Source organism: Bombus vancouverensis, chromosome 4 (genome assembly GCF_051014615.1).
Source record: "Bombus vancouverensis nearcticus chromosome 4, iyBomVanc1_principal, whole genome shotgun sequence".
In the NCBI taxonomy this organism is placed as follows: Eukaryota; Metazoa; Arthropoda; class Insecta; order Hymenoptera; family Apidae; genus Bombus; species Bombus vancouverensis.
The window spans coordinates 2402411-2474499 of NC_134914.1; positions in this window are offsets into that span (position 1 = coordinate 2402411).

A 72089-nucleotide genomic window follows, 5' to 3' on the forward strand; every position below is an offset into this window, starting at 1 on the left:
TTATAACGTATTACGTTATATGGAATAACGTTATAACGTATTACGTAATATGGTATAACGTTATAACGTATTACGTTATATGGCATAACGTTATAACGCATTACGCTATATGGTGTAACGTTATAACGTATTACGTTATATGGTATTACGTTATAACGCATTACGTTGTATGGTATAACGTCATATGGTATAACGTTATCACGTATTACGGTATATGGTATAACGTTATAACGTATTACGTTATATGGTATAACGTTATAACGTATTACGTTATATGGTATTACGTTATAACGCATTACGTTGTATGGTATAACGTCATATGGTATAACGTTATCACGTATTACGGTATATGGTATAACGTTATAACGTATTGCGTTATATGGTATAACGTTATAACGTATGACGTTATATGGTATAACGTCATAACGTATTACGCAATATGGTATAACGTTATAACGTATTACGTTATATGGAATAACGTTATAACGTATTACGTAATATGGTATAACGTTATAACGTATTACGTTATATGGTATAACGTTATAACGTATTACGTTATATGGCATAACGTTATAACGTATTACGTTATGTGGTATAACGTTATAACGTGTTACGTTATATGGAATAACGTTACAACGTATGACGTTATATGGTATAACGTTATAACGTATTACGTTATATGGTATAACGTTATAACGTATTGCGTTATATGGTATAAAGTTATAACGCATTACCTTGTATGGTATAACGTCATATGGTATAACGTTATCACGTATTACGGTATATGGTATAACGTTATAACGTATTACGTTATATGGTATAACGTTATAACGTATTACGTTATATGGTATTACGTTATAACGCATTACGTTGTATGGTATAACGTCATATGGTATAACGTCATAACGTATTACGTTATATGGTATAACATTATAACGTATTACGTTATCTGGAATAACGTTATAACGTATGACGTTATATGGTATAACGTTATAACGTATTACGTTATATGGTATAACGTTATAACGTATTACGTTATATGGTATAACGTTATAACGCATTACGCTATATGGTATAACGTTATAACGTATTACGTTATATGGTATTACGTTATATGGAATAACGTTATAACGTATGACGTTATATGGTATAACGTTATAACGTATTACGTTATATGGTATAACGTTATAACGTATTACGTTATATGGAATAACGTTATAACGCATTACGTTATATGGTATAACGTTATAACGCATTACGCTATATGGTATAACGTTATAACGTATTACGTTATATGGTATTACGTTATATGGAATAACGTTATAACGTATGACGTTATATGGTATAACGTTATAACGTATTACGTTATATGGTATAACGTTATAACGTATTACGTTATATGGTATAACGTTATAACGCATTACGCTATATGGTATAACGTTATAACGTATTACGTTATATGGTATTACGTTATATGGAATAACGTTATAACGTATGACGTTATATGGTATAACGTTATAACGTATTACGTTATATGGTATAACGTTATAACGTATTACGTTATATGGAATAACGTTATAACGCATTACGTTATATGGTATAACGTTATAACGCACTACGCTATATGGTATAACGTTATAACGTATTACGTTATATGGTATAACGTTATAACGTATTACGTTATATGGTATTACGTTATAACGCATTACGTTGTATGGTATAACGTCATGTGGTATAACGTTATCACGTATTACGGTATATGGTATAACGTTATAACGTATTACGTTATATGGTATAACGTTATAACGCATTACGCTATATGGTATAACGTCATAACGTATTACGCTATATGGTATAACGTTATAACGTATTACGTTATATGGAATAACGTTATAACGTATGACGTTATATGGTATAACGTTATAACGTATTACGTTATATGGTATAACGTTATAACGTATTCCGTTATATGGTGTAACGTTATAACGTATTACGTTATATGGAATAACGTTATAACGTATGACGTTATATGGTATAACGTTATAACGTATTGCGTTATATGGTATAACGTTATAACGCATTACCTTGTATGGTATAACGTCATATGGTATAACGTTATCACGTATTACGGTATATGGTATAACGTTATAACGTATTACGTTATATGGTATAACGTTATAACGTATTACGTTATATGGTATAACGTTATAACGCATTACGCTATATGGTATAACGTTATAACGTAATACGTTATATGGTATTACGTTATAACGCATTACGCTGTATGGTATAACGTCATATGGTATAACGTTATCACGTATTACGGTATATGGTATAACGTTATAACGTATTACGTTATATGGAATAACGTTATAACGTATTACGTAATATGGTATAACGTTATAACGTATTAAGTTATATGGCATAACGTTATAACGCATTACGCTATATGGTGTAACGTTATAACGTATTACGTTATATGGTATTACGTTATAACGCATTACGTTGTATGGTATAACGTCATATGGTATAACGTTATCACGTATTACGGTATATGGTATAACGTTATAACGTATTACGTTATATGGTATAACGTTATAACGTATTACGTTATATGGTATTACGTTATAACGCATTACGTTGTATGGTATAACGTCATATGGTATAACGTTATCACGTATTACGGTATATGGTATAACGTTATAACGTATTGCGTTATATGGTATAACGTTATAACGTATGACGTTATATGGTATAACGTCATAACGTATTACGCAATATGGTATAACGTTATAACGTATTACGTTATATGGAATAACGTTATAACGTATTACGTAATATGGTATAACGTTATAACGTATTACGTTATATGGTATAACGTTATAACGTATTACGTTATATGGCATAACGTTATAACGTATTACGTTATGTGGTATAACGTTATAACGTGTTACGTTATATGGAATAACGTTACAACGTATGACGTTATATGGTATAACGTTATAACGTATTACGTTATATGGTATAACGTTATAACGTATTGCGTTATATGGTATAACGTTATAACGCATTACCTTGTATGGTATAACGTCATATGGTATAACGTTATCACGTATTACGGTATATGGTATAACGTTATAACGTATTACGTTATATGGTATAACGTTATAACGTATTACGTTATATGGTATTACGTTATAACGCATTACGTTGTATGGTATAACGTCATATGGTATAACGTCATAACGTATTACGTTATATGGTATAACATTATAACGTATTACGTTATCTGGAATAACGTTATAACGTATGACGATATATGGTATAACGTTATAACGTATTACGTTATATGGTATAACGTTATAACGTATTACGTTATATGGTATAACGTTATAACGCATTACGCTATATGGTATAACGTTATAACGTATTACGTTATATGGTATTACGTTATATGGAATAACGTTATAACGTATGACGTTATATGGTATAACGTTATAACGTATTACGTTATATGGTATAACGTTATAACGTATTACGTTATATGGAATAACGTTATAACGCATTACGTTATATGGTATAACGTTATAACGCATTACGCTATATGGTATAACGTTATAACGTATTACGTTATATGGTATTACGTTATATGGAATAACGTTATAACGTATGACGTTATATGGTATAACGTTATAACGTATTACGTTATATGGTATAACGTTATAACGTATTACGTTATATGGAATAACGTTATAACGCACTACGCTATATGGTATAACGTTATAACGTATTACGTTATATGGTATAACGTTATAACGTATTACGTTATATGGTATTACGTTATAACGCATTACGTTGTATGGTATAACGTCATGTGGTATAACGTTATCACGTATTACGGTATATGGTATAACGTTATAACGTATTACGTTATATGGTATAACATTATAACGTATTCCGTTATATGGTGTAACGTTATAACGTATTACGTTATATGGAATAACGTTATAACGTATGACGTTATATGGTATAACGTTATAACGTATTGCGTTATATGGTATAACGTTATAACGCATTACCTTGTATGGTATAACGTCATATGGTATAACGTTATCACGTATTACGGTATATGGTATAACGTTATAACGTATTACGTTATATGGTATAACGTTATAACGTATTACGTTATATGGTATAACGTTATAACGCATTACGCTATATGGTATAACGTTATAACGTATTACGTTATATGGTATTACGTTATAACGCATTACGTTGTATGGTATAACGTCATATGGTATAACGTTATCACGTATTACGGTATATGGTATAACGTTATAACGTATTACGTTATATGGTATAACGTTATAACGTATTACGTTATATGGCATAACGTTATAACGTATTACGTTATGTGGTATAACGTTATAACGTGTTACGTTATATGGAATAACGTTATAACGTATGACGTTATATGGTATAACGTTATAACGTATTACGTTATATGGTATAACGTTATAACGTATTACGTTTTATGGTATAACGTTATAACGTATTACGTTATATGGTATAACGTTATAACGCATTACGCTATATGGTGTAACGTTATAACGTATTACGTTATATGGTATTACGTTATAACGCATTACGTTGTATGGTATAACGTCATATGGTATAACGTTATCACGTATTACGGTAAATGGTATAACGTTACAACGCATTACGCTATATGGTATAACGTCATAACGTATTACGCTATATGGTATAACGTCATAACGTATTACGCTATATGGTATAACGTCATAACGTATTACGCTATATGGTATAACGTTATAACGTATGACGTTATATGGTATAACGTTATAACGTATTACGTTATATGGAATAACGTTATAACGTGTTACGTTATATGGAATAACGTTATAACGTATGACGTTATATGGTATAACGTTATAACGTATTACGTTTTATGGTATAACGTTATAACGTATAACGTCACATGGTATAACGTTATCACGTATTACGGTATATGGTATAACGTTATAACGTATTACGTTATATGGTATTACGTTATAACGCATTACGTTGTATGGTATAACGTCATATGGTATAACGTTATCACGTATTACGGTATATGGTATAACGTTACAACGCATTACGCTATATGGTATAACGTCATAACGTATAACGTTATATGGTATAACGTTATAACGTATTACGTTATATGGTATAACGTTATAACGTATTACGTTATATGGTATAACGTTATAACGCATTACGCTATATGGTGTAACGTTATAACGCATTACGTTATATGGTATTACGTTATAACGCATTACGTTGTATGGTATAACGTCATATGGTATAACGTTATCACGTATTACGGTATATGGTATAACGTTATAACGTATTACGTTATATGGTATAACGTTATAACGTATTGCGTTATATGGTATAACGTCATAACGCATTACGTTATATGGTATAACGTCATAACGTATTACGTTATATGGTATAACATTATAACGTATTACGTTATGTGGTATAACGTTATAACGTGTTACGTTATATGGAATAACGTTATAACGTATGACGTTATATGGTATAACGTTATAACGTATTACGTTTTATGGTATAACGTTATAACGTATAACGTCACATGGTATAACGTTATCACGTATTACGGTATGTGGTATAACGTTATAACGTATTACGTTATATGGTATAACGTTACAACGCATTACGCTATATGGTATAACGTCATAACGTATTACGCTATATGGTATAACGTCATAACGTATTACGCTATATGGTATAACGTTATAACGTATGACGTTATATGGTATAACGTTATAACGTATTACGTTATATGGAATAACGTTATAACGTATTACGTAATATGGTATAACGTTATAACGTATTACGTTATATGGTATAACGTTATAACGTATTACGTTATATGGCATAACGTTATAACGTATTACGTTATGTGGTATAACGTTATAACGTGTTACGTTATATGGAATAACGTTATAACGTATGACGTTATATGGTACAACGTTATAACGTATTACGTTATATGGTATAACGTTATAACGCATTACGTTGTATGGTATAACGTCATATGGTATAACGTCATAACGTATTACGTTATATGGTATAACATTATAACGTATTACGTTATGTGGTATAACGTTATAACGTGTTACGTTATATGGAATAACGTTATAACGTATGTCGTTATATGCTATAACGTACTAACGTATTACGATATATGGTATAACGTTATAACGTATTACGTTTTATGGTATAACGTTATAACGTATTACGTTATATGGTATAACGTTATAACGCATTACGCTATATGGTGTAACGTTATAACGTATTACGTTATATGGTGTAACGTTATAACGTATTACGTTATATGGTATAACGTTATAACGTATTACGTTATATGGAATAACGTTATAACGTATTACGTAATATGGTATAACGTTATAACGTATTACGTTATATGGTATAACGTTATTACGTATTACGTTATATGGCATAACGTTATAACGTATTACGTTATGTGGTATAACGTTATAACGTGTTACGTTATATGGAATAACGTTATAACGTATGACGTTATATGGTATAACGTTATAACGTATTACGTTATATGGTATAACGTTATAACGTATTACGTTTTATGGTATAACGTTATAACGTATTACGTTATATGGTATAACGTTATAACGCATTACGCTATATGGTGTAACGTTATAACGTATTACGTTATATGGTATTACGTTATAACGCATTACGTTGTATGGTATAACGTCATATGGTATAACGTTATCACGTATTACGGTATATGGTATAACGTTATAACGTATTACGTTATATGGTATAACGTTATAACGTATTGCGTTATATGGTATAACGTCATAACGCATTACGTTATATGGTATAACGTCATAACGTATTACGTTATATGGTATAACATTATAACGTATTCCGTTATATGGTGTAACGTTATAACGTATTACGTTATATGGAATAACGTTATAACGTATGACGTTATATGGTATAACGTTATAACGTATTGCGTTATATGGTATAACGTTATAACGCATTACCTTGTATGGTATAACGTCATATGGTATAACGTTATCACGTATTACGGTATATGGTATAACGTTATAACGTATTACGTTATATGGTATAACGTTATAACGTATTACGTTATATGGTATAACGTTATAACGCATTACGCTATATGGTATAACGTTATAACGTATTACGTTATATGGTATTACGTTATAACGCATTACATTGTATGGTATAACGTCATATGGTATAACGTTATCACGTATTACGGTATATGGTATAACGTTATAACGTATTACGTTATATGGAATAACGTTATAACGTATTACGTTATATGGCATAACGTTATAACGTATTACGTTATGTGGTATAACGTTATAACGTGTTACGTTACATGGTATTACGTCATGACGTATTACGTTATGTGGTATTACGTTATAACGCATTACGTTGTATGGTATAACGTCATATGGTATAACGTTATCACGTATTACGGTATATGGTATAACGTTATAACGTATTACGTTATATGGTATAACGTTATAACGTATTACGTTATATGGTATTACGTTATATGGAATAACGTTATAACGTATGACGTTATATGGTATAACGTTATAACGTATTACGTTATATGGTATAACGTTATCACGTATTACGTTATATGGTATAACGTTATAACGCATTACGCTATATGGTATAACGTTATAACGTATTACGTTATATGGTATTACGTTATAACGCATTACGTTGTATGGTATAACGTCATATGGTATAACGTCATAACGTATTACGTTATATGGTATAACATTATAACGTATTACGTTATCTGGAATAACGTTATAACGTATGACGTTATATGGTATAACGTTATAACGTATTACGTTATATGGTATAACGTTATAACGTATTACGTTATATGGTATAACGTTATAACGCAATGCGCTATATGGTATAACGTTATAACGTATTACGTTATATGGTATTACGTTATAACGCATTACGTTGTATGGTAACGTCATATGGTATAACGTTATCACGTATTACGGTATATGGTATAACGTTATAACGTATTACGTTATATGGTATAACGTTATAACGTATTACGTTATATGGTATTACGTTATATGGAATAACGTTATAACGTATGACGTTATATGGTATAACGTTATAACGTATTACGTTATATGGTATAACGTTATAACGTATTACGTTATATGGAATAACGTTATAACGCATTACGCTATATGGTATAACGTTATAACGTATTACGTTATATGGTATAACGTTATAACGTATTACGTTATATGGTATTACGTTATAACGCATTACGTTGTATGGTATAACGTCACATGGTATAACGTTATCACGTATTACGGTATATGGTATAACGTTATAACGTATTACGTTATATGGTATAACGTTACAACGCATTACGCTATATGGTATAACGTCATAACGTATTACGCTATATGGTATAACGTTATAACGTATTACGTTATATGGAATAACGTTATAACGTATTACGTAATATGGTATAACGTTATAACGTATTACGTTATATGGCATAACGTTATAACGTATTACGTTATGTGGTATAACGTTATAACGTGTTACGTTACATGGTATTACGTCATGACGTATTACGTTATGTGGTATAACGTTATAACGTATTACGTTATATGGAATAACGTTATAACGTATGACGTTATATGGTATAACGTTATAACGTATTACGTTATATGGTATAACGTTATAACGTATTACGTTATATGGTATAACGTTATAACGTATTACGTTATATGGTATAACGTTATAACGCATTACGCTATATGGTGTAACGTTATAACGTATTACGTTATATGGTATTACGTTATAACGCATTACGTTGTATGGTATAACGTCATATGGTATAACGTTATCACGTATTACGGTATATGGTATAACGTTATAACGTATTACGTTATATGGTATAACGTTATAACGTATTACGTTATATGGTATTACGTTATAACGCATTACGTTGTATGGTATAACGTCATATGGTATAACGTTATCACGTATTACGGTATATGGTATAACGTTATAACGTATTGCGTTATATGGTATAACGTTATAACGTATGACGTTATATGGTATAACGTCATAACGTATTACGCTATATGGTATAACGTTATAACGTATTACGTTATATGGAATAACGTTATAACGTATTACGTAATATGGTATAACGTTATAACGTATTACGTTATATGGTATAACGTTATAACGTATTACGTTATATGGCATAACGTTATAACGTATTACGTTATGTGGTATAACGTTATAACGTGTTACGTTATATGGAATAACGTTATAACGTATGACGTTATATGGTATAACGTTATAACGTATTACGTTATATGGTATAACGTTATAACGTATTACGTTATATGGTATAACGTTATAACGTATTACGTTATATGGTATAACGTTATAACGCATTACGCTATATGGTGTAACGTTATAACGTATTACGTTATATGGTATTACGTTATAACGCATTACGTTGTATGGTATAACGTCATATGGTATAACGTTATCACGTATTACGGTATATGGTATAACGTTATAACGTATTACGTTATATGGTGTAACGTTATAACGTATTACGTTATATGGTATTACGTTATAACGCATTACGTTGTATGGTATAACTTCATATGGTATAACGTTATCACGTATTACGGTATATGGTATAACGTCATAACGTATTACGTTATATGGTATAACGTTATAACGTATTACGTTATATGGTATAACGTTATAACGTATTACGTTATATGGTATAACGTTATAACGCAATGCGCTATATGGTATAACGTTATAACGTATTACGTTATATGGTATTACGTTATAACGCATTACGTTGTGTGGTAACGTCATATGGTATAACGTTATCACGTATTACGGTATATGGTATAACGTTATAACGTATTACGTTATATGGTGTAACGTTATAACGTATTACGTTATATGGTATTACGTTATAACGCATTACGTTGTATGGTATAACGTCATATGGTATAACGTTATCACGTATTACGGTATATGGTATAACGTCATAACGTATTACGTTATATGGTATAACATTATAACGTATTCCGTTATATGGTGTAACGTTATAACGTATTACGTTATACGGAATAACGTTATAACGTATGACGTTATATGGTATAACGTTATAACGTATTGCGTTATATGGTATAACGTTATAACGTATTACCTTGTATGGTATAACGTCATATGGTATAACGTTATCACGTATTACGGTATATGGTATAACGTTATAACGTATTACGTTATATGGTATAACGTTATAACGTATTACGTTATATTGTATAACGTTATAACGCATTACGCTATATGGTATAACGTTATAACGTATTACGTTATATGGTATTACGTTATAACGCATTACGTTGTATGGTATAGCGTCATATGGTATAACGTTATCACGTATTACGGTATATGGTATAACGTTATAACGTATTACGTTATGTGGTATAACGTTATAACGTATTACGTTATATGGTATTACGTTATAACGTATTACGTTGTATGGTATAACGTCATATGGTATAACGTCATAACGTATTACGTTATATGGTATAACATTATAACGTATTACGTTATCTGGAATAACGTTATAACGTATGACGTTATATGGTATAACGTTATAACGTATTACGTTATATGGTATAACGTTATAACGTATTACGTTATATGGTATAACGTTATAACGCATTACGCTATATGGTATAACGTTATAACGTATTACGTTATATGGTATTACGTTATATGGAATAACGTTATAACGTATGACGTTATATGGTATAACGTTATAACGTATTACGTTATATGGTATAACGTTATAACGTATTACGTTATATGGAATAACGTTATAACGCATTACGCTATATGGTATAACGTTATAACGTATTACGTTATATGGTATAACGTTATAACGTATTACGTTATATGGTATTACGTTATAAAGCATTACGTTGTATGGTATAACGTCATGTGGTATAACGTTATCACGTATTACGGTATATGGTATAACGTTATAACGTATTACGTTATATGGTATAACGTTATAACGCATTACGCTATATGGTATAACGTCATAACGTATTACGCTATATGGTATAACGTTATAACGTATTACGTTATATGGAATAACGTTATAACGTATGACGTTATATGGTATAAAGTTATAACGTATTACGTTATATGGTATAACGTTATAACGTATTACGTTATATGGTATAACGTTATAACGTATTACGTTATATGGTATAACGTTATAACGCATTACGCTATATGGTGTAACGCTATAACGTATTGCGTTATATGGTATTACGTTATAACGCATTACGTTGTATGGTATAACGTCATATGGTATAACGTTATCACGTATTACGGTATATGGTATAACGTTATAACGTATTACGTTATATGGTATAACGTTATAACGTATTACGTTATATGGTATTACGTTATAACGCATTACGCTATATGGTATAACGTTATAACGTATTACGTTATATGGTATTACGTTATAACGCATTACGTTGTATGGTATAGCGTCATATGGTATAACGTTATCACGTATTACGGTATATGGTATAACGTTATAACGTATTACGTTATGTGGTATAACGTTATAACGTATTACGTTATATGGTATTACGTTATAACGTATTACGTTGTATGGTATAACGTCATATGGTATAACGTCATAACGTATTACGTTATATGGTATAACATTATAACGTATTACGTTATCTGGAATAACGTTATAACGTATGACGTTATATGGTATAACGTTATAACGTATTACGTTATATGGTATAACGTTATAACGTATTACGTTATATGGTATAACGTTATAACGCATTACGCTATATGGTATAACGTTATAACGTATTACGTTATATGGTATTACGTTATATGGAATAACGTTATAACGTATGACGTTATATGGTATAACGTTATAACGTATTACGTTATATGGTATAACGTTATAACGTATTACGTTATATGGAATAACGTTATAACGCATTACGCTATATGGTATAACGTTATAACGTATTACGTTATATGGTATAACGTTATAACGTATTACGTTATATGGTATTACGTTATAAAGCATTACGTTGTATGGTATAACGTCATGTGGTATAACGTTATCACGTATTACGGTATATGGTATAACGTTATAACGTATTACGTTATATGGTATAACGTTATAACGCATTACGCTATATGGTATAACGTCATAACGTATTACGCTATATGGTATAACGTTATAACGTATTACGTTATATGGAATAACGTTATAACGTATGACGTTATATGGTATAAAGTTATAACGTATTACGTTATATGGTATAACGTTATAACGTATTACGTTATATGGTATAACGTTATAACGTATTACGTTATATGGTATAACGTTATAACGCATTACGCTATATGGTGTAACGCTATAACGTATTGCGTTATATGGTATTACGTTATAACGCATTACGTTGTATGGTATAACGTCATATGGTATAACGTTATCACGTATTACGGTATATGGTATAACGTTATAACGTATTACGTTATATGGTATAACGCTATAACGTATTACGTTATATGGTATTACGTTATAACGCATTACGTTGTATGGTATAACGTCATATGGTATAACGTTATCACGTATTACGGTATATGGTATAACGTTATAACGTATTACGTTATATGGTGTAACGTTATAACGTATGACGTTATATGGTATAACGTCATAACGTATTACGCTATATGGTATAACGTTATAACGTATTACGTTATATGGAATAACGTTATAACGTATTACGTAATATGGTATAACGTTATAACGTATTACGTTATATGGTATAACGTTATAACGTATTACGTTATATGGCATAACGTTATAACGTATTACGTTATGTGGTATAACGTTATAACGTGTTACGTTATATGGAATAACGTTATAACGTATGACGTTATATGGTATAACGTTATAACGTATTACGTTATATGGTATAACGTTATAACGTATTACGTTATATGGTATAACGTTATAACGTATTACGTTATATGGTATAACGTTATAACGCATTACGCTATATGGTGTAACGTTATAACGTATTACGTTATATGGTATTACGTTATAACGCATTACGCTATATGGTGTAACGCTATAACGTATTGCGTTATATGGTATTACGTTATAACGCATTACGTTGTATGGTATAACGTCATATGGTATAACGTTATCACGTATTACGGTATATGGTATAACGTTATAACGTATTACGTTATATGGTATTACGTTATAACGCATTACGTTGTATGGTATAACGTCATATGGTATAACGTTATCACGTATTACGGTATATGGTATAACGTTATAACGTATTACGTTATATGGTGTAACGTTATAACGTATGACGTTATATGGTATAACGTCATAACGTATTACGCTATATGGTATAACGTTATAACGTATTACGTTATATGGAATAACGTTATAACGTTTTACGTAATATGGTATAACGTTATAACGTATTACGTTATATGGTATAACGTTATAACGTATTACGTTATATGGCATAACGTTATAACGTATTACGTTATGTGGTATAACGTTATAACGTGTTACGTTATATGGAATAACGTTATAACGTATGACGTTATATGGTATAACGTTATAACGTATTACGTTAAATGGTATAACGTTATAACGTATTACGTTATATGGTATAACGTTATAACGTATTACGTTATATGGTATAACGTTATAACGCATTACGTTATATGGAATAACGTTATAACGTATTACGTAATATGGTATAACGTTATAACGTATTGCGTTATATGGTATAACGTCATAACGTATTACGTTATATGGTATAACGTCATAACGTACTACGTTATATGGTATAACGTCATAACGTACTACGTTATATGGTATAACGTCATAACGTATTACGTTATATGGTATAACATTATAACGTATTACGTTATATGGAATAACGTTATAACGTATTACGTTATATGGTATAACGTTATAACGTATTACGTTATATGGCATAACGTTATAACGTATTACGTTATGTGGTATAACGTTATAACGTGTTACGTTGTATGGTATAACGTCATATGGTATAACGTTATCACGTATTACGGTATATGGTATAACGTTATAACGTATTACGTTATATGGTATAACGTTATAACGTATTACGTTATATGGAATAACGTTATAACGTATTACGTAATATGGTATAACGTTATAACGTATTACGTTATATGGTATAACGTTATAACGTATTACGTTATATGGCATAACGTTATAACGTATTACGTTATGTGGTATAACGTTATAACGTGTTACGTTATATGGAATAACGTTATAACGTATGACGTTATATGGTATAACGTTATAACGTATTACGTTATATGGTATAACGTTATAACGTATTACGTTATATGGTATAACGTTATAACGTATTACGTTATATGGTATAACGTTATAACGCATTACGCTATATGGTGTAACGTTATAACGTATTACGTTATATGGTATTACGTTATAACGCATTACGTTGTATGGTATAACGCCATACGGTATAACGTTATCACGTATTACGGTATATGGTATAACGTTATCACGTATTACGGTATATGGTATAACGTTATAACGTATTACGTTATATGGTGTAACGTTATAACGTATTACGTTATATGGTATTACGTTATAACGCATTACGTTGTATGGTATAACGTCTAATGGTATAACGTTATCACGTATTACGGTATATGGTATAACGTCATAACGTATTACGTTATATGGTATAACATTATAACGTATTCCGTTATACGGTGTAACGTTATAACGTATTACGTTATACGGAATAACGTTATAACGTATGACGTTATATGGTATAACGTTATAACGTATTGCGTTATATGGTATAACGTTATAACGCATTACCTTGTATGGTATAACGTCATATGGTATAACGTTATCACGTATTACGGTATATGGTATAACGTTATAACGTATTACGTTATATGGTATAACGTTATAACGTATTACGTTATATTGTATAACGTTATAACGCATTACGCTATATGGTATAACGTTATAACGTATTACGTTATATGGTATTACGTTATAACGCATTACGTTGTATGGTATAGCGTCATATGGTATAACGTTATCACGTATTACGGTATATGGTATAACGTTATAACGTATTACGTTATATGGTATAACGTTATAACGTATTACGTTATATGGTATTACGTTATAACGCATTACGTTGTATGGTATAACGTCATATGGTATAACGTCATAACGTATTACGTTATATGGTATAACATTATAACGTATTACGTTATCTGGAATAACGTTATAACGTATGACGTTATATGGTATAACGTTATAACGTATTACGTTATATGGTATAACGTTATAACGTATTACGTTATATGGTATAACGTTATAACGCATTACGCTATATGGTATAACGTTATAACGTATTACGTTATATGGTATTACGTTATATGGAATAACGTTATAACGTATGACGTTATATGGTATAACGTTATAACGTATTACGTTATATGGTATAACGTTATAACGTATTACGTTATATGGAATAACGTTATAACGCATTACGCTATATGGTATAACGTTATAACGTATTACGTTATATGGTATAACGTTATAACGTATTACGTTATATGGTATTACGTTATAAAGCATTACGTTGTATGGTATAACGTCATGTGGTATAACGTTATCACGTATTACGGTATATGGTATAACGTTATAACGTATTACGTTATATGGTATAACGTTATAACGCATTACGCTATATGGTATAACGTCATAACGTATTACGCTATATGGTATAACGTTATAACGTATTACGTTATATGGAATAACGTTATAACGTATGACGTTATATGGTATAAAGTTATAACGTATTACGTTATATGGTATAACGTTATAACGTATTACGTTATATGGTATAACGTTATAACGTATTACGTTATATGGTATAACGTTATAACGCATTACGCTATATGGTGTAACGCTATAACGTATTGCGTTATATGGTATTACGTTATAACGCATTACGTTGTATGGTATAACGTCATATGGTATAACGTTATCACGTATTACGGTATATGGTATAACGTTATAACGTATTACGTTATATGGTATAACGTTATAACGTATTACGTTATATGGTATTACGTTATAACGCATTACGTTGTATGGTATAACGTCATATGGTATAACGTTATCACGTATTACGGTATATGGTATAACGTTATAACGTATTACGTTATATGGTGTAACGTTATAACGTATGACGTTATATGGTATAACGTCATAACGTATTACGCTATATGGTATAACGTTATAACGTATTACGTTATATGGAATAACGTTATAACGTATTACGTAATATGGTATAACGTTATAACGTATTACGTTATATGGTATAACGTTATAACGTATTACGTTATATGGCATAACGTTATAACGTATTACGTTATATTGTATAACGTTATAACGCATTACGCTATATGGTATAACGTTATAACGTATTACGTTATATGGTATTACGTTATAACGCATTACGTTGTATGGTATAGCGTCATATGGTATAACGTTATCACGTATTACGGTATATGGTATAACGTTATAACGTATTACGTTATATGGTATTACGTTATAACGCATTACGTTGTATGGTATAACGACATATGGTATAACGTTGTCACGTATTACGGTATATGGTATAACGTTATAACGTATTACGTTATATGGTATAACGTTATAACGTATGACGTTATATGGTATAACGTCATAACGTATTACGCTATATGGTATAACGTTATAACGTATTACGTTATATGGAATAACGTTATAACGTATTACGTAATATGGTATAACGTTATAACGTTATAACGTATTACGTTATATCGCATAACGTTATAACGTATTACGTTATGTGGTATAACGTTATAACGTGATACGTTATATGGTACTACGTCAGGACGTATTACGTTATGTGGTATAACGTTATAACGTATTACGTTATATGGAATAACGTTATAACGTATGACGTTATATGGTATAACGTTATAACGTATTACGTTATATGGAATAACGTTATAACGTATTACGTAATATGGTATAACGTTATAACGTATTACGTTATATGGTATAACGTTATAACGTATTACGTTATATGACATAACGTTATAACGTATTACGTTATGTGGTATAACGTCATAACGTATTACGCTATATGGTATAACGTTATAACGTATTACGTTATATGGAATAACGTTATAACGTATTACGTAATATGGTATAACGTTATAACGTATTACGTTATATGGTATAACGTTATAACGTATTACGTTATATGGCATAACGTTATAACGTATTACGTTATGTGGTATAACGTTATAACGTGTTACGTTATATGGAATAACGTTATAACGTATGACGTTATATGGTATAACGTTATAACGTATTACGTTATATGGTATAACGTTATAACGTATTACGTTATATGGTATAACGTTATAACGTATTACGTTATATGGTATAACGTTATAACGCATTACGCTATATGGTGTAACGTTATAACGTATTACGTTATATGGCATTACGTTATAACTCATTACGTTGTATGGTATAACGTCATATGGTATAACGTTATCACGTATTACGGTATATGGTATAACGTTATAACGTATTACGTTATATGGTATAACGTTATAACGTACTACGTTATATGGTATTACGTTATAACGCATTACGTTGTATGGTATAACGTCATATGGTATAACGTTGTCACGTATTACGGTATATGGTATAACGTTATAACGTATTACGTTATATGGTATAACGTTATAACGTATGACGTTATATGGTATAACGTCATAACGTATTACGCTATATGGTATAACGTTATAACGTATTACGTTATATGGAATAACGTTATAACGTATTACGTAATATGGTATAACGTTATAACGTATTACGTTATATGGTATAACGTTATAACGTATTACGTTATATCGCATAACGTTATAACGTATTACGTTATGTGGTATAACGTTATAACGTGTTACGTTATATGGTACTACGTCAGGACGTATTACGTTATGTGGTATAACGTTATAACGTATTACGTTATATGCAATAACGTTATAACGTATGACGTTATATGGTATAACGTTATAACGTATTACGTTATATGGTATAACGTTATAACATATTACGTTATATGGTATAACGTTATAACGTATTGCGTTATATGGTATAACGTCATAACGTATTACGTTATATGGTATAACGTCATAACGTACTACGTTATATGGTATAACGTCATAACGTATTACGTTATATGGTATAACATTATAACGTATTACGTTATATGGAATAACGTTATAACGTATGACGTTATATGGTATAACGTTATAAAGTATTACGTTATAAGGTATAACGTTATAACGTATTACGTTATATGGTATAACGTTATAACGCATTACGCTATATGGTATAACGTTATAACGTTTTACGTTATATGGTATCACGTTATAACGCATTACGTTGTATGGTATAACGTCATATGGTATAACGTTATCACGTATTACGGTATATGGTATAACGTTATAACGTATTACGTTATATGGTATAACGTTATAACGTATTACGTTATATGGAATAACGTTATAAAATATTACGTAATATGGTATAACGTTATAACGTATTACGTTATATGGTATAACGTTATAACGTATTACGTTATATGGCATAACGTTATAACGTATTACGTTATGTGGTATAACGTTATAACGTGTTACGTTGTATGGTATAACGTCATATGGTATAACGTTATCACGTATTACGGTATATGGTATAACGTTATAACGTATTACGTTATATGGTATAACGTTATAACGTATTACGTTATATGGAATAACGTTATAACGTATTACGTAATATGGTATAACGTTATAACGTATTACGTTATATGGTATAACGTTATAACGTATTACGTTATATGGTATAACGTCATAACGTACTACGTTATATGGTATAACGTCATAACGTATTACGTTATATGGTATAACATTATAACGTATTACGTTATATGGAATAACGTTATAACGTATGACGTTATATGGTATAACGTTATAACGTATTACGTTATATGGTATAACGTTATAACGTATTACGTTATATGGTATAACGTTATAACGCATTACGCTATATGGTGTAACGTTATAACGTATTACGTTATATGGTATTACGTTATAACGCATTACGTTGTATGGTATAACGTCATATGGTATAACGTTATCACGTATTACGGTATATGGTATAACGTTATAACGTATTACGTTATATGGTGTAACGTTATAACGTATTACGTTCTATGGTATTACGTTATAACGCATTACGTTGTATGGTATAACGTCATATGGTATAACGTTATCACGTATTACGGTATATGGTATAACGTTATAACGTATTACGTTATATGGTATAACGTTATAACGTATTACGTTATATGGAATAACGTTATAACGTATTACGTAATATGGTATAACGTTATAACGTATTACGTTATATGGTATAACGTTATAACGTATTACGTTATATGGCATAACGTTATAACGTATTACGTTATGTGGTATAACGTTATAACGTGTTACGTTATATGGAATAACGTTATAACGTATGACGTTATATGGTATAACGTTATAACGTATTACGTTATATGGTATAACGTTATAACGTATTACGTTATATGGTATAACGTTATAACGTATTACGTTATATGGTATAACGTTATAACGCATTACGCTATATGGTGTAACGTTATAACGTATTACGTTATATGGTATTACGTTATAACGCATTACGTTGTTTGGTATAACGCCATACGGTATAACGTTATCACGTATTACGGTATATGGTATAACGTTATAACGTATTACGTTATATGGTGTAACGTTATAACGTATTACGTTATATAGTATTACGTTATAACGCATTACGTTGTATGGTATAACGTCATATGGTATAACGTTATCACGTATTACGGTATATGGTATAACGTTATAACGTATTACGTTATATGGTATAACGTTATAACGTATTGCGTTATATGGTATAACGTCATAACGTATTACGTTATATGGTATAACGTCATAACGTATTACGTTATATGGTATAACATTATAACGTATTCCGTTATATGGTGTAACGTTATAACGTATTACGTTATATGGAATAACGTTATAACGTATGACGTTATATGATATAACGTTATAACGTATTGCGTTATATGGTATAACGTTATAACGCATTACCTTGTATGGTATAACGTCATATGGTATAACGTTATCACGTATTACGGTATATGGTATAACGTTATAACGTATTACGTTATATGGTATAACGTTATAACGTATTACGTTATATGGTATAACGTTATAACGCATTACGCTATATGGCATAACGTTATAACGTATTACGTTATATGGTATTACGTTATAACGCATTACGTTGTATGGTATAACGTCATATGGTATAACGTTATCACGTATTACGGTATATGGTATAACGTTATAACGTATTACGTTATATGGTATAACGTTATAACGTATTACGTTATATGGTATTACGTTATAACGCATTACGTTGTATGGTATAACGTCATATGGTATAACGTCATAACGTATTACGTTATATGGTATAACATTATAACGTATTACGTTATCTGGAATAACGTTTTAACGTATGACGTTATATGGTATAACGTTATAACGTATTACGTTATATGGTATAACGTTATAACGTATTACGTTATATGGTATAACGTTATAACGCATTACGCTATATGGTATAACGTTATAACGTATTACGTTATATGGTATTACGTTATAACGCATTACGTTGTATGGTATAACGTCATATGGAATAACGTTATCACGTATTACGGTATATGGTATAACGTTATAACGTATTACGTTATATGGTATAACGTTATAACGTATTACGTTATATGGTATTACGTTATATGGAATAACGTTATAACGTATGACGTTATATGGTATAACGTTATAACGTATTACGTTATATGGTATAACGTTATACACGTATTACGTTATATGGTATAACGTTATAACGCATTACGCTATATGGTATAACGTTAGAACGTATTACGTTATATGGTATAACGTTATAACGTATTACGTTATATGGTATTACGTTATAACGCATTACGTTGTATGGTATAACGTCATATGGTATAACGTTATCACGTATTACGGTATATGGTATAACGTTATAACGTATTACGTTATATGGTATAACGTTATAACGCATTACGCTATATGGTATAACGTCATAACGTATTACGCTATATGGTATAACGTTATAACGTATTACGTTATATGGAATAACGTTATAACGTATTACGTAATATGGTATAACGTTATAACGTATTACGTTATATGGCATAACGTTATAACGTATTACGTTATGTGGTATAACGTTATAACGTGTTACGTTACATGGTATTACGTCATGACGTATTACGTTATGTGGTATAACGTTATAACGTATTACGTTATATGGAATAACGTTATAACGTATGACGTTATATGGTATAACGTTATAACGTATTACGTTATATGGTATAACGTTATAACGTATTACGTTATATGGTATTACGTTATAACGCATTACGTTGTATGGTATAACGTCATATGGTATAACGTCATAACGTATTACGTTATATGGTATAACATTATAACGTATTACGTTGTATGGTATAACGTCATATGGTATAACGTTATCACGTATTACGGTATATGGTATAACGTTATAACGTATTACGTTATATGGTATAACGTTATAACGTATTACGTTATATGGTATTACGTTATAACGCATTACGTTGTATGGTATAGCGTCATATGGTATAACGTCATAACGTATTACGTTATATGGTATAACATTATAACGTATTACGTTATCTGGATTAACGTTATAACGTATGACGTTATATGGTATAACGTTATAACGTATTACGTTATATGGTATAACGTTATAACGTATTACGTTATATGGTATAACGTTATAACGTATTACGTTATATGGTATAACGTTATAACGCATTACGCTATATGGTGTAACGTTATAACGTATTACGTTATATGGTATTACGTTATAACGCATTACGTTGTATGGTATAACGTCATATGGTATAACGTTATCACGTATTACGGTATATGGTATAACGTTATAACGTATTACGTTATATGTTATAACGTTATAACGTATTGCGTTATATGGTATAACGTTATAACGCATTACCTTGTATGGTATAACGTCATATGGTATAACGTTATCACGTATTACGGTATATGGTATAACGTTATAACGTATTACGTTATATGGTATAACGTTATAACGTATTACGTTATATGGTATAACGTTATAACGCATTACGCTATATGGTATAACGTTATAACGTATTACGTTATATGGTATTACGTTATAACGCATTACGTTGTATGGTATATCGTCATATGGTATAACGTTATCACGTATTACGGTATATGGTATAACGTTATAACGTATTACGTTATATGGTATAACGTTATAACGTATTACGTTATATGGTATTACGTTATATGGAATAACGTTATAACGTATGACGTTATATGGTATAACGTTATAACGTATTACGTTATATGGTATAACGTTATAACGTATTACGTTATATGGAATAACGTTATAACGCATTACGCTATATGGTATAACGTTATAACGTATTACGTTATATGGTATAACGTTATATCGTATTACGATATATGGTATTACGTTATAACGCATTACGTTGTATGGTATAACGTCACATGGTATAACGTTATCACGTATTACGGTATATGGTATAACGTTATAACGTATTACGTTATATGGTATAACGTTACAACGCATTACGCTATATGGTATAACGTCATAACGTATTACGCTATATGGTATAACGTTATAACGTATTACGTTATACGGCATAACGTTATAACGTATTACGTTATGTGGTATAACGTTATAACGTGTTACGTTACATGGTATTACGTCATGACGTATTACGTTATGTGGTATAACGTTATAACGAATTACGTTATATGGAATAACGTTATAACGTATGACGTTATATGGTATAACGTTATAACGTATTACGTTATATGGTATAACGTTATAACGTATTACGTTATATGGCATAACGTTATAACGTATTACGTTATGTGGTATAACGTTATAACGTGTTACGTTATATGGAATAACGTTATAACGTATGACGTTATATGGTATAACGTTATAACGTATTACGTTATATGGTATAACGTTATAACGTATTAGGTTATATGGTATAACGTTATAACGTATTACGTTATATGGTATAACGTTATAACGCATTACGCTATATGGTGTAACGTTATAACGTATTACGTTATATGGTATTACGTTATAACGCATTACGTTGTATGGTATAACGTCATATGGTATAACGTTATCACGTATTACGGTATATGGTATAACGTTATAACGTATTACGTTATATGGTGTAACGTTATAACGTATTACGTTATATGGTATTACGTTATAACGCATTACGTTGTATGGTATAACGTCACATGGTATAACGTTATCACGTATTACGGTATATGGTATAACGTTATAACGTATTACGTTATATGGTATAACGTTACAACGCATTACGCTATATGGTATAACGTCATAACGTATTACGCTATATGGTATAACGTTATAACGTATTACGTTATATGGCATAACGTTATAACGTATTACGTTATGTGGTATAACGTTATAACGTGTTACGTTACATGGTATTACGTCATGACGTATTACGTTATGTGGTATAACGTTATAACGAATTACGTTATATGGAATAACGTTATAACGTATGACGTTATATGGTATAACGTTATAACGTATTACGTTATATGGTATAACGTTATAACGTATTACGTTATATGGTATAACGTTATAACGTATTACGTTATATGGTATAACGTTATAACGCATTACGCTATATGGTGTAACGTTATAACGTATTACGTTATATGGTATTACGTTATAACGCATTACGTTGTATGGTATAACGTCATATGGTATAACGTTATCACGTATTACGGTATATGGTATAACGTTATAACGTATTACGTTATATGGTATAACGTTATAACGTATTACGTTATATGGTATTACGTTATAACGCATTACGTTGTATGGTATAACGTCATATGGTATAACGTTATCACGTATTACGGTATATGGTATAACGTTATAACGTATTACGTTATATGGTATAACGTTATAACGTATGACGTTATATGGTATAACGTCATAACGTATTACGCTATATGGTATAACGTTATAACGTATTACGTTATATGGAATAACGTTATAACGTATTACGTAATATGGTATAATGTTATAACGTATTACGTTATATGGTATAACGTTATAACGTATTACGTTATATGGCATAACGTTATAACGTATTACGTTATGTGGTATAACGTTATAACGTGTTACGTTATATGGAATAACGTTATAACGTATGACGTTATATGGTATAACGTTATAACGTATTACGTTATATGGTATAACGTTATAACGTATTAGGTTATATGGTATAACGTTATAACGTATTACGTTATATGGTATAACGTTATAACGCATTACGCTATATGGTGTAACGTTATAACGTATTACGTTATATGGTATTACGTTATAACGCATTACGTTGTATGGTATAACGTCATATGGTATAACGTTATCACGTATTACGGTATATGGTATAACGTTATAACGTATAACGTTATATGGTGTAACGTTATAACGTATTACGTTATATGGTATTACGTTATAACGCATTACGTTGTATGGTATAACGTCATATGGTATAACGTTATCACGTATTACGGTATATGGTATAACGTTATAACGTATTACGTTATATTGTATAACGTTATAACGTATTGCGTTATATGGTATAACGTCATAACGCATTACGTTATATGGTATAACGTCATAACGTATTACGTTATATGGTATAACATTATAACGTATTCCGTTATATGGTGTAACGTTATAACGTATTACGTTATATGGAATAACGTTATAACGTATGACGTTATATGGTATAACGTTATAACGTATTGCGTTATATGGTATAACGTTATAACGCATTACCTTATATGGTATAACGTTATCACGTATTACGGTATATGGTATAAAGTTATAACGTATTACGTTATATGGTATAACGTTATAACGTATTACGTTATATGGTATAACGTTATAACGCATTACGCTATATGGTATAACGTTATAACGTATTACGTTATATGGTATTACGTTATAACGCATTACGTTGTATGGTATAACGTCATATGGTATAACGTTATCACGTATTACGGTATATGGTATAACGTTATAACGTATTACGTTATATGGTATAACGTTATAACGTATTACGTTATATGGTATTACGTTATAACGCATTACGTTGTATGGTATAACGTCATATGGTATAACGTCATAACGTATTACGTTATATGGTATAACATTATAACGTATTACGTTATCTGGAATAACGTTATAACGTATGACGTTATATGGTATAACGTTATAACGTATTACGTTATATGGTATAACGTTATAACGTATTACGTTATATGGTATAACGTTATAACGCATTACGCTATATGGTATAACGTTATAACGTATTACGTTATATGGTATTACGTTATATGGAATAACGTTATAACGTATGACGTTATATGGTATAACGTTATAACGTATTACGTTATATGGTATAACGTTATAACGTATTACGTTATATGGAATAACGTTATAACGCATTGCGCTATATGGTATAACGTTATAACGTATTACGTTATATGGTATAACGTTATAACGTATTACGTTATATGGTATTACGTTATAACGCATTACGTTGTATGGTATAACGTCATATGGTATAACGTTATCACGTATTACGGTATATGGTATAACGTTATAACGCATTACGCTATATGGTATAACGTCATAACGTATTACGCTATATGGTATAACGTTATAACGTATTACGTTATATGGAATAACGTTATAACGTATGACGTTATATGGTATAACGTTATAACGTATTACGTTATATGGTATAACGTTATAACGTATTACGTTATATGGTATAACGTTATAACGTATTACGTTATATGGTATAACGTTATAACGCATTACGCTATATGGTGTAACGTTATAACGTATTACGTTATATGGTATTACGTTATAACGCATTACGTTGTATGGTATAACGTCATATGGTATAACGTTATCACGTATTACCGTATATGGTATAACGTTATAACGTATTACGTTATATGGTATAACGTTATAACGTATTACGTTATATGGTATTACGTTATAACGCATTACGTTGTATGGTATAACGTCATATGGTATAACGTTATCACGTATTACGGTACATGGTATAACGTTATAACGTATTACGTTATATGGTGTAACGTTATAACGTATGACGTTATATGGTATAACGTCATAACGTATTACGCTATATGGTATAACGTTATAACGTATTACGTTATATGGAATAACGTTATAACGTATTACGTAATATGGTATAACGTTATAACGTATTACGTTATATGGTATAACGTTATAACGTATTACGTTATATGGCATAACGTTATAACGTATTACGTTATGTGGTATAACGTTATAACGGGTTACGTTATATGGAATAACGTTATAACGTATGACGTTATATGGTATAACGTTATAACGTATTACGTTATATGGTATAACGTTATAACGTATTACGTTATATGGTATAACGTTATAACGTATTACGTTATATGGTATAACGTTATAACGCATTACGCTATATGGTGTAACGTTATAACGTATTACGTTATATGGTATTACGTTATAACGCATTACGTTGTATGGTATAACGTCATATGGTATAACGTTATCACGTATTACGGTATATGGTATAACGTTATAACGTATTACGTTATATGGTATAACGTTATAACGTATTACGTTATATGGTATTACGTTATAACGCATTACGTTGTATGGTATAACGTCATATGGTATAACGTTATCACGTATTACGGTATATGGTATAACGTTATAACGTATTACGTTATATGGTATAACGTTATAACGTATGACGTTATATGGTATAACGTCATAACGTATTACGCTATATGGTATAACGTTATAACGTATTACGTTATATGGAATAACGTTATAACGTATTACGTAATATGGTATAACGTTATAACGTATTACGTTATATGGTATAACGTTATAACGCATTACGCTATATGGTGTAACGTTATAACGTATTACGTTATATGGTATTACGTTATAACGCATTACGTTGTATGGTATAACGTCATATGGTATAACGTTATCACGTATTACGGTATATGGTATAACGTTATAACGTATTACGTTATATGGTATAACGTTATAACGTATTGCGTTATATGGTATAACGTCATAACGCATTACGTTATATGGTATAACGTCATAACGTATTACGTTATATGGTATAACATTATAACGTATTCCGTTATATGGTGTAACGTTATAACGTATTACGTTATATGGAATAACGTTATAACGTATGACGTTATATGGTATAACGTCATAACGTACTACGTTATATGGTATAACGTCATAACGTATTACGTTATATGGTATAACATTATAACGTATTACGTTATATGGAATAACGTTATAACGTATGACGTTATATGGTATAACGTTATAACGTATTACGTTATATGTTATAACGTTATAACGTATTACGTTATATGGAATAACGTTATAACGCATTACGCTATATGGTATAACGTTATAACGTATTACGTTATATGGTATTACGTTATAACGCATTACGTTGTATGGTATAACGTCATATGGTATAACGTTATCACGTATTACGGTATATGGTATAACGTTATAACGTATTACGTTATATGGTATAACGTTATAACGTATTACGTTATATGGTATTACGTTATAACGCATTACGTTGTATGGTATAACGTCATATGGTATAACGTTATCACGTATTACGGTTATGGTATAACGTTATAACGTATTACGTTATATGGTATAACGTTATAACGCATTACGCTATATGGTATAACGTCATAACGTATTACTCTATATGGTATAACGTTATAACGTATGACGTTATATGGAATAACGTTATAACGTATGACGTTATATGGTATAACGTTATAACGTATTACGTTATATGGTATTACGTTATAACGCATTACGTTGTATGGTATAACGTCATATGGTATAACGTTATAACATATTACGTTATATGGTATAACGTTATAACGTATTGCGTTATATGGTATAACGTTATAACGTGTTACGTTATATGGTACTACGTCAGGACGTATTACGTTATGTGGTATAACGTTATAACGTATTACGTTATATGGAATAACGTTATAACGTATGACGTTATATGGTATAACGTTATAACGCATTACGTTACATGGTATAACGTTATAACATATTACGTTATATGGTATAACGTTATAACGTATTGCGTTATATGGTATAACGTCATAACGTATTACGTTATATGGTATAACGTCATAACGTACTACGTTATATGGTATAACGTCATAACGTATTACGTTATATGGTATAACATTATAACGTATTACGTTATATGGAATAACGTTATAAAGTATGACGTTATATGGTATAACGTTATAACGTATTACGTTATATGGTATAACGTTATAACGTATTACGTTATATGGTATAACGTTATAACGCATTACGCTATATGGTATAACGTTATAACGTTTTACGTTATATGGTATTACGTTAAAACGCATTACGTTGTATGGTATAACGTCATATGGTATAACGTTATCACGTATTACGGTATATGGTATAACGTTATAACGTATTACGTTATATGGTATAACGTTATAACGCATTACGCTATATGGTATAACGTCATAACGTATTACGCTCTATGGTATAACGTTATAACGTATTACGTTATATGGAATAACGTTATAACGTATTACGTAATATGGTATAACGTTATAACGTATTACGTTATATGGCATAACGTTATAACGTATTACGTTATGTGGTATAACGTTATAACGTGTTACGTTATATGGTATTACGTCATGACGTATTACGTTATGTGGTATAACGTTATAACGTATTACGTTATATGGTGATACGTCACAACGTATTACGTTATATGGAATAACGTTATAACGTATTACGTTATATGGAATAACGTTATAACGCATTACGCTATATGGTATAACGTTATAACGTATTACGTTATATGGTATTACGTTATAACGCATTACGTTGTATGGTATAACGTCATATGGTATAACGTCATAACGTATTACGTTATATGGTATAACATTATAACGTATTACGTTATCTGGAATAACGTTATAACGTATGACGTTATATGGTATAACGTTATAACGTATTACGTTATATGGTATTACGTTGTAACGCATTACGTTGTATGGTATAACGTCATATGGTATAACGTTATCACGTATTACGTTATATGGTATAACGTTATAACGTATTACGTTATATGGTATAACGTTATAACGCATTACGCTATATGGTATAACGTTATAACGTATTACGTTATATGGAATAACGTTATAACGCATTACGCTATATGGTATAACGTTATAACGTATTACGTTATATGGTATAACGTTATAACGTATTACGTTATATGGTATTACGTTATAACGCATTACGTTGTATGGTATAACGTTATCACGTATTACGGTATATGGTATAACGTTATAACGTATTACGTTATATGGTATAACGTTATAACGTATTACGTTATATGGAATAACGTTATAACGCATTACGCTATATGGTATAACGTTATAACGTATTACGCTATATGGTATTACGTTATAACGCATTACGTTGTATGGTATAACGTCATATGGTATAACGTCATAACGTATTACGTTATATGGTATAACATTATAACGTATTACGTTATCTGGAATAACGTTATAACGTATGACGTTATATGGTATAACGTTATAACGTATTACGTTATATGGTATAACGTTATAACGTATTACGTTATATGGTATAACGTTATAACGCATTACGCTATATGGTATAACGTTATAACGTATTACGTTATATGGAATAACGTTATAACGTATTACGTTATATGGTATAACGTTATAACGTATTACGTTATATGGTATAACGTTATAACGCATTACGCTATATGGTATAACGTTATAACGTATTACGTTATATGGAATAACGTTATAACGCATTACGCTATATGGTATAACGTTATAACGTATTACGTTATATGGTATAACGTTATAACGTATTACGTTATATGGTATTACGTTATAACGCATTACGTTGTATGGTATAACGTCACATGGTATAACGTTATCACGTATTACGGTATATGGTATAACGTTATAACGTATTACGTTATATGGTATAACGTTACAACGCATTACGCTATATGGTATAACGTCATAACGTATTACGCTATATGGTATAACGTCATAACGTATTACGCTATATGGTATAACGTTATAACGTATGACGTTATATGGTATAACGTTATAACGTATTACGTTATATGGAATAACGTTATAACGTATTACGTAATATGGTATAACGTTATAACGTATTACGTTATATGGTATAACGTTATAACGTATTACGTTATATGGCATAACGTTATAACGTATTACGTTATGTGGTATAACGTTATAACGTGTTACGTTATATGGAATAACGTTATAACGTATGACGTTATATGGTATAACGTTATAACGTATTACGTTATATGGTATAACGTTATAACGCATTACGTTGTATGGTATAACGTCATATGGTATAACGTCATAACGTATTACGTTATATGGTATAACATTATAACGTATTACGTTATGTGGTATAATGTTATAACGTGTTACGTTATATGGAATAACGTTATAACGTATGACGTTATATGCTATAACGTTATAACGTATTACGATATATGGTATAACGTTATAACGTATTACGTTTTATGGTATAACGTTACAACGCATTACGCTATATGGTATAACGTCATAACGTATTACGCTATATGGTATAACGTCATAACGTATTACGCTATATGGTATAACGTCATAACGTATTACGCTATATGGTATAACGTTATAACGTATGACGTTATATGGTATAACGTTATAACGTATTACGTTATATGGAATAACGTTATAACGTGTTACGTTATATGGAATAACGTTATAACGTATGACGTTATATGGTATAACGTTATAACGTATTACGTTTTATGGTATAACGTTATAACGTATAACGTCACATGGTATAACGTTATCACGTATTACGGTATATGGTATAACGTTATAACGTATTACGTTATATGGTATTACGTTATAACGCATTACGTTGTATGGTATAACGTCATATGGTATAACGTTATCACGTATTACGGTATATGGTATAACGTTACAACGCATTACGCTATATGGTATAACGTCATAACGTATTACGTTATATGGTATAACGTTATAACGTATTACGTTATATGGTATAACGTTATAACGTATTACGTTATATGGTATAACGTTATAACGCATTACGCTATATGGTGTAACGTTATAACGCATTACGTTATATGGTATTACGTTATAACGCATTACGTTGTATGGTATAACGTCATATGGTATAACGTTATCACGTATTACGGTATATGGTATAACGTTATAACGTATTACGTTATATGGTATAACGTTATAACGTATTGCGTTATATGGTATAACGTCATAACGCATTACGTTATATGGTATAACGTCATAACGTATTACGTTATATGGTATAACATTATAACGTATTACGTTATGTGGTATAACGTTATAACGTGTTACGTTATATGGAATAACGTTATAACGTATGACGTTATATGGTATAACGTTATAACGTATTACGTTTTATGGTATAACGTTATAACGTATAACGTCACATGGTATAACGTTATCACGTATTACGGTATGTGGTATAACGTTATAACGTATTACGTTATATGGTATAACGTTACAACGCATTACGCTATATGGTATAACGTCATAACGTATTACGCTATATGGTATAACGTCATAACGTATTACGCTATATGGTATAACGTTATAACGTATGACGTTATATGGTATAACGTTATAACGTATTACGTTATATGGAATAACGTTATAACGTATTACGTAATATGGTATAACGTTATAACGTATTACGTTATATGGTATAACGTTATAACGTATTACGTTATATGGCATAACGTTATAACGTATTACGTTATGTGGTATAACGTTATAACGTGTTACGTTATATGGAATAACGTTATAACGTATGACGTTATATGGTACAACGTTATAACGTATTACGTTATATGGTATAACGTTATAACGCATTACGTTGTATGGTATAACGTCATATGGTATAACGTCATAACGTATTACGTTATATGGTATAACGTTATAACGTATTACGTTATATGGCATAACGTTATAACGTATTACGTTATGTGGTATAACGTTATAACGTGTTACGTTATATGGAATAACGTTATAACGTATGACGTTATATGGTATAACGTTATAACGTATTACGTTATATGGTATAACGTTATAACGTATTACGTTTTATGGTATAACGTTATAACGTATTACGTTATATGGTATAACGTTATAACGCATTACGCTATATGGTGTAACGTTATAACGTATTACGTTATATGGTATTACGTTATAACGCATTACGTTGTATGGTATAACGTCATATGGTATAACGTTATCACGTATTACGGTATATGGTATAACGTTATAACGTATTACGTTATATGGTATAACGTTATAACGTATTGCGTTATATGGTATAACGTCATAACGCATTACGTTATATGGTATAACGTCATAACGTATTACGTTATATGGTATAACATTATAACGTATTCCGTTATATGGTGTAACGTTATAACGTATTACGTTATATGGAATAACGTTATAACGTATGACGTTATATGGTATAACGTTATAACGTATTGCGTTATATGGTATAACGTTATAACGCATTACCTTGTATGGTATAACGTCATATGGTATAACGTTATCACGTATTACGGTATATGGTATAACGTTATAACGTATTACGTTATATGGTATAACGTTATAACGTATTACGTTATATGGTATAACGTTATAACGCATTACGCTATATGGTATAACGTTATAACGTATTACGTTATATGGTATTACGTTATAACGCATTACGTTGTATGGTATAACGTCATATGGTATAACGTTATCACGTATTACGGTATATGGTATAACGTTATAACGTATTACGTTATATGGAATAACGTTATAACGTATTACGTTATATGGCATAACGTTATAACGTATTACGTTATGTGGTATAACGTTATAACGTGTTACGTTACACGGTATTACGTCATGACGTATTACGTTATGTGGTATTACGTTATAACGCATTACGTTGTATGGTATAACGTCATATGGTATAACGTTATCACGTATTACGGTATATGGTATAACGTTATAACGTATTACGTTATATGGTATAACGTTATAACGTATTACGTTATATGGAATAACGTTATAACGCATTACGCTATATGGTATAACGTTATAACGTATTACGTTATATGGTATAACGTTATAACGTATTACGTTATATGGTATTACGTTATAACGCATTACGTTGTATGGTATAACGTCACATGGTATAACGTTATCACGTATTACGGTATATGGTATAACGTTATAACGTATTACGTTATATGGTATAACGTTACAACGCATTACGCTATATGGTATAACGTCATAACGTATTACGCTATATGGTATAACGTCATAACGTATTACGCTATATGGTATAACGTTATAACGTATGACGTTATATGGTATAACGTTATAACGTATTACGTTATATGGAATAACGTTATAACGTATTACGTAATATGGTATAACGTTATAACGTATTACGTTATATGGTATAACGTTATAACGTATTACGTTATATGGCATAACGTTATAACGTATTACGTTATGTGGTATAACGTTATAACGTGTTACGTTATATGGAATAACGTTATAACGTATGACGTTATATGGTATAACGTTATAACGTATTACGTTATATGGTATAACGTTATAACGCATTACGTTGTATGGTATAACGTCATATGGTATAACGTCATAACGTATTACGTTATATGGTATAACATTATAACGTATTACGTTATGTGGTATAATGTTATAACGTGTTACGTTATATGGAATAACGTTATAACGTATGACGTTATATGCTATAACGTTATAACGTATTACGATATATGGTATAACGTTATAACGTATTACGTTTTATGGTATAACGTTATAACGTATTACGTTATATGGTATAACGTTATAACGCATTACGCTATATGGTGTAACGTTATAACGTATTACGTTATATGGTGTAACGTTATAACGTATTACGTTATATGGTATAACGTTATAACGTATTACGTTATATGGAATAACGTTATAACGTATTACGTAATATGGTATAACGTTATAACGTATTACGTTATATGGTATAACGTTATAACGTATTACGTTATATGGCATAACGTTATAACGTATTACGTTATGTGGTATAACGTTATAACGTGTTACGTTATATGGAATAACGTTATAACGTATGACGTTATATGGTATAACGTTATAACGTAGTACGTTATATGGTATAACGTTATAACGTATTACGTTTTATGGTATAACGTTATAACGTATTACGTTATATGGTATAACGTTATAACGCATTACGCTATATGGTGTAACGTTATAACGTATTACGTTATATGGTATTACGTTATAACGCATTACGTTGTATGGTATAACGTCATATGGTATAACGTTATCACGTATTACGGTATATGGTATAACGTTACAACGCATTACGCTATATGGTATAACGTCATAACGTATTACGCTATATGGTATAACGTCATAACGTATTACGCTATATGGTATAACGTCATAACGTATTACGCTATATGGTATAACGTTATAACGTATGACGTTATATGGTATAACGTTATAACGTATTACGTTATATGGAATAACGTTATAACGTGTTACGTTATATGGAATAACGTTATAACGTATGACGTTATATGGTATAACGTTATAACGTATTACGTTTTATGGTATAACGTTATAACGTATAACGTCACATGGTATAACGTTATCACGTATTACGGTATATGGTATAACGTTATAACGTATTACGTTATATGGTATTACGTTATAACGCATTACGTTGTATGGTATAACGTCATATGGTATAACGTTATCACGTATTACGGTATATGGTATAACGTTACAACGCATTACGCTATATGGTATAACGTCATAACGTATTACGTTATATGGTATAACGTTATAACGTATTACGTTATATGGTATAACGTTATAACGTATTACGTTATATGGTATAACGTTATAACGCATTACGCTATATGGTGTAACGTTATAACGCATTACGTTATATGGTATTACGTTATAACGCATTACGTTGTATGGTATAACGTCATATGGTATAACGTTATCACGTATTACGGTATATGGTATAACGTTATAACGTATTACGTTATATGGTATAACGTTATAACGTATTGCGTTATATGGTATAACGTCATAACGCATTACGTTATATGGTATAACGTCATAACGTATTACGTTATATGGTATAACATTATAACGTATTACGTTATGTGGTATAACGTTATAACGTGTTACGTTATATGGAATAACGTTATAACGTATGACGTTATATGGTATAACGTTATAACGTATTACGTTTTATGGTATAACGTTATAACGTATAACGTCACATGGTATAACGTTATCACGTATTACGGTATGTGGTATAACGTTATAACGTATTACGTTATATGGTATAACGTTACAACGCATTACGCTATATGGTATAACGTCATAACGTATTACGCTATATGGTATAACGTCATAACGTATTACGCTATATGGTATAACGTTATAACGTATGACGTTATATGGTATAACGTTATAACGTATTACGTTATATGGAATAACGTTATAACGTATTACGTAATATGGTATAACGTTATAACGTATTACGTTATATGGTATAACGTTATAACGTATTACGTTATATGGCATAACGTTATAACGTATTACGTTATGTGGTATAACGTTATAACGTGTTACGTTATATGGAATAACGTTATAACGTATGACGTTATATGGTACAACGTTATAACGTATTACGTTATATGGTATAACGTTATAACGCATTACGTTGTATGGTATAACGTCATATGGTATAACGTCATAACGTATTACGTTATATGGTATAACGTTATAACGTATTACGTTATATGGCATAACGTTATAACGTATTACGTTATGTGGTATAACGTTATAACGTGTTACGTTATATGGAATAACGTTATAACGTATGACGTTATATGGTATAACGTTATAACGTATTACGTTATATGGTATAACGTTATAACGTATTACGTTTTATGGTATAACGTTATAACGTATTACGTTATATGGTATAACGTTATAACGCATTACGCTATATGGTGTAACGTTATAACGTATTACGTTATATGGTATTACGTTATAACGCATTACGTTGTATGGTATAACGTCATATGGTATAACGTTATCACGTATTACGGTATATGGTATAACGTTATAACGTATTACGTTATATGGTATAACGTTATAACGTATTGCGTTATATGGTATAACGTCATAACGCATTACGTTATATGGTATAACGTCATAACGTATTACGTTATATGGTATAACATTATAACGTATTCCGTTATATAGTGTAACGTTATAACGTATTACGTTATATGGAATAACGTTATAACGTATGACGTTATATGGTATAACGTTATAACGTATTGCGTTATATGGTATAACGTTATAACGCATTACCTTGTATGGTATAACGTCATATGGTATAACGTTATCACGTATTACGGTATATGGTATAACGTTATAACGTATTACGTTATATGGTATAACGTTATAACGTATTACGTTATATGGTATAACGTTATAACGCATTACGCTATATGGTATAACGTTATAACGTATTACGTTATATGGTATTACGTTATAACGCATTACGTTGTATGGTATAACGTCATATGGTATAACGTTATCACGTATTACGGTATATGGTATAACGTTATAACGTATTACGTTATATGGAATAACGTTATAACGTATTACGTTATATGGCATAACGTTATAACGTATTACGTTATGTGGTATAACGTTATAACGTGTTACGTTACACGGTATTACGTCATGACGTATTACGTTATGTGGTATTACGTTATAACGCATTACGTTGTATGGTATAACGTCATATGGTATAACGTTATCACGTATTACGGTATATGGTATAACGTTATAACGTATTACGTTATATGGTATAACGTTATAACGTATTACGTTATATGGTATTACGTTATATGGAATAACGTTATAACGTATGACGTTATATGGTATAACGTTATAACGTATTACGTTATATGGTATAACGTTATCACGTATTACGTTATATGGTATAACGTTATAACGCATTACGCTATATGGTATAACGTTATAACGTATTACGTTATATGGTATTACGTTATAACGCATTACGTTGTATGGTATAACGTCATATGGTATAACGTCATAACGTATTACGTTATATGGTATAACATTATAACGTATTACGTTATCTGGAATAACGTTATAACGTATGACGTTATATGGTATAACGTTATAACGTATTACGTTATATGGTATAACGTTATAACGTATTACGTTATATGGTATAACGTTATAACGCAATGCGCTATATGGTATAACGTTATAACGTATTACGTTATATGGTATTACGTTATAACGCATTACGTTGTATGGTAACGTCATATGGTATAACGTTATCACGTATTACGGTATATGGTATAACGTTATAACGTATTACGTTATATGGTATAACGTTATAACGTATTACGTTATATGGTATTACGTTATATGGAATAACGTTATAACGTATGACGTTATATGGTATAACGTTATAACGTATTACGTTATATGGTATAACGTTATAACGTATTACGTTATATGGAATAACGTTATAACGCATTACGCTATATGGTATAACGTTATAACGTATTACGTTATATGGTATAACGTTATAACGTATTACGTTATATGGTATTACGTTATAACGCATTACGTTGTATGGTATAACGTCACATGGTATAACGTTATCACGTATTACGGTATATGGTATAACGTTATAACGTATTACGTTATATGGTATAACGTTACAACGCATTACGCTATATGGTATAACGTCATAACGTATTACGCTATATGGTATAACGTTATAACGTATTACGTTATATGGAATAACGTTATAACGTATTACGTAATATGGTATAACGTTATAACGTATTACGTTATATGGCATAACGTTATAACGTATTACGTTATGTGGTATAACGTTATAACGTGTTACGTTACATGGTATTACGTCATGACGTATTACGTTATGTGGTATAACGTTATAACGTATTACGTTATATGGAATAACGTTATAACGTATGACGTTATATGGTATAACGTTATAACGTATTACGTTATATGGTATAACGTTATAACGTATTACGTTATATGGTATAACGTTATAACGTATTACGTTATATGGTATAACGTTATAACGCATTACGCTATATGGTGTAACGTTATAACGTATTACGTTATATGGTATTACGTTATAACGCATTACGTTGTATGGTATAACGTCATATGGTATAACGTTATCACGTATTACGGTATATGGTATAACGTTATAACGTATTACGTTATATGGTATAACGTTATAACGTATTACGTTATATGGTATTACGTTATAACGCATTACGTTGTATGGTATAACGTCATATGGTATAACGTTATCACGTATTACGGTATATGGTATAACGTTATAACGTATTGCGTTATATGGTATAACGTTATAACGTATGACGTTATATGGTATAACGTCATAACGTATTACGCTATATGGTATAACGTTATAACGTATTACGTTATATGGAATAACGTTATAACGTATTACGTAATATGGTATAACGTTATAACGTATTACGTTATATGGTATAACGTTATAACGTATTACGTTATATGGCATAACGTTATAACGTATTACGTTATGTGGTATAACGTTATAACGTGTTACGTTATATGGAATAACGTTATAACGTATGACGTTATATGGTATAACGTTATAACGTATTACGTTATATGGTATAACGTTATAACGTATTACGTTATATGGTATAACGTTATAACGTATTACGTTATATGGTATAACGTTATAACGCATTACGCTATATGGTGTAACGTTATAACGTATTACGTTATATGGTATTACGTTATAACGCATTACGTTGTATGGTATAACGTCATATGGTATAACGTTATCACGTATTACGGTATATGGTATAACGTTATAACGTATTACGTTATATGGTGTAACGTTATAACGTATTACGTTATATGGTATTACGTTATAACGCATTACGTTGTATGGTATAACGTCATATGGTATAACGTTATCACGTATTACGGTATATGGTATAACGTCATAACGTATTACGTTATATGGTATAACGTTATAACGTATTACGTTATATGGTATAACGTTATAACGTATTACGTTATATGGTATAACGTTATAACGCAATGCGCTATATGGTATAACGTTATAACGTATTACGTTATATGGTATTACGTTATAACGCATTACGTTGTATGGTAACGTCATATGGTATAACGTTATCACGTATTACGGTATATAGTATAACGTTATAACGTATTACGTTATATGGTGTAACGTTATAACGTATTACGTTATATGGTATTACGTTATAACGCATTACGTTGTATGGTATAACGTCATATGGTATAACGTTATCACGTATTACGGTATATGGTATAACGTCATAACGTATTACGTTATATGGTATAACATTATAACGTATTCCGTTATATGGTGTAACGTTATAACGTATTACGTTATACGGAATAACGTTATAACGTATGACGTTATATGGTATAACGTTATAACGTATTGCGTTATATGGTATAACGTTATAACGTATTACCTTGTATGGTATAACGTCATATGGTATAACGTTATCACGTATTACGGTATATGGTATAACGTTATAACGTATTACGTTATATGGTATTACGTTATAACGCATTACGTTGTATGGTAACGTCATATGGTATAACGTTATCACGTATTACGGTATATAGTATAACGTTATAACGTATTACGTTATATGGTGTAACGTTATAACGTATTACGTTATATGGTATTACGTTATAACGCATTACGTTGTATGGTATAACGTCATATGGTATAACGTCATAACGTATTACGTTATATGGTATAACATTATAACGTATTACGTTATCTGGAATAACGTTATAACGTATGACGTTATATGGTATAACGTTATAACGTATTACGTTATATGGTATAACGTTATAACGTATTACGTTATATGGTATAACGTTATAACGCATTACGCTATATGGTATAACGTTATAACGTATTACGTTATATGGTATTACGTTATATGGAATAACGTTATAACGTATGACGTTATATGGTATAACGTTATAACGTATTACGTTATATGGTATAACGTTATAACGTATTACGTTATATGGAATAACGTTATAACGCATTACGCTATATGGTATAACGTTATAACGTATTACGTTATATGGTATAACGTTATAACGTATTACGTTATATGGTATTACGTTATAAAGCATTACGTTGTATGGTATAACGTCATGTGGTATAACGTTATCACGTATTACGGTATATGGTATAACGTTATAACGTATTACGTTATATGGTATAACGTTATAACGCATTACGCTATATGGTATAACGTCATAACGTATTACGCTATATGGTATAACGTTATAACGTATTACGTTATATGGAATAACGTTATAACGTATGACGTTATATGGTATAAAGTTATAACGTATTACGTTATATGGTATAACGTTATAACGTATTACGTTATAGGGTATAACGTTATAACGTATTACGTTATATGGTATAACGTTATAACGCATTACGCTATATGGTGTAACGCTATAACGTATTGCGTTATATGGTATTACGTTATAACGCATTACGTTGTATGGTATAACGTCATATGGTATAACGTTATCACGTATTACGGTATATGGTATAACGTTATAACGTATTACGTTATATGGTATAACGTTATAACGTATTACGTTATATGGTATTACGTTATAACGCATTACGTTGTATGGTATAACGTCATATGGTATAACGTTATCACGTATTACGGTATATGGTATAACGTTATAACGTATTACGTTATATGGTGTAACGTTATAACGTATGACGTTATATGGTATAACGTCATAACGTATTACGCTATATGGTATAACGTTATAACGTATTACGTTATATGGAATAACGTTATAACGTATTACGTAATATGGTATAACGTTATAACGTATTACGTTATATGGTATAACGTTATAACGTATTACGTTATATGGCATAACGTTATAACGTATTACGTTATGTGGTATAACGTTATAACGTGTTACGTTATATGGAATAACGTTATAACGTATGACGTTATATGGTATAACGTTATAACGTATTACGTTATATGGTATAACGTTATAACGTATTACGTTATATGGTATAACGTTATAACGTATTACGTTACATGGTATAACGTTATAACGCATTACGCTATATGGTGTAACGTTATAACGTATTACGTTATATGGTATTACGTTATAACGCATTACGCTATATGGTGTAACGCTATATCGTATTGCGTTATATGGTATTACGTTATAACGCATTACGTTGTATGGTATAACGTCATATGGTATAACGTTATCACGTATTACGGTATATGGTATAACGTTATAACGTATTACGTTATATGGTATTACGTTATAACGCATTACGTTGTATGGTATAACGTCATATGGTATAACGTTATCACGTATTACGGTATATGGTATAACGTTATAACGTATTACGTTATATGGTGTAACGTTATAACGTATGACGTTATATGGTATTACGTCATAACGTATTGCGCTATATGGTATAACGTTATAACGTATTACGTTATATGGAATAACGTTATAACGTTTTACGTAATATGGTATAACGTTATAACGTATTACGTTATATGGTATAACGTTATAACGTATTACGTTATATGGCATAACGTTATAACGTATTACGTTATGTGGTATAACGTTATAACGTGTTACGTTATATGGAATAACGTTATAACGTATGACGTTATATGGTATAACGTTATAACGTATTACGTTATATGGTATAACGTTATAACGTATTACGTTATATGGTATAACGTTATAACGTATTACGTTATATGGTATAACGTTATAACGCATTACGTTATATGGAATAACGTTATAACGTATTACGTAATATGGTATAACGTTATAACGTATTGCGTTATATGGTATAACGTCATAACGTATTACGTTATATGGTATAACGTCATAACGTACTACGTTATATGGTATAACGTCATAACGTACTACGTTATATGGTATAACGTCATAACGTATTACGTTATATGGTATAACATTATAACGTATTACGTTATATGGAATAACGTTATAACGTATTACGTTATATGGTATAACGTTATAACGTATTACGTTATATGGCATAACGTTATAACGTATTACGTTATGTGGTATAACGTTATAACGTGTTACGTTGTATGGTATAACGTCATATGGTATAACGTTATCACGTATTACGGTATATGGTATAACGTTATAACGTATTACGTTATATGGTATAACGTTATAACGTATTACGTTATATGGAATAACGTTATAACGTATTACGTAATATGGTATAACGTTATAACGTATTACGTTATATGGTATAACGTTATAACGTATTACGTTATATGGTATAACGTCATAACGTACTACGTTATATGGTATAACGTCATAACGTATTACGTTATATGGTATAACATTATAACGTATTACGTTATATGGAATAACGTTATAACGTATGACGTTATATGGTATAACATTATAACGTATTACGTTATATGGTATAACGTTATAACGTATTACGTTATATGGTATAACGTTATCACGCATTACGCTATATGGTGTAACGTTATAACGTATTACGTTATATGGTATTACGTTATAACGCATTACGTTGTATGGTATAACGTCATATGGTATAACGTTATCACGTATTACGGTATATGGTATAACGTTATAACGTATTACGTTATATGGTGTAACGTTATAACGTATTACGTTATATGGTATTACGTTATAACGCATTACGTTGTATGGTATAACGTCATATGGTATAACGTTATCACGTATTACGGTATATGGTATAACGTTATAACGTATTACGTTATATGGTATAACGTTATAACGTATTACGTTATATGGAATAACGTTATAACGTATTACGTAATATGGTATAACGTTATAACGTATTACGTTATATGGTATAACGTTATAACGTATTACGTTATATGGCATAACGTTATAACGTATTACGTTATGTGGTATAACGTTATAACGTGTTACGTTATATGGAATAACGTTATAACGTATGACGTTATATGGTATAACGTTATAACGTATTACGTTATATGGTATAACGTTATAACGTATTACGTTATATGGTATAACGTTATAACGTATTACGTTATATGGTATAACGTTATAACGCATTACGCTATATGGTGTAACGTTATAACGTATTACGTTATATGGTATTACGTTATAACGCATTACGTTGTATGGTATAACGCCATACGGTATAACGTTATCACGTATTACGGTATATGGTATAACGTTATCACGTATTACGGTATATGGTATAACGTTATAACGTATTACGTTATATGGTGTAACGTTATAACGTATTACGTTATATGGTATTACGTTATAACGCATTACGTTGTATGGTATAACGTCATATGGTATAACGTTATCACGTATTACGGTATATGGTATAACGTCATAACGTATTACGTTATATGGTATAACATTATAACGTATTCCGTTATACGGTGTAACGTTATAACGTATTACGTTATACGGAATAACGTTATAACGTATGACGTTATATGGTATAACGTTATAACGTATTGCGTTATATGGTATAACGTTATAACGCATTACCTTGTATGGTATAACGTCATATGGTATAACGTTATCACGTATTACGGTATATGGTATAACGTTATAACGTATTACGTTATATGGTATAACGTTATAACGTATTACGTTATATTGTATAACGTTATAACGCATTACGCTATATGGTATAACGTTATAACGTATTACGTTATATGGTATTACGTTATAACGCATTACGTTGTATGGTATAGCGTCATATGGTATAACGTTATCACGTATTACGGTATATGGTATAACGTTATAACGTATTACGTTATATGGTATAACATTATAACGTATTACGTTATATGGAATAACGTTATAACGTATGACGTTATATGGTATAACGTTATAACGTATTACGTTATATGGTATAACGTTATAACGTATTACGTTATATGGTATAACGTTATCACGCATTACGCTATATGGTGTAACGTTATAACGTATTACGTTATATGGTATTACGTTATAACGCATTACGTTGTATGGTATAACGTCATATGGTATAACGTTATCACGTATTACGGTATATGGTATAACGTTATAACGTATTACGTTATATGGTGTAACGTTATAACGTATTACGTTATATGGTATTACGTTATAACGCATTACGTTGTATGGTATAACGTCATATGGTATAACGTTATCACGTATTACGGTATATGGTATAACGTTATAACGTATTACGTTATATGGTATAACGTTATAACGTATTACGTTATATGGAATAACGTTATAACGTATTACGTAATATGGTATAACGTTATAACGTATTACGTTATATGGTATAACGTTATAACGTATTACGTTATATGGCATAACGTTATAACGTATTACGTTATGTGGTATAACGTTATAACGTGTTACGTTATATGGAATAACGTTATAACGTATGACGTTATATGGTATAACGTTATAACGTATTACGTTATATGGTATAACGTTATAACGTATTACGTTATATGGTATAACGTTATAACGTATTACGTTATATGGTATAACGTTATAACGCATTACGCTATATGGTGTAACGTTATAACGTATTACGTTATATGGTATTACGTTATAACGCATTACGTTGTATGGTATAACGCCATACGGTATAACGTTATCACGTATTACGGTATATGGTATAACGTTATCACGTATTACGGTATATGGTATAACGTTATAACGTATTACGTTATATGGTGTAACGTTATAACGTATTACGTTATATGGTATTACGTTATAACGCATTACGTTGTATGGTATAACGTCATATGGTATAACGTTATCACGTATTACGGTATATGGTATAACGTCATAACGTATTACGTTATATGGTATAACATTATAACGTATTCCGTTATACGGTGTAACGTTATAACGTATTACGTTATACGGAATAACGTTATAACGTATGACGTTATATGGTATAACGTTATAACGTATTGCGTTATATGGTATAACGTTATAACGCATTACCTTGTATGGTATAACGTCATATGGTATAACGTTATCACGTATTACGGTATATGGTATAACGTTATAACGTATTACGTTATATGGTATAACGTTATAACGTATTACGTTATATTGTATAACGTTATAACGCATTACGCTATATGGTATAACGTTATAACGTATTACGTTATATGGTATTACGTTATAACGCATTACGTTGTATGGTATAGCGTCATATGGTATAACGTTATCACGTATTACGGTATATGGTATAACGTTATAACGTATTACGTTATATGGTATAACGTTATAACGTATTACGTTATATGGTATTACGTTATAACGCATTACGTTGTATGGTATAACGTCATATGGTATAACGTCATAACGTATTACGTTATATGGTATAACATTATAACGTATTACGTTATCTGGAATAACGTTATAACGTATGACGTTATATGGTATAACGTTATAACGTATTACGTTATATGGTACAACGTTATAACGTATTACGTTATATGGTATAACGTTATAACGCATTACGCTATATGGTATAACGTTATAACGTATTACGTTATATGGTATTACGTTATATGGAATAACGTTATAACGTATGACGTTATATGGTATAACGTTATAACGTATTACGTTATATGGTATAACGTTATAACGTATTACGTTATATGGAATAACGTTATAACGCATTACGCTATATGGTATAACGTTATAACGTATTACGTTATATGGTATAACGTTATAACGTATTACGTTATATGGTATTACGTTATAAAGCATTACGTTGTATGGTATAACGTCATGTGGTATAACGTTATCACGTATTACGGTATATGGTATAACGTTATAACGTATTACGTTATATGGTATAACGTTATAACGCATTACGCTATATGGTATAACGTCATAACGTATTACGCTATATGGTATAACGTTATAAAGTATTACGTTATATGGAATAACGTTATAACGTATGACGTTATATGGTATAAAGTTATAACGTATTACGTTATATGGTATAACGTTATAACGTATTACGTTATATGGTATAACGTTATAACGTATTACGTTATATGGTATAACGTTATAACGCATTACGCTATATGGTGTAACGCTATAACGTATTGCGTTATATGGTATTACGTTATAACGCATTACGTTGTATGGTATAACGTCATATGGTATAACGTTATCACGTATTACGGTATATGGTATAACGTTATAACGTATTACGTTATATGGTATAACGTTATAACGTATTACGTTATATGGTATTACGTTATAACGCATTACGTTGTATGGTATAACGTCATATGGTATAACGTTATCACGTATTACGGTATATGGTATAACGTTATAACGTATTACGTTATATGGTGTAACGTTATAACGTATGACGTTATATGGTATAACGTCATAACGTATTACGCTATATGGTATAACGTTATAACGTATTACGTTATATGGAATAACGTTATAACGTATTACGTAATATGGTATAACGTTATAACGTATTACGTTATATGGTATAACGTTATAACGTATTACGTTATATGGCATAACGTTATAACGTATTACGTTATGTGGTATAACGTTATAACGTGTTACGTTATATGGAATAACGTTATAACGTATGACGTTATATGGTATAACGTTATAACGTATTACGTTATATGGTATAACGTTATAACGTATTACGTTATGTGGTATAACGTTATAACGTATTACGTTATATGGTATAACGTTATAACGCATTACGCTATATGGTGTAACGTTATAACGTATTACGTTATATGGCATTACGTTATAACGCATTACGTTGTATGGTATAACGTCATATGGTATAACGTTATCACGTATTACGGTATATGGTATAACGTTATAACGTATTACGTTATATGGTATAACGTTATAACGTATTACGTTATATGGTATTACGTTATAACGCATTACGTTGTATGGTATAACGTCATATGGTATAACGTTGTCACGTATTACGGTATATGGTATAACGTTATAACGTATTACGTTATATGGTATAACGTTATAACGTATGACGTTATATGGTATAACGTCATAACGTATTACGCTATATGGTATAACGTTATAACGTATTACGTTATATGGAATAACGTTATAACGTATTACGTAATATGGTATAACGTTATAACGTTATAACGTATTACGTTATATCGCATAACGCTATAACGTATTACGTTATGTGGTATAACGTTATAACGTGATACGTTATATGGTACTACGTCAGGACGTATTACGTTATGTGGTATAACGTTATAACGTATTACGTTATATGGAATAACGTTATAACGTATGACGTTATATGGTATAACGTTATAACGTATTACGTTATATGGAATAACGTTATAACGTATTACGTAATATGGTATAACGTTATAACGTATTACGTTATATGGTATAACGTTATAACGTATTACGTTATATGACATAACGTTATAACGTATTACGTTATGTGGTATAACGTCATAAGGTATTACGCTATATGGTATAACGTTATAACGTATTACGTTATATGGAATAACGTTATAACGTATTACGTAATATGGTATAACGTTATAACGTATTACGTTATATGGTATAACGTTATAACGTATTACGTTATATGGCATAACGTTATAACGTATTACGTTATGTGGTATAACGTTATAACGTGTTACGTTATATGGAATAACGTTATAACGTATGACGTTATATGGTATAACGTTATAACGTATTACGTTATATGGTATAACGTTATAACGTATTACGTTATATGGTATAACGTTATAACGTATTACGTTATATGGTATAACGTTATAACGCATTACGCTATATGGTGTAACGTTATAACGTATTACGTTATATGGCATTACGTTATAACTCATTACGTTGTATGGTATAACGTCATATGGTATAACGTTATCACGTATTACGGTATATGGTATAACGTTATAACGTATTACGTTATATGGTATAACGTTATAACGTACTACGTTATATGGTATTACGTTATAACGCATTACGTTGTATGGTATAACGTCATATGGTATAACGTTGTCACGTATTACGGTATATGGTATAACGTTATAACGTATGACGTTATATGGTATAACGTCATAACGTATTACGTTATATGGCATTACGTTATAACTCATTACGTTGTATGGTATAACGTCATATGGTATAACGTTATCACGTATTACGTTATATGGTATAACGTTATAACGCATTACGCTATATGGTGTAACGTTATAACGTATTACGTTATATGGCATTACGTTATAACTCATTACGTTGTATGGTATAACGTCATATGGTATAACGTTATCACGTATTACGGTATATGGTATAACGTTATAACGTATTACGTTATATGGTATAACGTTATAACGTACTACGTTATATGGTATTACGTTATAACGCATTACGTTGTATGGTATAACGTCATATGGTATAACGTTGTCACGTATTACGGTATATGGTATAACGTTATAACGTATTACGTTATATGGTATAACGTTATAACGTATGACGTTATATGGTATAACGTCATAACGTATTACGCTATATGGTATAACGTTATAACGTATTACGTTATATGGAATAACGTTATAACGTATTACGTAATATGGTATAACGTTATAACGTATTACGTTATATGGTATAACGTTATAACGTATTACGTTATATCGCATAACGTTATAACGTATTACGTTATGTGGTATAACGTTATAACGTGTTACGTTATATGGTACTACGTCAGGACGTATTACGTTATGTGGTATAACGTTATAACGTATTACGTTATATGCAATAACGTTATAACGTATGACGTTATATGGTATAACGTTATAACGTATTACGTTATATGGTATAACGTTATAACATATTACGTTATATGGTATAACGTTATAACGTATTGCGTTATATGGTATAACGTCATAACGTATTACGTTATATGGTATAACGTCATAACGTACTACGTTATATGGTATAACGTCATAACGTATTACGTTATATGGTATAACATTATAACGTATTACGTTATATGGAATAACGTTATAACGTATGACGTTATATGGTATAACGTTATAAAGTATTACGTTATAAGGTATAACGTTATAACGTATTACGTTATATGGTATAACGTTATAACGCATTACGCTATATTGTATAACGTTATAACGTTTTACGTTATATGGTATCACGTTATAACGCATTACGTTGTATGGTATAACGTCATACGGTATAACGTTATCACGTATTACGGTATATGGTATAACGTTATAACGTATTACGTTATATGGTATAACGTTATAACGTATTACGTTATATGGAATAACGTTATAAAATATTACGTAATATGGTATAACGTTATAACGTATTACGTTATATGGTATAACGTTATAACGTATTACGTTATATGGCATAACGTTATAACGTATTACGTTATGTGGTATAACGTTATAACGTGTTACGTTGTATGGTATAACGTCATATGGTATAACGTTATCACGTATTACGGTATATGGTATAACGTTATAACGTATTACGTTATATGGTATAACGTTATAACGTATTACGTTATATGGAATAACGTTATAACGTATTACGTAATATGGTATAACGTTATAACGTATTACGTTATATGGTATAACGTTATAACGTATTACGTTATATGGTATAACGTCATAACGTACTACGTTATATGGTATAACGTCATAACGTATTACGTTATATGGTATAACATTATAACGTATTACGTTATATGGAATAACGTTATAACGTATGACGTTATATGGTATAACGTTATAACGTATTACGTTATATGGTATAACGTTATAACGTATTACGTTATATGGTATAACGTTATAACGCATTACGCTATATGGTGTAACGTTATAACGTATTACGTTATATGGTATTACGTTATAACGCATTACGTTGTATGGTATAACGTCATATGGTATAACGTTATCACGTATTACGGTATATGGTATAACGTTATAACGTATTACGTTATATGGTGTAACGTTATAACGTATTACGTTCTATGGTATTACGTTATAACGCATTACGTTGAATGGTATAACGTCATATGGTATAACGTTATCACGTATTACGGTATATGGTATAACGTTATAACGTATTACGTTATATGGTATAACGTTATAACGTATTACGTTATATGGAATAACGTTATAACGTATTACGTAATATGGTATAACGTTATAACGTATTACGTTATATGGTATAACGTTATAACGTATTACGTTATATGGCATAACGTTATAACGTATTACGTTATGTGGTATAACGTTATAACGTGTTACGTTATATGGAATAACGTTATAACGTATGACGTTATATGGTATAACGTCATAACGTATTACGTTATATGGTATAACGTTATAACGTATTACGTTATATGGTATAACGTTATAACGTATTACGTTATATGGTATAACGTTATAACGCATTACGCTATATGGTGTAACGTTATAACGTATTACGTTATATGGTATTACGTTATAACGCATTACGTTGTTTGGTATAACGCCATACGGTATAACGTTATCACGTATTACGGTATATGGTATAACGTTATAACGTATTACGTTATATGGTGTAACGTTATAACGTATTACGTTATATAGTATTACGTTATAACGCATTACGTTGTATGGTATAACGTCATATGGTATAACGTTATCACGTATTACGGTATATGGTATAACGTTATAACGTATTACGTTATATGGTATAACGTTATAACGTATTGCGTTATATGGTATAACGTCATAACGTATTACGTTATATGGTATAACGTCATAACGTATTACGTTATATGGTATAACATTATAACGTATTCCGTTATATGGTGTAACGTTATAACGTATTACGTTATATGGAATAACGTTATAACGTATGACGTTATATGGTATAACGTTATAACGTATTGCGTTATATGGTATAACGTTATAACGCATTACCTTGTATGGTATAACGTCATATGGTATAACGTTATCACGTATTACGGTATATGGTATAACGTTATAACGTATTACGTTATATGGTATAACGTTATAACGTATTACGTTATATGGTATAACGTTATAACGCATTACGCTATATGGTATAACGTTATAACGTATTACGTTATATGGTATTACGTTATAACGCATTACGTTGTATGGTATAACGTCATATGGTATAACGTTATCACGTATTACGGTATATGGTATAACGTTATAACGTATTACGTTATATGGTATAACGTTATAACGTATTACGTTATATGGTATTACGTTAAAACGCATTACGTTGTATGGTATAACGTCATATGGTATAACGTCATAACGTATTACGTTATATGGTATAACATTATAACGTATTACGTTATCTGGAATAACGTTATAACGTATGACGTTATATGGTATAACGTTATAACGTATTACGTTATATGGTATAACGTTATAACGTATTACGTTATATGGTATAACGTTATAACGCATTACGCTATATGGTATAACGTTATAACGTATTACGTTATATGGTATTACGTTATAACGCATTACGTTGTATGGTATAACGTCATATGGAATAACGTTATCACGTATTACGGTATATGGTATAACGTTATAACGTATTACGTTATATGGTATAACGTTATAACGTATTACGTTATATGGTATTACGTTATATGGAATAACGTTATAACGTATGACGTTATATGGTATAACGTTATAACGTATTACGTTATATGGTATAACGTTATACACGTATTACGTTATATGGTATAACGTTATAACGCATTACGCTATATGGTATAACGTTAGAACGTATTACGTTATATGGTATAACGTTATAACGAATTACGTTATATGGTATTACGTTATAACGCATTACGTTGTATGGTATAACGTCATATGGTATAACGTTATCACGTATTACGGTATATGGTATAACGTTATAACGTATTACGTTATATGGTATAACGTTATAACGCATTACGCTATATGGTATAACGTCATAACGTATTACGCTATATGGTATAACGTTATAACGTATTACGTTATATGGAATAACGTTATAACGTATTACGTAATATGGTATAACGTTATAACGTATTACGTTATATGGCATAACGTTATAACGTATTACGTTATGTGGTATAACGTTATAACGTGTTACGTTACATGGTATTACGTCATGACGTATTACGTTATGTGGTATAACGTTATAACGTATTACGTTATATGGAATAACGTTATAACGTATGACGTTATATGGTATAACGTTATAACGTATTACGTTATATGGTATAACGTTATAACGTATTACGTTATATGGTATTACGTTATAACGCATTACGTTGTATGGTATAACGTCATATGGTATAACGTCATAACGTATTACGTTATATGGTATAACATTATAACGTATTACGTTGTATGGTATAACGTCATATGGTATAACGTTATCACGTATTACGGTATATGGTATAACGTTATAACGTATTACGTTATATGGTATAACGTTATAACGTATTACGTTATATGGTATTACGTTATAACGCATTACGTTGTATGGTATAGCGTCATATGGTATAACGTCATAACGTATTACGTTATATGGTATAACATTATAACGTATTACGTTATCTGGAATAACGTTATAACGTATGACGTTATATGGTATAACGTTATAACGTATTACGTTATATGGTATAACGTTATAACGTATTACGTTATATGGTATAACGTTATAACGTATTACGTTATATGGTATAACGTTATAACGCATTACGCTATATGGTGTAACGTTATAACGTATTACGTTATATGGTATTACGTTATAACGCATTACGTTGTATGGTATAACGTCATATGGTATAACGTTATCACGTATTACGGTATATGGTATAACGTTATAACGTATTACGTTATATGTTATAACGTTATAACGTATTGCGTTATATGGTATAACGTTATAACGCATTACCTTGTATGGTATAACGTCATATGGTATAACGTTATCACGTATTACGGTATATGGTATAACGTTATAACGTATTACGTTATATGGTATAACGTTATAACGTATTACGTTATATGGTATAACGTTATAACGCATTACGCTATATGGTATAACGTTATAACGTATTACGTTATATGGTATTACGTTATAACGCATTACGTTGTATGGTATATCGTCATATGGTATAACGTTATCACGTATTACGGTATATGGTATAACGTTATAACGTATTACGTTATATGGTATAACGTTATAACGTATTACGTTATATGGTATTACGTTATATGGAATAACGTTATAACGTATGACGTTATATGGTATAACGTTATAACGTATTACGTTATATGGTATAACGTTATAACGTATTACGTTATATGGAATAACGTTATAACGCATTACGCTATATGGTATAACGTTATAACGTATTACGTTATATGGTATAACGTTATAACGTATTACGATATATGGTATTACGTTATAACGCATTACGTTGTATGGTATAACGTCACATGGTATAACGTTATCACGTATTACGGTATATGGTATAACGTTATAACGTATTACGTTATATGGTATAACGTTACAACGCATTACGCTATATGGTATAACGTCATAACGTATTACGCTATATGGTATAACGTTATAACGTATTACGTTATACGGCATAACGTTATAACGTATTACGTTATGTGGTATAACGTTATAACGTGTTACGTTACATGGTATTACGTCATGACGTATTACGTTATGTGGTATAACGTTATAACGAATTACGTTATATGGAATAACGTTATAACGTATGACGTTATATGGTATAACGTTATAACGTATTACGTTATATGGTATAACGTTATAACGTATTACGTTATATGGCATAACGTTATAACGTATTACGTTATGTGGTATAACGTTATAACGTGTTACGTTATATGGAATAACGTTATAACGTATGACGTTATATGGTATAACGTTATAACGTATTACGTTATATGGTATAACGTTATAACGTATTAGGTTATATGGTATAACGTTATAACGTATTACGTTATATGGTATAACGTTATAACGCATTACGCTATATGGTGTAACGTTATAACGTATTACGTTATATGGTATTACGTTATAACGCATTACGTTGTATGGTATAACGTCATATGGTATAACGTTATCACGTATTACGGTATATGGTATAACGTTATAACGTATTACGTTATATGGTGTAACGTTATAACGTATTACGTTATATGGTATTACGTTATAACGCATTACGTTGTATGGTATAACGTCACATGGTATAACGTTATCACGTATTACGGTATATGGTATAACGTTATAACGTATTACGTTATATGGTATAACGTTACAACGCATTACGCTATATGGTATAACGTCATAACGTATTACGCTATATGGTATAACGTTATAACGTATTACGTTATATGGCATAACGTTATAACGTATTACGTTATGTGGTATAACGTTATAACGTGTTACGTTACATGGTATTACGTCATGACGTATTACGTTATGTGGTATAACGTTATAACGAATTACGTTATATGGAATAACGTTATAACGTATGACGTTATATGGTATAACGTTATAACGTATTACGTTATATGGTATAACGTTATAACGTATTACGTTACATGGTATAACGTTATAACGTATTGCGTTATATGGTATAACGTTATAACGCATTACGCTATATGGTGTAACGTTATAACGTATTACGTTATATGGTATTACGTTATAACGCATTACGTTGTATGGTATAACGTCATATGGTATAACGTTATCACGTATTACGGTATATGGTATAACGTTATAACGTATTACGTTATATGGTATAACGTTATAACGTATTACGTTATATGGTATTACGTTATAACGCATTACGTTGTATGGTATAACGTCATATGGTATAACGTTATCACGTATTACGGTATATGGTATAACGTTATAACGTATTACGTTATATGGTATAACGTTATAACGTATGACGTTATATGGTATAACGTCATAACGTATTACGCTATATGGTATAACGTTATAACGTATTACGTTATATGGAATAACGTTATAACGTATTACGTAATATGGTATAATGTTATAACGTATTACGTTATATGGTATAACGTTATAACGTATTACGTTATATGGCATAACGTTATAACGTATTACGTTATGTGGTATAACGTTATAACGTGTTACGTTATATGGAATAACGTTATAACGTATGACGTTATATGGTATAACGTTATAACGCATTACGCTATATGGTGTAACGTTATAACGTATTACGTTATATGGTATTACGTTATAACGCATTACGTTGTATGGTATAACGTCATATGGTATAACGTTATCACGTATTACGGTATATGGTATAACGTTATAACGTATTACGTTATATGGTGTAACGTTATAACGTATTACGTTATATGGTATTACGTTATAACGCATTACGTTGTATGGTATAACGTCATATGGTATAACGTTATCACGTATTACGGTATATGGTATAACGTTATAACGTATTACGTTATATGGTATAACGTTCTAACGTATTGCGTTATATGGTATAACGTCATAACGCATTACGTTATATGGTATAACGTCATAACGTATTACGTTATATGGTATAACATTATAACGTATTCCGTTATATGGTGTAACGTTATAACGTATTACGTTATATGGAATAACGTTATAACGTATGACGTTATATGGTATAACGTTATAACGTATTGCGTTATATGGTATAACGTTATAACGCATTACCTTATATGGTATAACGTCATATGGTATAACGTTATCACGTATTACGGTATATGGTATAAAGTTATAACGTATTACGTTATATGGTATAACGTTATAACGTATTACGTTATATGGTATAACGTTATAACGCATTACGCTATATGGTATAACGTTATAACGTATTACGTTATATGGTATTACGTTATAACGCATTACGTTGTATGGTATAACGTCATATGGTATAACGTTATCACGTATTACGGTATATGGTATAACGTTATAACGTATTACGTTATATGGTATAACGTTATAACGTATTACGTTATATGGTATTACGTTATAACGCATTACGTTGTATGGTATAACGTCATATGGTATAACGTCATAACGTATTACGTTATATGGTATAACATTATAACGTATTACGTTATCTGGAATAACGTTATAACGTATGACGTTATATGGTATAACGTTATAACGTATTACGTTATATGGTATAACGTTATAACGTATTACGTTATATGGTATAACGTTATAACGCATTACGCTATATGGTATAACGTTATAACGTATTACGTTATATGGTATTACGTTATATGGAATAACGTTATAACGTATGACGTTATATGGTATAACGTTATAACGTATTACGTTATATGGTATAACGTTATAACGTATTACGTTATATGGAATAACGTTATAACGCATTGCGCTATATGGTATAACGTTATAACGTATTACGTTATATGGTATAACGTTATAACGTATTACGTTATATGGTATTACGTTATAACGCATTACGTTGTATGGTGTAACGTCATATGGTATAACGTTATCACGTATTACGGTATATGGTATAACGTTATAACGCATTACGCTATATGGTATAACGTCATAACGTATTACGCTATATGATATAACGTTATAACGTATTACGTTATATGGAATAACGTTATAACGTATGACGTTATATGGTATAACGTTATAACGTATTACGTTATATGGTATAACGTTATAACGTATTACGTTATATGGTATAACGTTATAACGTATTACGTTATATGGTATAACGTTATAACGCATTACGCTATATGGTGTAACGTTATAACGTATTACGTTATATGCTATTACGTTATAACGCATTACGTTGTATGGTATAACGTCATATGGTATAACGTTATCACGTATTACCGTATATGGTATAACGTTATAACGTATTACGTTATATGGTATAACGTTATAACGTATTACGTTATATGGTATTACGTTATAACGCATTACGTTGTATGGTATAACGTCATATGGTATAACGTTATCACGTATTACGGTACATGGTATAACGTTATAACGTATTACGTTATATGGTGTAACGTTATAACGTATGACGTTATATGGTATAACGTCATAACGTATTACGCTATATGGTATAACGTTATAACGTATTACGTTATATGGAATAACGTTATAACGTATTACGTAATATGGTATAACGTTATAACGTATTACGTTATATGGTATAACGTTATAACGTATTACGTTATATGGCATAACGTTATAACGTATTACGTTATGTGGTATAACGTTATAACGGGTTACGTTATATGGAATAACGTTATAACGTATGACGTTATATGGTATAACGTTATAACGTATTACGTTATATGGTATAACGTTATAACGTATTACGTTATATGGTATAACGTTATAACGTATTACGTTATATGGTATAACGTTATAACGCATTACGCTATATGGTGTAACGTTATAACGTATTACGTTATATGGTATTACGTTATAACGCATTACGTTGTATGGTATAACGTCATATGGTATAACGTTATCACGTATTACGGTATATGGTATAACGTTATAACGTATTACGTTATATGGTATAACGTTATAACGTATTACGTTATATGGTATTACGTTATAACGCATTACGTTGTATGGTATAACGTCATATGGTATAACGTTATCACGTATTACGGTATATGGTATAACGTTATAACGTATTACGTTAAATGGTATAACGTTATAACGTATGATGTTATATGGTATAACGTCATAACGTATTACGCTATATGGTATAACGTTATAACGTATTACGTTATATGGAATAACGTTATAACGTATTACGTAATATGGTATAACGTTATAACGTATTACGTTATATGGTATAACGTTATAACGCATTACGCTATATGGTGTAACGTTATAACGTATTACGTTATATGGTATTACGTTATAACGCATTACGTTGTATGGTATAACGTCATATGGTATAACGTTATCACGTATTACGGTATATGGTATAACGTTATAACGTATTACGTTATATGGTATAACGTTATAACGTATTGCGTTATATGGTATAACGTCATAACGCATTACGTTATATGGTATAACGTCATAACGTATTACGTTATATGGTATAACATTATAACGTATTCCGTTATATGGTGTAACGTTATAACGTATTACGTTATATGGAATAACGTTATAACGTATGACGTTATATGGTATAACGTCATAACGTACTACGTTATATGGTATAACGTCATAACGTATTACGTTATATGGTATAACATTATAACGTATTACGTTATATGGAATAACGTTATAACGTATGACGTTATATGGTATAACGTTATAACGTATTACGTTATATGTTATAACGTTATAACGTATTACGTTATATGGAATAACGTTATAACGCATTACGCTATATGGTATAACGTTATAACGTATTACGTTATATGGTATTACGTTATAACGCATTACGTTGTATGGTATAACGTCATATGGTATAACGTTATCACGTATTACGGTATATGGTATAACGTTATAACGTATTACGTTATATGGTTTAACGTTATAACGTATTACGTTATATGGTATTACGTTATAACGCATTACGTTGTATGGTATAACGTCATATGGTATAACGTTATCACGTATTACGGTTATGGTATAACGTTATAACGTATTACGTTATATGGTATAACGTTATAACGCATTACGCTATATGGTATAACGTCATAACGTATTACTCTATATGGTATAACGTTATAACGTATGACGTTATATGGAATAACGTTATAACGTATGACGTTATATGGTATAACGTTATAACGTATTACGTTATATGGTATTACGTTATAACGCATTACGTTGTATGGTATAACGTCATATGGTATAACGTTATAACATATTACGTTATATGGTATAACGTTATAACGTATTGCGTTATATGGTATAACGTTATAACGTGTTACGTTATATGGTACTACGTCAGGACGTATTACGTTATGTGGTATAACGTTATAACGTATTACGTTATATGGAATAACGTTATAACGTATGACGTTATATGGTATAACGTTATAACGCATTACGTTACATGGTATAACGTTATAACATATTACGTTATATGGTATAACGTTATAACGTATTGCGTTATATGGTATAACGTCATAACGTATTACGTTATATGGTATAACGTCATAACGTACTACGTTATATGGTATAACGTCATAACGTATTACGTTATATGGTATAACATTATGACGTATTACGTTATATGGAATAACGTTATAAAGTATGACGTTATATGGTATAACGTTATAACGTATTACGTTATATGGTATAACGTTATAACGTATTACGTTATATGGTATAACGTTATAACGCATTACGCTATATGGTATAACGTTATAACGTTTTACGTTATATGGTATTACGTTAAAACGCATTACGTTGTATGGTATAACGTCATATGGTATAACGTTATCACGTATTACGGTATATGGTATAACGTTATAACGTATTACGTTATATGGTATAACGTTATAACGCATTACGCTATATGGTATAACGTCATAACGTATTACGCTCTATGGTATAACGTTATAACGTATTACGTTATATGGAATAACGTTATAACGTATTACGTAATATGGTATAACGTTATAACGTATTACGTTATATGGCATAACGTTATAACGTATTACGTTATGTGGTATAACGTTATAACGTGTTACGTTATATGGTATTACGTCATGACGTATTACGTTATGTGGTATAACGTTATAACGTATTACGTTATATGGTGATACGTCACAACGTATTACGTTATATGGAATAACGTTATAACGTATTGCGTTATATGGTATAACGTCATAACGTATTACGTTATATGGTATAACATTATAACGTATTCCGTTATATGGTGTAACGTTATAACGTATTACGTTATATGGTATTACGTTATAACGCATTACGTTGTATGGTATAACGTCATATGTTATAACGTTATCACGTATTACGGTATATGGTATAACGTTATAACGTATTACGTTATATGGTATAACGTTATAACGTATTGCGTTATATGATATAACGTCATAACGCATTACGTTATATGGTATAACGTCATAACGTATTACGTTATATGGTATAACATTATAACGTATTCCGTTATATGGTGTAACGTTATAACGTATTACGTTATATGGAATAACGTTATAACGTATGACGTTATATGGTATAACGTTATAACGTATTGCGTTATATGGTATAACGTTATAACGCATTACGTTGTATGGTATAACGTCATATGGTATAACGTTATCACGTATTACGGTATATGGTATAACGTTATAACGTATTACGTTATATGGTATAACGTTATAACGCATTACGCTATATGGTATAACGTTATAACGTATTACGTTATATGGTATTACGTTATAACGCATTACGTTGTATGGTATAACGTCATATGGTATAACGTTATCACGTATTACGGTATATGGTATAACGTTATAACGTATTACGTTATATGGTATAACATTATAACGTATTCCGTTATATGGTGTAACGTTATAACGTATTACGTTATATGGAATAACGTTATAACGTATGACGTTATATGGTATAACGTTATAACGTATTGCGTTATATGGTATAACGTTATAACGCATTACCTTGTATGGTATAACGTCATATGGTATAACGTTATCACGTATTACGGTATATGGTATAACGTTATAACGTATTACGTTATATGGTATAACGTTATAACGTATTACGTTATATGGTATAACGTTATAACGCATTACGCTATATGGTATAACGTTATAACGTATTACGTTATATGGTATTACGTTATAACGCATTACGTTGTATGGTATATCGTCATATGGTATAACGTTATCACGTATTACGGTATATGGTATAACGTTATAACGTATTACGTTATATGGTATAACGTTATAACGTATTACGTTATATGGTATTACGTTATATGGAATAACGTTATAACGTATGACGTTATATGGTATAACGTTATAACGTATTACGTTATATGGTATAACGTTATAACGTATTACGTTATATGGTATAACGTTATAACGCATTACGCTATATGGTATAACGTTATAACGTATTACGTTATATGGTATTACGTTATAACGCATTACGTTGTATGGTATAACGTCATATGGTATAACGTTATGACGTATTACGGTATATGGTATAACGTTATAACGTATTACGTTATATGGTATAACGTTATAACGTATTACGTTATATGGTATTACGTTATAACGCATTACGTTGTATGGTATAACGTCATATGGTATAACGTTATCACGTATTACGGTATATGGTATAACGTTATAACGTATTACGTTATCTGGTATAACGTTATAACGTATTGCGTTATATGGTATAACGTCATAACGTATTACGTTATATGGTATAACGTCATAACGTACTACGTTATATGGTATAACGTCATAACGTATTACGTTATATGGTATAACATTATAACGTATTACGTTATATGGAATAACGTTATAACGTATGACGTTATATGGTATAACGTTATAACGTATTACGTTATATGGTATAACGTTATAACGTATTACGTTATATGGAATAACGTTATAACGCATTAAGCTATATGGTATAACGTTATAACGTATTACGTTATATGGTATTACGTTATAACGCATTACGTTGTATGGTATAACGTCATATGGTATAACGTTATCACGTATTACGGTATATGGTATAACGTTATAACGTATTACGTTATATGGTATAACGTTATAACGTATTACGTTATATGGTATTACGTTATAACGCATTACGTTGTATGGTATAACGTCATATGGTATAACGTTATCACGTATTACGGTTATGGTATAACGTTATAACGTATTACGTTATATGGTATAACGTTATAACGCATTACGCTATATGGTATAACGTCATAACGTATTACTCTATATGGTATAACGTTATAACGTATGACGTTATATGGAATAACGTTATAACGTATGACGTTATATGGTATAACGTTATAACGTATTACGTTATATGGTATAACGTTATAACATATTACGTTATATGGTATAACGTTATAACGTATTGCGTTATATGGTATAACGTTATAACGTGTTACGTTATATGGTACTACGTCAGGACGTATTACGTTATGTGGTATAACGTTATAACGTATTACGTTATATGGAATAACGTTATAACGTATGACGTTATATGGTATAACGTTATAACGCATTACGTTACATGGTATAACGTTATAACATATTACGTTATATGGTATAACGTTATAACGTATTGCGTTATATGGTATAACGTCATAACGTATTACGTTATATGGTATAACGTCATAACGTACTACGTTATATGGTATAACGTCATAACGTATTACGTTATATGGTATAACATTATAACGTATTACGTTATATGGAATAACGTTATAACGTATGACGTTATATGGTATAATGTTATAACGTATTACGTTATATGGTATAACGTTATAACGTATTACGTTATATGGTATAACGTTATAACGCATTACGCTATATGGTATAACGTTATAACGTTTTACGTTAAATGGTATTACGTTATAACGCATTACGTTGTATGGTATAACGTCATATGGTATAACGTTATCACGTATTACGGTATATGGTATAACGTTATAACGTATTACGTTATATGGTATAACGTTATAACGCATTACGCTATATGGTATAACGTCATAACGTATTACGCTCTATGGTATAACGTTATAACGTATTACGTTATATGGTATAGCGTCATAACGTATTACGTTATATGGTATAACGTTATAACGTATTCCGTTATATGGTGTAACGTTATAACGTATTCCGTTAAAAGGTATAATGTCATAACGTATCACGTTATATGGTATAACGTTATAACGTATTCCGTTAAATGGTATAACGTTATAACGTATTACATTATATGGTATAACGTTATAACGTATTCCGTTAAATGGTATGATGTCATAACGTATTACGTTATATGGTATAACGTTATAACGCATTACGCTATATGGTATAACGTCATAACGTATTACGTTATATGGTATAACATTATAACGTATTCCGTTATATGGTGTAACGTTATAACGTATTACGTTATATGGAATAACGTTATAACGTATTACGTTATATGGTATAACGTTATAACGTATTGCGTTATGTGCTATAACGTTTTAACGTATTGCGTTATATAGTATAACGCCATAACGCATTACGCTATATGGTATAACGTTATAACGTTTTACGTTATATGGTATTACGTTATAACGCATTACGTTGTATGGTATAACGTCATATGGTATAACGTTATCACGTATTACGGTATATGGTATAACGTTATAACGTATTACGTTATATGGTATAACGTTATAACATATTGCGTTATATGGTATAAAGTTATAACGTATTGCGTTATATGGTATAACGTCATAACGCATTACGTTATATGGTATAACGTCATAACGTATTACGTTATATAGTATAACATTATAACGTATTCCGTTATATGATGTAACGTTATAACGTATTCCGTTAAACCGTATAATGTCATAACGTATCACGTTATATGGTATAACGTTATAACGTATTCCGTTAAATTGTATAACGTTATAACGTATTACATTATATGGTATAACGTTATAACGTATTCCGTTAAATGGTATTATGTCATAACGTATTACGTTATATGGTATAACGTTATAACGCATTACGCTATATGCTATAACGTCATAACGCATTACGTTATATGGTATAACGTCATAACGTATTGCGTTATATGGAATAACATTATAACGTATTCCGTTATATGGTATAACGTCATAACGTATTACGCTATATGGTATACCGTCATAACGTATTACGCTATATGGTATAACGTCATAACGTATTACGTTATATGGTATAACATTATAACGTATTACGTTATATGGAATAACGTTATAACGTATTACGTAATATGGTATAACGTTATAACGCATTACGTTATATGGCATAACGTTATAACGTATTACGTTATGTGGTATAACGTTATAACGTGTTACGTTATATGGTATTACGTCATGACGTATTACGTTATGTGGTATAACGTTATAACGTATTACGTTATATGGTAATACGTCACAACGTATTACGTTATATGGAATAACGTTATAACGTATTACGTTATATGGTATAACGTCATAACGTATTACGTTATATGGTATAACATTATAACGTATTCCGTTATATGGTGTAACTTTATAACGTATTACGTTATATGGTATTACGTTATAACACATTACGTTGTATGGTATAACGTCATATGGTATAACGTTATCACGTATTACGGTATATGGTATAACGTTATAACGTATTACGTTATATGGTATAACGTTATAACGTATTGCGTTATATGGTATAACGTCATAACGCATTACGTTATATGGTATAACGTCATAACGTATTACGTTATATGGTATAACATTATAACGTATTCCGTTATATGGTGTAACGGTATAACGTATTACGTTATATGGAATAACGTTATAACGTATAACGTTATATGGTATAACGTTATAACGTATTGCGTTATATGGTATAACGTTATAACGCATTACGTTGTATGGTATAACGTCATATGGTATAACGTTATCACGTATTACGGTATATGGTATAACGTTATAACGTATTACGTTATATGGTATAACGTTATAACGTATCACGTTATATGGTATAACGTTATAACGCATTACGCTATATGGTATAACGTTATAACGTATTACGTTATATGGTATTACGTTATAACGCATTACGTTGTATGGTATAACGTCATATGGTATAACGTTATCACGTATTACGGTATATGGTATAACATTATAACGTATTACGTTATATGGTATAACGTTATAACGTATTACGTTTTATGGTATAACGTTATAACGCATTACGCTATATGGTATAACGTCATAACGCATTACGTTATATGGTATAACGTCATAACGTATTACGTTATATGGTATGACATTATAACGTATTCCGTTATATGGTGTAACGTTATAACGTATTACGTTATATGGTATAACGTTATAACGTATGACGTTATATGGTATAACGTTATAACGTATTACGTTATATGGTATAACGTTATAACGCATTACGCTATATGGTATAACGTCATAACGCATTACGTTATATGGTATAACGTCATAACGTATTACGTTATATGGTATAACATTATAACGTATTCCGTTATATGGTGTAACGTTATAACGTATTACGTTATATGGTATTACGTTATAACGCATTACGTTGTATGGTATAACGTCATATGGTATAACGTTATCACGTATTACGGTATATGGTATAACGTTATAACGTATTACGTTATATGGTATAACGTTATAACGTATTGCGTTATATGGTATAACGTTTTAACGTATTGCGTTATATAGTATAACGTCATAACGCATTACGTTATATGGTACAACGTCATAACGTATTACGTTATATGGAATAACATTATAACGTATTCCGTTATATGGTATAACGTCATAACGTATTACGCTATATGGTATAACGTCATAACGTATTACGCTATATGGTATAACGTCATAACGTATTACGTTATATGGTATAACATTATAACGTATTACGTTATATGGAATAACGTTATAACGTATTACGTAATATGGTATAACGTTATAACGTATTACGTTATATGGTATAACGTTATAACGTATCACGTTATATGGTATAACGTTATAACGCATTACGCTATATGGTATAACGTTATAACGTATTACGTTATATGGTATTACGTTATAACGCATTACGTTGTATGGTATAACGTCATATGGTATAACGTTATCACGTATTACGGTATATGGTATAACATTATAACGTATTACGTTATATGGTATAACGTTATAACGTATTACGTTTTATGGTATAACGTTATAACGCATTACGCTATATGGTATAACGTCATAACGCATTACGTTATATGGTATAACGTCATAACGTATTACGTTATATGGTATGACATTATAACGTATTCCGTTATATGGTGTAACGTTATAACGTATTACGTTATATGGTATAACGTCATAACGTATTACGTAATATGGTATAACATAATAACGTATTACGTTATATGGAATAACGTTATAACGTATTACGTTATATGGAATAACGTTATAACGTATTACGTTATATGGTATAACGTCATAACGTATTACGTTATATGGTGTAACATTATAACGTATTCCGTTATATGGTGTAACGTTATAACGTATTACGTTATATGGTATTACGTTATAACGCATTACGTTGTATGGTATAACGTCATATGGTATAACGTTATCACGTATTACGGTATATGGTATAACGTTATAACGTATTACGTTATATGGTATAACGTTATAACGTATTGCGTTATATGGTATAACGTCATAACGCATTACGTTATATGGTATAACGTCATAACGTATTACGTTATATGGTATAACATTATAACGTATTCCGTTATATGGTGTAACGTTATAACGTATTACGTTATATGGAATAACGTTATAACGTATGACGTTATATGGTATAACGTTATAACGTATTGCGTTATATGGTATAACGTTATAACGCATTACGTTGTATGGTATAACGTCATATGGTATAACGTTATCACGTATTACGGTATATGGTATAACGTTATAACGTATTACGTTATATGGTATAACGTTATAACGTATTACGTTATATGGTATAACGTTATAACGCATTACGCTATATGGTATAACGTTATAACGTATTACGTTATATGGTATTACGTTATAACGCATTACGTTGTATGGTATAACGTCATATGGTATAACGTTATCACGTATTACGGTATATGGTATAACGTTATAACGTATTACGTTATATGGTATTACGTTATAACGCATTACGTTGTATGGTATAACGTCATATGGTATAACGTTATCACGTATTACGGTATATGGTATAACGTTATAACGTATTACGTTATATGGTATAACGTTATAACGTATTGCGTTATATGGTATAACGTCATAACGTATTACGTTATATGGTATAACGTCATAGCGTACTACGTTATATGGTATAACGTCATAACGTATTACGTTATATGGTATAACATTATAACGTATTACGTTATATGGAACAACGTTATAACGTATGACGTTATATGGTATAACGTTATAACGTATTACGTTATATGGTATAACGTTATAACGTATTACGTTATATGGTATAACGTTATAACGCATTACGCTATATGGTATAACGTTATAACGTATTACGTTATAAGGTATTACGTTATAACGCATTACGTTGTATGGTATAACGTCATATGGTATAACGTTATCACGTATTACGGTATATGGTATAACGTTATAACGTATTACGTTATATGGTATAACGTTATAACGTATTACGTTATATGGTATTACGTTATAACGCATTACGTTGTATGGTATAACGTCATATGGTATAACGTTATCACGTATTACGGTATATGGTATAACGTTATAACGTATTACGTTATATGGTATAACGTTATAACGCATTACGTTATATGGTATAACGTCATAACGTATTACGTTATATGGTATAACGTCATAACGTATTACGTTATATGGTATAACATTATAACGTATTCCGTTATATGGTGTAACGTTATAACGTATTACGTTTTATGGAATAACGTTATAACGTATGACGTTATATGGTATAACGTTATAACGTATTACGTTATATGGTATAACGTTATAACGCATTACGCTATATGGTATAACGTTATAACGTATTGCGTTATATGGTATAACGTCATAACGCATTACGTTATATGGTATTACGTTATAACGCATTACGTTGTATGGTATAACGTCATATGGTATAACGTTATCACGTATTACGGTATATGGTATAACGTTATAACGTATTACGTTATATGGTATAACGTTATAACGTATTGTGTTATATGGTATAACGTCATAACGTATTACGTTATATGGTATAACGTCATAACGTACTACGTTATATGGTATAACGTCATAACGTATTACGTTATATGGTATAACATTATAACGTATTACGTTATATGGAATAACGTTATAACGTATGACGTTATATGGTATAACGTTATAACGCATTGCGTTATATGGTATAACGTCATAACGTATTACGCTATATGGTATAACATTATAACGCATTACGCTATATGGTATAACGTCATAACGTATTACGCTATATGGTATAGCGTTATAACGTATTACGTTATATGGAATAACGTTATAACGTATTACGTAATATGGTATAACGTTATAACGTATTATGTTATATGGCATAACGTTATAACGTATTACGTTATGTGGTATAACGTTATAGCGTGTTACGTTATATGGTATTACGTCATGACGTATTACGTTATGTGGTATAACGTTATAACGTATTACGTTATATGGTATAACGTTATAACGTATGACGTTATATGGTATAACGTTATAACGTATTACGTTATATGGTATAACGTTATAACGCATTACGCTATATGGTATAACATTATAACGTATTCCGTTATATGGTGTAACGTTATAACGTATTACGTTATATGGTATTACGTTATAACGCATTACGTTGTATGGTATAACGTCATATGGTATAACGTTATCACGTATTACGGTATATGGTATAACGTTATAACGTATTACGTTATATGGTATAACGTTATAACGTATTGAGTTATATGGTATAACATTTTAACGTATTGCGTTATATAGTATAACGTCATAACGGATTACGTTATATGGTACAACGTCATAACGTATTACGTAATATGGAGTAACATTATAACGTATTCCGTTATATGGTATAACGTCATAACGTATTACGCTATATGGTATAACGTCATAACGTATTACGCTATATGGTATAACGTCATAACGTATTACGTTATATGGTATAACATTATAACGTATTACGTTATATGGAATAACGTTATAACGTATTACGTAATATGGTATAACGTTATAACGTATTACGTTGTATGGCATAACGTTATAACGTATTACGTTATGTGGTATAACGTTATAACGTGTTACGTTATATGGTATTACGTCATGACGTATTACGTTATGTGGTATAACGTTATAACGTATTACGTTATATGGTAATACGTCACAACGTATTACGTTATATGGAATAACGTTATAACGTATTACGTTATATGGTATAACGTCATAACGCATTACGTTATATGGTATAACGTCATAACGTATTACGTTATATGGTATAACATTATAACGTATTCCGTTATATGGTGTAACGTTATAACGTATTACGTAATATGGTATAACATTATAACGTATTCCGTTATATGGTGTAACGTTATAACGTATTACGTTATATGGTATTACGTTATAACGCATTACGTTGTATGGTATAACGTCATATGGTATAACGTTATCACGTATTACGGTATATGGTATAACGTTATAACGTATTACGTTATATGGTATAACGTTATAACGTATTGAGTTATATGGTATAACGTCATAACGCATTACGTTATATGGTATAACGTCATAACGTATTACGTTATATGGTATAACATTATAACGTATTCCGTTATATGGTGTAACGTTATAACGTATTACGTTATATGCAATAACGTTATAACGTATGACGTTATATGGTATAACGTTATAACGTATTGCGTTATATGGTATAACGTTATAACGCATTACGTTGTATGGTATAACGTCATATGGTATAACCTTATCACGTATTACGGTATATGGTATAACGTTATAACGTATTACGTTATATGGTATAACGTTATAACGTATTACGTTATATGGTATAACGTTATAACGCATTACGCTATATGGTATAACGTTATAACGTATTACGTTATATGGTATTACGTTATAACGCATTACGTTGTATGGTATAACGTCATATGGTATAACGTTATCACGTATTACGGTATATGGTATAACGTTATAACGTATTACGTTATATGGTATAACGTTATAACGTATTACGTTATATGGTATTACGTTATAACGCATTACGTTGTATGGTATAACGTTATAACGTATTCCGTTAAATGGTATGATGTCATAACGTATTACGTTATATGGTATAACGTTATAACGCATTACGCTATATGGTATAACGTCATAACGCATTACGTTATATGGTATAACGTCATAACGTATTACGTTATATGGTATAACATTATAACGTATTCCGTTATATGGTGTAACGTTATAACGTATTCCGTTAAACGGTATAATGTCATAACGTATCACGTTATATGGTATAACCTTATAACGTATTCCGTTAAATGGTATAACGTTATAACGTATTACATTATATGGTATAACGTTATAACGTGTTCCGTTAAATGGTATGATGTCATAACGTATTACGTTATATGGTATAACGTTATAACGCATTACGCTATATGGTATAACGTCATAACGCATTACGTTATATGGTACAACGTCATAACGTATTACGTTATATGGTATAACATTATAAAGTATTCCGTTATATGGTGTAACGTTATAACGTATTACGTTATATGGTATAACGTTATAACGTATGACGTTATATGGT